At 48.2% G+C, this 72089-nt stretch overlaps 1 long non-coding RNA gene and 1 pseudogene across 1 annotated transcript; both read left to right on the plus strand.

The window, feature by feature from the left end:
• The first annotated feature begins 6403 nt into the window (after nt 1-6403).
• Nucleotides 6404-22922, plus strand: LOC134965807 (uncharacterized). The gene is made up of 2 exons (XR_010188516.1): nt 6404-6833; nt 22670-22922. It is a non-coding gene; the product is annotated as an uncharacterized LOC134965807 (long non-coding RNA).
• An 18904-nt stretch (nt 22923-41826) lies between these two features.
• LOC134966862 (junctophilin-3-like) lies at nt 41827-42287 on the plus strand (annotated as a pseudogene).
• The last annotated feature ends 29802 nt before the right edge of the window (nt 42288-72089 follow it).

Genomic DNA, 72089 nt, shown 5'->3' on the forward strand with positions numbered 1-72089 from the left:
GGAATGGCTACAATACAAACAAACAGTCTTCCTTCCTACATCGGTCGTTCGTATGTCAATTCCAAGCCCATAAACCCAATGATTAGCATCTCTCCTAAGGAACTTACACATCAAAAGGTATTGTCCTTCACACCTCTCTGATAGAACAGGGCCATTAGCATGCCACTTCCTATTTCCAGAGGATAAGAGATGCGTATTCAGACATCTATATTAACTGCATTTTTCCTTTAAATATACACCAAGCCTGTCTTGAATATAAAATAGATACAGTTAAACATGCATTCCTGCAATAGTGCACAGAGCACTACATATGACATGTTAAAAGTAAAACACATGATTCAACAAACTTTTAAACAGTCCGCAACATGGCGCTGGGCACGAGGGTTAACCCCTTCAGTGCCGCAGACGCCATTACACGTGTGGCTGGCTAGTCTCTCAGAAGTGAAATGATGTATGCTATTTTGGTCCGATCAGATGGAAAGTTAGCTGACTGAAGCTCAAACTGGATCTCGCATTGATTGAGGAACCCTCGGAATTGCTTTGGACTACCGTCAAATTTACTGGGTGGCGGTAGTTGTAAACGAGGAACTGGAATCGACACTAGAGGATTAGGTGCTGGTGGATTGGAAGCTGGAACTGGAGTCCGAGAAATGGCTGTGTGAAGAGAATCCAAACGAGTGGACATAGTCTGCATGAACTGTACAATCTGTGCCTGCATGGCCTCCTGTTTATTTAGACGAGACAGAATATCCACAGAGGCATCGCCCCCAGTAGCCTGCTCACATGCCGGATCCATTGGGCCAGTGCTTACTGTCCCGCTCGGCGTAAGTTGGGGTTCCGACAACCGAGCTTTGGCCGAAGGGACAGCTACCTGTGAGGAGAGCAAACGAGGTGGCTGAATGTAACTCCTCCTCATGGGATGGAAGCCAAACTAAGTGTTAACGTTGGCCGGAGGGCGTAAAGAAAAGGAGGACTTCGTAGGAAGATAACTGTAGTTTTAATGAGTAATCAGGCTATACACGAATATTGGAGCAATTGAAGAAACTGGAAGAATTAGAGTCTATGGTTAAATGACTTGAAGAGTGAAGCTGAAGAACTCTGGTATAGAAGAGCTGAAGACTATGTTTTATGATTAAAAGACGAGGCTGAAGAACTTGGACTTTGAAGAAATGAAGACTGTGGTTTGTGATTGAAAGACGAGGCTGAAGAACTTGGACTTTGAAGAAATGGAGACGTCTGCGGGAACCGCCGTTAGCAGCTGGAGCTCCTCTACGACCTGGGACCCCATGAGCGCTTCCACGAGTGGCAACGGACTTAGACAGCAGGACTGCAGCAGCGTTTAGGTAACCGATGGATGAGAACAACCAGGACCAGGGAACCAGAAGTAACATGGGAGCACAGAGCTGGAGAACCTTTCACAAGGAGGTAACATGAAGCACTAGCACTCTCCCTCTGAGCCAGACCCCTTTTGTAAGGGGAGAACATGCAGGATTGGCTGGACACAGATTGGGAACTTCATTGGTAATACTCTGGTCTCCAACATGGCTGCCCCCACCACAGGAGACATACTTAGCTGTTAGCACACAGCTTTAGCCAGCTTCTGTCTCTGACACACTATACTGTGTCACCACTAGAGGACCTTACCGCAGCGATCCCCACCCCAGCACCCGGCTCTCCAGGCCCTCAGCCCCTGGCCCTTGGCAGCCGCACATCCGTCCAAAAGGACCCGCCGGCAGCAGCTCCCTGCCGCCGCAGCCGCGCCAACCAGCGGTATGGTAACCTGCGGGAGCACCCGACGGAGGTAAGGCTCCGGAGCCTGACAGACCATAGCTGAGGGTTCTGCCTTGATCACAAAGGGCACAAAGTCTAAAAAGCATAAGTTCAAATGTTTTGTATGTCACAAGATAGGACATAATGCTTCAGATTGTAGGATGAGAAATTCCAGTGGTGCGCGCAAACAGCGTACCTAGCCAAACGAGTCAGCACTAAATGTAGCAGACAGTCACAGGAAGGATTGCTGGTACATGGACTCGGGGGCAGGCTTACCTACTTTGCTGCCTCCTCCTCCGGGAGGAGGCAGCGTTGTAGGTGAATGGGGGCGTGGCCGGCAGCAGGACGGGTGGTTAGGGGGCGTGGCCGGCAGCAGGATGGGCGGTCCGGGGGCGTTGCATCAGGGTCACTGTGCTGTGACGAGAAACGAGGCGCTGCATAACGGGGGGCGGAGCTACGATTACGCGTCATCGGACCCCCTCGGCCCGCCTACTTGTTCACTGCTGCGGGCTGCCGAGGGGGAAAGCGGGAGGCTTGCCCACCTTTCCGGGGAGCCGGGAGGGTCACCCGATTTTTGGGAGCCTCCCGTCCATTCCGGGAGGGTAGGCAAGTATGCTCGGGGGCCACGAGGTATTTCAGTTGCAATAAACATTGGTTCAACTCTTTAACATCGTGTGTTCCCCACTACAGTTACAGGGATTGGAAATAAAGTCCTTACTGCATCACAAGCTGGGACAATCACAGTACGTTTAAGAATTGGAGGAGAAACATTTGATACAGATATCCAAGATGTATTGTACGTGCCAGATTTGGGAACTAATCTCATTGCTATCAGCGTCCTAGAGATAAAAGGCTACAGAGTCCAGTTTGAGAAGGGCAAGTGTATGGTGCAAAATAAAAGAGGGACTGTTATTGCTTCAGCAACCTGGTGCAACTAACTATATGTCCTGGACACTGAGGAGTCGATGCAGCTGTGGCACAAATGCTTGTGTCGTCTGGGTAATGATAACATCCAGAAACTGCTAGATGGAATGGTAACAGGGATCTCCGTGAGCAACGCTGAAAGACCCATGTTTTGCATAAAAGGAAAGCAAACTCGCAACCCATTTCCAAAGTCAGTTATACCACTTTTACACTCGCAGGAAAGTTCATTCCCGGGAATGTGTCCCGGTATATTTGCCGGGACACATTCCCGGGAATGACCCTTTCACATTAGCGGGCTGACCCGGCATATTGCCGGGTCAGTGACGTCACCGCCGAGTCTCCCAGAGGCGGTGCTTGGAGATAATCTTCTCCAAGCACCGCCTCCTCCTATGAAGAGAACGGGTGCCGGGTCGCCTTGACCCGGTATACCCGTTTACACTGGCAGCTTCCCGGGACGGTCCCGGGTTCAACCCTGCTTTTGACCTGGGATGAAATCCCGGGATGCTCGTCCCGGGAAATTGTCCCTGTACCCATTTACACTGAGAAGAATCCCGGGATGATGCGCGTTCACGTGCAATATCCCGGGATTTTTCTGCGAGTGTAAAAGGGGTATTAGTAGAGCAGAGACACCGCTAGCTCTAGTGCACACCGACGTGTGTGGTCCAATGGAGGTAGAGTTGATCAGTGGCTACAGGTATTTCATGACTCTCATTGATGACGCCACAAGAATATTACACGTGTACTTCATTAAAGAAAAGAGTGAAGTTGTCAACAAAATTGTAGAGTACAAAAACCTGGTGGAGACGGGTCTGAAACCAAAAAGAGCCTGAGATCAGACAACGGTGGAGAGTATGATAACAAAGTCTTAGCCACATTCCTTAGAAAATATGGCATAAAGCATCAGCTAACAATTGCCTACTCACTGGAACAGAATGGCATGAGTGAGCAGGCAAACCGCACTATTGTTGAAAGAGCAGAGACTATGCTAAGTGATGCTGGCCTGGAAAATAATTTTTTGGCAGAAGCAGTATCTACTGTAGTATACCTAAAGAATTGTGCACCTACAGTGACCGTCAAAGGTAAAACGCCACTGGAGGCGTGGTCCAGAGAAACAAGTGTCAGTCATCTTCATGTCTTCGGGAGCAAAGCTTTTGCACATATACCAAAGGAGAAAATTAGAAAAAATCCATAGAATGTATAATGCTCGGATACTGCGAAGAAAGCATGAGACAACACCACTAACTGGGGCAGTGACGCAAGAAAAGAATGTATTATTGGATGTACAGGCAGCAGAAAGCGTGTCTGAATCTGAGAGTGTCAAAGTAGACAACAAATCAGGGAACAGGAGTTCCATGAGGAGCAACAAAGGTGTTCCAGCCAAGAAATACAGTGAGGAATATGCAACTCCATTCACAGAACTGTGCTACAGGAGAAGTCAGTAACTCCATTCGCAAAACTGTGCTATGGCTGAGGTCACTATCTCCATTCTGTATAAATGTGTTATTATTCTGCAGAACTGTGCTACAGGTGAGGTCACTAACTCCATTCTCAGAACTGTGCTACAGGTGAGGTCACTAACTCCATTCGCAGAACTGTGCTACAAGTGTGGTCACTAACTCCATTCTCAGAACTGTGCTACAGGTGTGGTCACTAACTCTATTCTCAGAACTGTGCTACAGGTGAGGTCACTAACTCCATTCTCAGAACTGTGCTATGGGTGAGGTCACTAACTCCATACTTAGAACTGTGCTACAGGTGAGGTCACTAACTCCATTCGCAGAACTGTGCTACAGGTGAGGTCACTAACTCCATTCTCAGAACTGTGCTACAGGTGTGGTCACTAACTCCATTCTCAGAACTGTGCTATAGGTGTGGTCACTAACTCCATTCACAGAACTGTGCTATAGGTGTGGTCACTAACTCCATTCACAGAACTGTGCTACAGGAGAGGTCAGTAACTCCATTCGCAAAACTGTGCTATGGCTGAGGTCACTAACTCCATTCTGCATAAATATGTTATTATTCTGCATAACTGTGCTACAGGTGAGGTCACTAACTCCATTCGCAGAACTGTGCTACAAGTGTGGTCACTAACTCCATTCTCAGAACTGTGCTACAGGTGAGGTCACTAACTCCATTCTCAGAACTGTGCTACAGGTGAGGTCACTAACTCCATTCGCAGAACTGTGCTACAGGTGAGGTCACTAACTCCATTCTGCAGAACTGTGCTATGGGTGACGTCACTAACTCCATTCTGCAGCACTGTCCTATGAGTGAGGTCACTAACTCCATTCTGCATAACTGTGTTATTATTCTGCAGAACTGTGCTATGGGTGAGGTCACTAAGGGGGTCATTCCGAGTTGATCGCTAGCTGCCGTTGTTCGCAGCTCAGCGATCAGGCTAAAAATCTGCATTTTTGCGCATGCGTATGTCCCGCAGTGCACACGCGCGGCGTACTTTCACAACAAACTATGCAGTTTCACACAAGGTCGAGCGACTTTTTTCACTCAGTCGCTCTGCTGATCGGTGAGTGATTGACATGAATGGGGCGTTTCTGGGAGGTAACTGACCATGTTCCGGGAGTGTGCCAAAAACACGCAGGCGTGTCAGATGAAAACGCAGGCATGCCTGGGGAAACGGGGGAGTGGCTGGCCGAACGCAGGGCGTATATGTGACGTCAAAACAGGAACTAAATAGTCTGAAGTGATCGCAAGCTAAGAGTAGGTCTGGAGCTACTCAGAACCTGCTCGAAAATTGTTTTGTAGCCGCGCTGCGATCCTTTCGTTCGCACTTCTGCTAAGCTAAGATACACTCCCAGAGGGCGGCGGCTTAGCGTTTGCACGGCTGCTAAAAGCAGCTAGCGAGCGATCAACTCGGAATTACCCCCTAACTCCATTCTACAGAACTGTGCTACAGGTGAGGTCACTAACTCCATTCTGCAGAACTGTGCTACAGGTGAGGTCACTAACTCCATTCTGCAGAACTGTGCTACGGGTGAGGTCACTAACTCCATTCTGCAGAACTGTGCTACAGGTGAGTTCACTAACTCCATTCTGCAGAACTGTGCAACGGGTGAGGTCACTAACTCCATTCTGCAGAACTGTGCTACGGGTGAGGTCACTAACTCCATTCTGCAGAACTGTGCTACGGGTGAGGTCACTAACTCCATTCTGCAGAACTGTGCAATGGGTGAGGTCACTAACTCCATTCTGCAGAACTGTGCTACGGGTGAGGTCACTAACTCCATTCTGCAGAACTGTGCTATGGGTGACATCACTAACTCCATTCTGCAGAACTGTGCTATGGGTGAGGTCACTAACTCCATTCTGCAGAACTGTGCTACAGGTGAGGTCACTAACTCCATTCTGCAGAACTGTGCTATGGGTGACGTCACTAACTCCATTCTGCAGAACTGTGCTATGGGTGAGGTCACTAACTCCATTCTGCAGAACTGTGCTACAGGTGAGGTCACTAACTCCATTCTGCAGAACTGTGCTATGGGTGACGTCACTAACTCCATTCTGCAGAACTGTGCTATGGGTGACGTCACTAACTCCATTCTGCAGACCCTAAATTGTTTTTCAATACAGCTCTTTAAAGTTATAGCTCATTGATTTGAAATAAATAACAGTGTCTGCCAAATCTAAGTCTCCGTGTCGTTATTTTATTTACAGTTAAAGTGTTATCACTGATTCATGCACAGACCATCCTCAGCCGTCAGGAGGTTTATGGTTTCCCAGCTGGATTTCTGCCCTTTCAGCAATGTGTTTGGGCATTTTCTGTTAGCAGACAGAACGTGAGGGTTTGTATTCATAGCTGCAGTTTATTCCCTCATCATCTCTCCGTAGCAGCGTAACATGCCAGGGATAGAATTTCTTCCCCGAGGAAACTCCACCTCCACCCATACACAGCCAGACCAGTGATTCCACTACAACGTTCCCGGAGCTCCCGTGCGGGAAATCTGAGTCAGGGCATGGAGAGCGAAAATAAAAACATGTACCAACCAAACGTGGTGACCATGCAGCCTATGCCAATGTCCGACCAGCCCCGGCCAAAGGATTACTTGGTGTTCTCCATCTTTAACCTGGTCTGTTGCTGCATGCCAATTGGGATCGCTGCCCTCATCTTCTCCATCAAGGTAGCCTCAAAAATTATTTCTTACTTGTTTTCTATTACCCGTGTTATTTGTTTTTTTTTTGTTTTTTTTAATATTTATTTATTTTTTCATATTGTTATTATTTCAGCAGCCTCCTTGTGCGTCATTAAATGTTGTTTTTGTTTTCTGAGGCTTCCTTAGGGAGGCTTGCAACCATCGATGGCCTATGACAGATGACAAATGTTTCAATCATCAATGCTGCACCATCAGTGGCGCCGGCGCACGATATCCGGCAAACATCGGCACGCCGGTCCGATGGCTGAGGTCTGCGCATGCACAGCAGTCAACCATCTGTGGATAAAACCATCGATGGTATATGTTGATGATTTAAACCATCGATGGTATTGCCTTCAATATCCATCAGTAGGCTAACTTAAAGATTCGCTGTAACTTGTTTACATTTGTTTTTTCAACTTTATTGTTAAATGAAATGACTAGTATATTCAGCGTCAGGCACTGACTGTGCGTATGGCGGTTCTGCTGCGTGACCCATATAACACGGTTACAGGGAGAGTGGCGTGGCACCAGGTTGCATTTTCTAAGTGTGTCACATTTATGAGAAAATGTCTGGGTGTCTAACAAGCATAAAGAAACCCTTGTTGGTGGGAGAGAAACTGTAGAGGGACGGAGGAGGGCAAGGATATACAGGCCAGCCCCTCGGAACCTCGGCAGGGCCCTAGAAGGTAAGCCTAGCAAAATAAAAAAATAATATATATATATATATATATAAATAGACAGTCACATTTTCGATAAGCAAATGTGTCAGATACGATGCAGCAATTACAGGGGAAGGTCTGGAAGCTTGCCATTGGTATTAATCTGCTCATAAGTGGTTCTAGATCACTTTACTTGAGACCACAGGTTCTCAAACTCGGTCCTCAGGACCCCACACGGTGCATGTTTTGTAGGTCTCCTCACAGAATCGCAAGTGAAATAATTGGTTCCACCTGTGGACCTTTTAAAATGTGTCAGTGAGTAATTAATACACCTGTGCACCTGCTGGGTCACCTGCAAAACATGCACTGTGTGGGGTCCTGAGGACCGAGTTTGAGAACCTATGCTTGAGACTTTTCAGAAGTGCCTTTTGCACAGTGAAGCCCTGATTTCCAGCGGAACAGGAGAAGTGATTCCCCGGTCAGTCAGGAGATTTGTAAGTTGGCAAAAGTCTAACTTAGTGTCGAACAAATGTTCTATAGCCGCTGTTGTTGTTTATTTATATAACTAGGTTTTAAGTACTGTCCCTTTAAACCGGGACACTCACGAATTACACAGGTTCTGCGGCGGGCTGACTTAAAGCTGTTTTTAATCAGCCACAGAACTTGTGTAATGTCTGTGTGTCCCGGGTTAAAGGGACAGTATGGCAAGCCTATATATAAGGCACGGCTAGAATAGTACACGGCGTCCACTTATCGGAGGATGAAGAGATTCTGCTGGCTTTTAACGAGCAACGTTTTTCCTTCCCGTCATTCCCACAATTGCATATGTCTTGCATTATCACGACTGCTTCTGGGTGAGGGTTTGTCCTGCACATAAAGTGACAGCAACTCACAATGGGAACTCTGTCAGGTGAGAATGGGAAGCGATCTCCAGGAACTTACTGCAGGTGGGGAAATAAAGGGTTGATGTTTCAAGCAGTGAAAAAGAGTGGAGACTTTGCCCATAGCAACCAATCAGATTTGGGGTAGCATTTATATATCTCTCATTCTATAAAATGAGAGATAGCTGCCCATTGGTTGCTATGGTAACGCCACTCTTTTTACATGCCTCCCTGGTGGTATTGCATGATGGACAACTGATGCTGTTTTGAAGGCAAAGGGTGGTAACACCAAATACTGATTTGATTTAGATTTCTCTTCTGTTCATTCACTTTGCATTTTATTAATTGATAAAAATAAACTATTAACACTTTTGAAAGCATTCTTACATTGTAGCTTTTTTTTCCACACCTGCCTAAAACTTTTGCACACTGCTGTAAGTAGAGATGTGCGGTTTCGGTTCTCCAGAAATCCAAATATACCTAAATTTGGTGGATTCAAACCGAACCAAAACCCGGTCTGGATCTCCCGAGGAGATCCGATCTGAGTGCCGGTTCAGATCTTCCAGCAGTTCGGAATTCAGACTTTGAATCCAAATTTTGGGTTTTGGATTGTAACAACTACATTATTAATTTTAGCAGTTTTTATAGATATTTATCGATTTATATCAATGATTACCAATATTTTGATACACTTAATTTAACTGAACCAAAAAAATGAATCTGAACCAAAACATATGAGAGCGGTTTTGCCAAAACCAAAACTTAATGATGAATTAGAACCAAAACCAAAGCACGGAAGTCCCCGCACATCTCTAATCCCCCAGCAGCACAGAGTATATCAGGAGACAAGTGATGTGTCAGTGAGGACAGGGCTGCATGTGACAGGGGCAGTGACATGATGTGAGGAGGGGAATGGAGGCAGCAGGAAGTCACAGACTGAGAGTTATATAGTGGAAGGAGCAGAGCCACCAGCAGCACAGAGTATATCAGGAGATGAGTGATGTGTCAGTGAGGACAGGGCTGCATGTGACAAGGGCAGTGACATGATGTGAGGAGGGGAATGGAGGCAGCAGAAGCCACAGACTGAGAGTTATATAGTGTAAGGAGCAGAGTCCCCCAGCAGCACAGAGTATATAAGGAGATGAGTAAGGTGTCAGTGAGGACAGGGCTGCATGTAACTCTCAGTCTGTGGCTTCCTGCTGCCTCCATTCTCCTCCTCACATCATGTCACTGCCCCTGTCACATGCAGCCCTGTCCTCACTGACACATCACTCATCTCCTGATATACTCTGTGCTGCTGGGGGACTCTGCTCCTCCCACTATATAACGCTCAGTCTGTGACTTCCTGCTGCCTCCATTCTCCTCCTCACATCATGTCACTGCCCCTGTCACATGCAGCCCTGTCCTCACTGACACATCACTCATCTCCTGAGATACTCTGTGCTGCTGGGGACCCTGCTCCTCCCACTATATAACTTTCAGTCTGTGGCTTCTTGCTGCCTCCATTCCCCTCCTCACATCGTGTCACTGCCCCTGTCACATGCATCTCTGTCCTCACTGACACATCTCTCATCTCCTGATATACTCTGTGCTGCTGGGGACCCTGCTCCTCCCACTATATAACTCTCAGTCTGTGACTTCCTGCTGCCTCCATTCCCCTCCTCACATCATGTCACTGCCCCTGTCACATGCAGCCCTGTCCTCACTGACACATTCCTCATCTCCTGATATACTCTGTGCTGCTGGGGACCCTGCTCCTCCCACTATATAACTCTCAGTCTGTGACTTCCTGCTGCCTCCATTCCCCTCCTCACATCATGTCACTGCCCCTGTCACATGCAGCCCTGTCCTCACTGACACATTCCTCATCTCCTGATATACTCTGTGCTGCTGGGTACCCTGCTCCTCCCACTATATAACTCTCAGTCTGTGGCTTCCTGCTGCCTCCATTCCTCTCCTCACATCATGTCACTGCCCCTGTCACATGCAGCCCTGACCTCACTGACACATCACTCATCTCCTGATATACTCTGTGCTGCTGGGGACCCTGCTACTTCCACTATATAACTCTCAGTCTGTGGCTCCCTGTTGCCTCCATTCCCCTCCTCACATCATGTCACTGCCCCTGTCACATGCAGCCCTGTCCTCACTGACACATCACTCCTCTCCTGATATACTCTGTGCTGCTGGGGACCCTGCTCCTCCCACTATATAACTCTCAGTCTGTGACTTCCTGCTGCCTCCATTCCCCTCCTCACATCATGTCACTACCCCTGTCACATGCAGCCCTGTCCTCACTGTCACATCACTCATCTCCTGATATACTCTGTGCTGCTGGGGACCCTGCTACTACCACTATATAACTCTCAGTCTGTGGCTTCCTGCTGCCTCCATTCCCCTCCTCACATCATGTCACTGCCTCCTGTCACATGCAGCCCTGTCCTCACTAACACATCTCTCATCTCCTGATATACTCTGTGCTGCTGGGGACCCTGCTTCTCCCACTGTATAACTCTCAGTCTGTGGCTTCCTGCTGCCTCCATTCCCCTCCTCACATCATGACACTGCCCCTGTCACATGCAGCCCTGTCCTCACTGACACATCACTCATCTCCTGATATACTCTGTGCTGCTGGGAACCCTGCTCCTTCCACTATATAACTCTCAGTCTGTGGCTTCCTGCTGCCTCCATTCCCCTCCTCACGTCATGTCACTGCCCCTGTCACATGCAGCCCTGTCCTCACTGACACATCACTCATCTCCTGATATACTCTGTGCTGCTGGGGGACTCTGCTCCTTACACTATCCCTGCATTGCATCATTCCATTCTTATCCACCCACTGATCCTCAGCTGCTCCGGCTTCAGCTATCACAGATGGCATTCATGGAAAGAAGAACACGAGATTCCATTGTGACATGTTACTGTGGTGTCATTTAGGGCCAGAAGATTGGGCACACAGGGTGGAACGCGCGGTCTGAGACGTCCTTGTTCTGTGTGACATGAATAGAAAGTGGAAAGCATTGTCCCTCATTAGCTCCTGGTCAGTTCATGTTTTCATGTCCTCTGAGAGCCTTCTGTGTCCCAATAGGACGGAAGATTTGGGGTTGGTGTTTAGCTGCAAGGTTCCTGGTAACCACTGTGCCGCACAGCGGTGGTAACCTGAGAAGAACACAACAATACTCACCACTGAGCGTCATGGGGGTAATTCAGACCTGATCGCTCGCTAGGGTTTTTTTGCAGTCCTGTGTTCGCATAGTCGCCGCCCACAGGGGAGTGTATTTTCGCTTTGCAAGTGTATTTTCGCTTTGCAAGTGTGCGATCGCATGTGTAGCCGAGCTGTACAAACAGATTTTGTGCAGTCTCTGCGCAGCCCAGGACTTACTGAGCCGCTGCGATGACTTCAGCCTGTCCGGTCCCGGAATTGACGTCAGACACCCGCCCTGCAAACGCCTGGACACGCCTGCGTTTTTCCAACCACTCCCAGAAAACGGCCAGTTGCCACCCCCAAACGCCCTCTTCCTGTCAGTCTCCTTGCGATCGCCCATGCGAATGGATTCTTCGCACAAACCCATCGCAGCGCAATGAACCGCTTTGTACCTGTGCGACGCGCCTGCGCATTGTGGTGCATACACATGCGCAGTTCTGACCTGATCGCAGCGCTGCAAAAAACACTAGCGAGCAATCAGGTCTGAATTACCCCCCCTGTCTTGTCTGGAAAAACCTCTCCCTTGCATTCGCAGAATTACATCCAATGGATAATGAGAATTGCAGCCACTAGATGGTAAGAGCTGAGTAAGAGAAAAGCAATGCGCAGTTTTGCTCCGACAGCGTTCGCATGCTGAAGCCCTCTGGAATGTGTGCATGCGACAGCATTTCACATGTGTAACGCCTCTGCCTGATTGACAGGCAAAGGTATTCATGGGGGGGAGGGGGCGTTGCGGCGGCATTCTGGGGCGTAATAGACCCCTAATCCTTTTAATGTCTCTGAACCTAATTAGCCAATAAGGGGATGATTCTGTTCGGCGCCCGTATGCTGCAGACAAGTACAGAATCAGGCTATGCGGCCGCAAATCTCCCAAGACAGTTGCATCTGCGCTGTGCATTCGCATGGCCACTGCCCAGGGCCATATTAAAGTATAAGCACAATGGGCAGCTGCCCAGGGCTCCATGATTCTAGGGGCCTTCAAGCAGGGGAGGCCTGTGCATGAGGAACATTTACCCCCCTTCTCCTGGCTGGTGCCTCCATGGCTTCTTGGGAGGTAGGTACAAAATGCTGTACAGCCGCTCTGACTGTGAATTACACACAATCAGAGCAGCCATCAGCATTCTGTACCTGCCTCCAGCCTTCAGCCAGTGAATGGCTGTCAGCATGCTGATTGGTGGATGGCTGGAGCTTTCCACCAATCAGAGTGCAGTATTCTCTACCTCTCTCCCAGTCTGCAGCCAAACAGTGAATGGCTGTCAGCATTGTGATTGATGGATGGTTGGAGTTATCCAAAAGTCAGAGTGCTGACAGCCATTCACTGAATGGAAGAGTGTGTAGGGACGGTGCAGATTGCAGGAGGTGTTAGGATTCCAGACACGGCGATTCTCCAGATACGCCAATATGAGAACGCTGAACGTGACACCGTACTGAATACCTCAGTGTGTGTGGTAAATCAACGCGGTAACTGCCACCAGCAGAAGTACCTTTTGGGTCAAGCCCAGGGTGAGCTCCTGCTCTCACCCCAAAAACACAATTATTAATACATAAAAATTAGGTAACATGAGCCTCTCGAGGTTTAGGTGTTAAAACACAGATTCCAAAACTAAGATTAAGGGGTCTATTTATTAACATTATTTTTACTAAAATAATGTGAAAAGGGTGTTTTCCCACCCTTTTCACATTATTCTAGTATCACCTCAGTGTATTAAAGGGCATTTGGAGACGTTTTCATGAAAAACTGATCCAAACCCTTTAATTCACTTTTTTTTAGTAAGCCACATCACATTCCCCATACTCATAATGAGAAATGTGATGTGGCCAAATTTACTAAAAAAAAACGTGAAAAAATACCGCAGTGTGCCCTGTGATAATCTTGCCAGTTTAGGCTGGCGAGATCACAAGGCAGCACTAGGATAGGGAGGCATTTGCCCAGCTTTCTCTGCCTCTGGCAGAGAAAGCTGAGCGGGACCCGACTACAGTGATCAGCTATGTGTGTCCGATGGAGACACCAGCTGATCAGAGTGTAAAAAGGAAAAAAAAAAGGAAAACAAAAACCATACTCACCTGTCCAGGGAGCTGGTGTCCGCTGCCGGGCGCTGGGTCCCCCATGTGCTGCAATGTGACCTCGGTTCAGTAAAGTGACGCTGCAAAGCGGCAGTGCAATGTACAGCACCGGGGGTCACCACAGCACACAGGATCCGGCGGCCGGCAGCCCAGCAGGAGCAGCACGGACCGGTTCCCTGGACTGGTAAGTATATTGATCTGCAGGGGGATCCGCGGCACGCGGGGATAGTCACGACAGGGGGGTCGACCGGGCGGCGGTGGTAGCAGCGATGTCGGCGGGGGCTGCGTGCGCAAGCTCTGTCCCTGCATGCGATAATTGATACATCCCTGCGATGTAATCAATTATCGCAGTGCAAGTTTGGGTGATTTTATCACCTGTTATCCGCATCCTGGATGCGGATGGTGATAAATAGGCCCCTAAGATGTTTAACCCAAGTCAAAACTTCAAAGCTTATAGCTACAGAAAAAGAAAGGTTACAAGAATATAATACACTGCTCAATAAAATAAAGGGAACACTAAAATAACACATCCTAGATCTGAATGAATGAAATATTCTTATTAAATACTTTGTTCTTTACATAGTTGAATGTGCTGACAACAAAATCACACAAAAATTATCAATGGAAATCAAATTTATTAACCCATGGAGGTCTGGATTTGGAGTCACCCTCAAAAGTAAAGTGGAAAAACACACTACAGGCTGATCCAACTTTGATGTAATGTCCTTAAAACAAGTCAAAATGAGGCTCAGTAGTGTGTGTGGCCTCCACGTGCCTGTATGACCTCCCTACAACGCCTGGGCATGCTCCTGATGAGGTGGCGGATGGTCTCCTGAGGGATCTCCTCCCAGACCTGGGCTAAAGCATCCGCCAACTCCTGGACAGTCTGTGGTGCATGGAGCGAGACATGATGTCCCAGATGTGCTCAATTGGATTCAGGTCTGGGGAACGGGCGGGCCAGTCCATAGCATCAATGCCTTCGTCTTGCAGGAACTGCTGACACACTCCAGCCACATGAGGTCTAGCATTGTCTTGCATTAGGAGGAACCCAGGGCTAACCGCACCAGCATATGGTCTCACAAGGGGTCTGAGGATCTCATCTCGGTACCTAATGGCAGTCAGGCTACCTCTGGCGAGCACATGGAGGGCTGTGCGGTCCCCCAAAGAAATGCCACCCCACACCATTACTGACCCACTGCCAAACCGGTCATGCTGGAGGATGTTGCAGGCAGCAGAACGTTCTCCTTGGCGTCTCCAGATTCTGTCACGTCTGTCACATGTGCTCAGTGAGAACCTGCTTTCATCTGTGAAGAGCACAGGGCGCCAGTGGCGAATTTGCCAATCTTGGTGTTCTTTGTCAAATGTCAAACGTCCTGCACGGTGTTGGGCTGTAAGCACAACCCCCACCTGTGGACTTCGGGCCCTCATACCACCCTCATGGAGTCTGTTTCTGATCGTTTGAGTAGACACATGCACATTTGTTGCTTGCTGGAGGTCATTTTGCAGGGCTCTGGCAGTGCTCCTCCTGTTCCTCCTTGCACAAAGGCGGAGGTAGCGGTCCTGCTGCTGGGTTGTTGCCCTCCTACGGCCTCCTCCACATCTCCTGATGTACTGGCCTGTCTCCTGGTAGCGCCTCCATGCTCTGGACACTACGCTGACAGACACAGCAAACCTTCTTGCCACAGCTCGCATTGATGTGCCATCCTGGATGAGCTGCACTACCTGAGCCACTTGTGTGGGTTTAGGGAGGTCATACAGGCACGTGGAGGCCACACACACTACTGAGCCTCATTTTGACTTGTTTTAAGGACATTACATCAAAGTTGGATCAGCCTGTAGTGTGTTTTTCCACTTTACTTTTGAGGGTGACTCCAAATCCAGACCTCCATGGGTTACTACATTTGATTTCCATTGATAATTTTTGTGTGATTTTGTTGTCAGCACATTCAACTATGTAAAGAACAAAGTATTTAATAAGAATATTTCATTCATTCAGATCTAGGATGTGTTATTTTAGTGTTCCCTTCATTTTTTTGAGCAGTGTAGTTTAAATAGTCACACAAGTAATTACAATTTCAAGAAATAAAATAGAGGGAGAAAAAACAACGTTCCAGTCACCTGCAGTACAGTACGCTGTAGAGTGAGGCCTCACTTCATAACCTGGTATCATTATACGACTTAGGCCCAAATGTATTAAGGCTTAAAAAGTGATACAGTGGAGACGGATAAAGAGTGATAAATGACCAGCCAATCAGCTACTAACTGCCATGTCTCAGGCTGTGTTTGAAAAATGACAGGAGCTGGTTCGCTGGTAATTTCTCTCTCTTTATCTGTCTTTACTTTATCACTATTTAAGGCTTAATACATTTGGGCCCCAGTCTCTTACTGGACAATGAACAACTTGCAGCCGGAGTTTCTCATATTTAAACCCACTGCAGGCCCCCTCACACCCCCCACCCCCTCCCCCTTCCCCCCTTCCTGCTGCAGGTTATAAAAAAGGCCCGCTTACACCTTTTCCGGTCATAGTGTCTCTGAGGGGTTCTCCCGGGGGCACTTAATGCATTCTCCAAGCAAAGTCTCATCCCTTACATCAAAGGAGGCCTGAAACCTCTTGGCCCACAGGGTCTATTCTGCTGCCGGGATCCCGGTGTCGGTATGCTAAACGCCGGGATCCCGGCAGCTGGCAACGCATACACAACCCGTGAAGCACATGCTCAGACCCCATTTGGAGTTTTTCGTGCATGTGCTGGATGAGACACCTTTGGCACTTTTGTAGAATCAGCCCCAAAATGCTAAATTTCCCTCTGTCCGTAACATGCAGAGAAAGTTAAACTTTTTATAGATTGGTTCGTGGAAATGTCCCTATTTTTCAATACGGAACATCTGTACAGTGCAATATCCCTATTTTTGTGCATGTTAGGTGCCATCCTGGTTCTATGGGATCTTCTATATGCGGAAGCCCTCACTCACTCACTCACTCACTCACTCACTCACTCACTCACTCACTCACCCACTCACTGACTGACTCATCACTAATTCTCTCACTTCCTGATACGTTAGGAAGATGAAATGTAACATCGGTATTCTTCAGGTGGGATGAAAAGGGGGTTGACATAATGACATCATTACCGATGCGTGGCTTGCGTTTCATGAACATAACGCCAAAACAGACAATCGGATCAAAATTTGGATTACACCTTCAGTGGGTAGAATTTAATAAACTACAATAAACTGTCACTTTTTACCGTATCTGCTACGGGGGCTCCTCGGGTAATGCCAAGAACCATGGATTAATATTTACTTACATTAAGACGTCTCAAATTGACATCTCTATAGATTTACCAAATTATTAACACTCATTTATATGTACAACTGTGACAATCAGAAACTCCCGTGCGAAGAACGGGTAGAGCAGCTAGTTTAATATAAAGGAATATTTCATATACAAGAAGTGCGCTATTATCATATTCCGTAAGAATAAAATTATGGCGTTGTACTACCAGGTATAAGCCGTGTGGGTGTACTCTACCTACTTGGTGGCAGCTGTTTGCAGTTCTGTGAATATATATATATATATATATATACACACACACACATTTACGTCTATACACACATATATATATTAGTGATGAGCGGGTTCGGTTCCTCGGAATCCGAACCCCCCCGAACCTCACCCATTTTACACGGGTCCGAGGCATACTCGGATACTCCAGTATTGCTCAGTTAACCCGAGCGCGCCCGAACGTCATCATCGCGCTGTTGGATTCTCGCGAGATTCGGATTCTATATAAGTAGCCGCGCGTCGCCGCCGTTTTTCACTCGTGCATTGGAGATGACAGTGAGAGAACGTGGCTGGCGTCCTCTCAGTTTCTGTGTTCAGTGTGCTGCAAATATCTGTGCTCAGTGTGCTTGCAAATATCTGTGCTCAGTGTGCTGCAAATATCTACGTTCTCTGCCTGAAAAACGCTCCATATCTGTGCTCAGTGTGCTGCAAATATCTGTGCTCAGTGTGCTGCAAATATCTGTGCTCAGTGTGCTTTATTGTGGGGACTGGGGACCAGCAGTATTATATAGGAGGAGTACAGTGCAGAGTTTTGCTGACCAGTGACCAGTGACCACCAGTATTATAAGTTCTCTGCCTGAAAAACGCTCCGTATCTGTGCTCAGTGTGCTGCAAATATCTGTGCTCAGTGTGCTGTATTGTGGTGACTGGGGAGCAGCAGTATTATATAGGAGGAGTACAGTGCAGTTTTGCTGACCAGTGACCAGTGACCACCAGTATTATACGTTCTCTGCCTGAAAAACGCTCCATATCTGTGCTGCATTGTAGTATATAGTAGGAGTACAGTGCATAATTTTGCTGACCACCAGTATATAATATATAGCAGTACGGTACAGTAGGCCACTGCTCTACCTACCTCTGTGTCGTCAAGTATACTATCCATCCATACCTGTGGTGCATTTAAGTTGTGCGCAGTATATATATATAGTAGTAGGACAGTGCATAATTTTGCTGACCACCAGTATATAATATATAGCAGTACGGTACAGTAGGCCACTGCTCTACCTACCTCTGTGTCGTCAAGTATACTATCCATCCATACCTGTGGTGCATTTAAGTTGTGCGCAGTATATATAGTAGTAGGCCATTGCTATTGATATATTACTGGCATATAATTCCACACATTAAAAAGTGGAGAACAAAAATGTGGAGGGTAAAATAGGGAAAGGTCAAGATCCACTTCCACCTCGTGCTGAAGCTGCTGCCACTAGTCATGGCCGAGACGATGAAATGCCATCAACGTCGTCTGCCAAGGCCGATGCCCAATGTCATAGTAGAGAGCGTGTAAAATCCAAAAAACAAAAGTTCAGTAAAATTACCCAAAAATCAAAATTAAAAGCGTCTGAGGAGAAGCGTAAACTTGCCAATATGCCATTTATGACACGGAGTGGCAGGGAACGGCTGAGGCCCTGGCCTATGTTCATGGCTAGTGGTTCAGCTTCACATGAGGATGGAAGCACTCATCCTCTCGCTAGAAAAATGAAAAGACTTAAGCTGGCAAAAGCACAGCAAAGAACTGTGCGTTCTTCTAAATCACAAATCCCCAAGGAGAGTCCAATTGTGTCGGTTGCGATGCCTGACCTTCCCGACACTGGACGGGAAGAGGTGGCGCCTTCCACCATTTGCACGCCCCCTGCAAGTGCTGGAAGGAGCACCCGCAGTCCAGTTCCTGATAGTCAAATTGAAGATGTCACTGTTGAAGTACACCAGGATGAGGATATGGGTGTTGCTGAGGAAGAAATTGACAAGGAGGATTCTGATGGTGAGGTGGTTTGTTTAAGTCAGGCACCCGGGGAGACACCTGTTGTCCGTGGGACGAATATGGCCATTGACATGCCTGGTCAAATTACAAAAAAAAATCACCTCTTCGGTGTGGAATTATTTTAACACAAATGCGGACAACAGGTGTCAAGCCGTGTGTCGCCTTTGTCGAGCTGTAATAAGTAGGGGTAAGGACGTTAACCACCTCGGAACATCCTCCCTTATACGTCACCTGGAGCGCATTCATCAGAAGTCATTGACAAGTTCAAAAACTTTAGGTGACAGCGGAAGCAGTCCACTGACTACTAAATCCCTTCCTCTTGTAACCAAGATCCTGCAAACCACACCACCAACTCCCTCAGTGTCAATTTCCTCCTTACCCAGGAAAGCCAATAGTCCTGCAGGCCATGTCACTGTCAAGTCTGACGAGTCCTCTCCTGCCTGGGATTCCTCCGATGCATCCTTGAGTGTAACGCCTACTGCTGCTGGCGCTGCTGTTGTTGCTGCTGGGAGTCGATCGTCATCCCAGAAGGGAAGTCGGAAGACCACTTGTACTACTTCCAGTAAGCAATTGACTGTCCAACAGTTCTTTGCGAGGAAGATGAAATATCACAGCAGTCATCCTGCTGCAAAGCGGATAACTCAGGCCTTGGCAGCCTGGGTGGTGTCAAACGTGTTTCCGGTATCCACCGTTAATTCACAGGAAACTAGAGACTTGCTTGAGGTACTGTGTCCCCGGTACCAAATACCATCTAGGTTCCATTTCTCTAGGCAGGCGATACCGAGAATGTACACAGACATCAGAAAAAGAGTCACCAGTGTCCTAAAAAATGCAGTTGTACCCAATGTCCACTTAACCACGGATATGTGGACAAGTGGGCAGGGCAGACTCAGGACTATGACTGTGACAGCCCACTGGGTAGATGTATTGCCTCCCGCAGCAAGAACAGCAGCGGCGGCACCAGTAGCAGCATATCGCAAACGCCAACTCGTTCCTAGGCAGGCTACGCTTTGTATCACCACTTTCCAGAAGAGGCACACAGCTGACAACCTCTTACGGAAACTGAGGAACATCATCGCAGAATGGCTTACCCCAATTGGACTCTCCTGGGGATTTGTGACATCGGACAACGCCACCAATATTGTGCGTGCATTACATGTGGGCAAATTCCAGCACGTCCCATGTTTTGCACATACATTGAATTTGGTGGTGCAGAATTTTTTTAAAAACGACAGGGGCGTGCAAGAGATGCTGTTGGTGGCCCGAAGAATTGCGGGCCACTTTCGGCATTCAGCCACCGCGTGCCGAAGACTGGAGCACCAGCAAACACTCCTGAACCTGCTCTGCCATCATCTGAAGCAAGAGGTGGTAACGAGGTGGAATTCAACCCTCTATATGCTTCAGAGGATGGAGGAGCAGCAAAAGGCCATTCAAGCCTATACAGCTACCTACGATATAGGCAAAGGAGGGGGAATGCACTTGACTCAAGCGCAGTGGAGAATGATTTCAACGTTGTGCAAGGTTCTGGAACCCTTTGAACTTGCCACACGTGAAGTCAGTTCAGACACTGCCAGCCTGAGTCAGGTCATTCCCCTCATCGGGCTTTTGCAGAAGAAGCTGGAGAGATTGAAGGAGGAGCTAAAACAGAGCGATTCCGCTAGGCATGTGGGACTTGTGGATGGAGCCCTTAATTCGCTTAACCAGGATTCACGGGTGGTCAATCTATTGAAATCAGAGCACTACATTTTGGCCACCGTGCTCGATCCTAGATTTAAAACCTACGTTGTATCTCTCTTTCCGGCAGACACAAGTCTGCAGAGGTTCAAAGACCTGCTGGTGAGAAAATTGTCAAGTCAAGCGGAACGTGACCCGTCAACAGCTCCTCCTTCACATTCTCCCGCAACTGGGGCTGCGAGGAAAAGGCTAAGAATTCCGAGCCCACCCTCTGGCGGGGATGCAGGGCAGTCTGGAGCGAGTGTTGACATCTGGTCCGGACTGAAGGACCTGCCAACGAATACTCACATGTCGTCTACTGTCACTGCATATGATTCTGTCACCATTGAAAGAATGGTGGAGGATTATATGAGTGACCGCATCCAAGTAGGCACGTCAGACAGTCCGTACGTATACTGGCAGGAAAAAGAGGCAATTTGGGGGCCCTTGCAGAAACTGGCTTTATTTTACCTAAGTTGCCGTCCCCCCCTCCCCCCCCCCCTCCAGTGTGTACTCCGAAAGAGTGTGTAGTGCAGCCGCTCACCTTGTCAGCAATCGGCGTACGAGGTTATTTCCACAAAATGTGGAGAAGATGATGTTCATCAAAATGAATTATAATCAATTCCTCCGTGGAGACATTCACCAGCAATTGCCTCCAGAAAGTACACAGGGACCTGATATGGTGGATTCCAGTGGGGACGAATTAATCTGTGAGGAGGGGGATGTACACAGTGAAAGGGGTGAGGAATCGGAGGATGAGGAGGAGGTGGACATCTTGCCTCTGTAGAGCCAGTTTGTGCAAGGAGAGATTGATTGCTTCTTTTTTGGTGGGGGCCCAAACCAACCAGTCATTTCAGTCACAGTCGTGTGGCAGACCCTGTGGCTGAAATTATGGGTTTGTTAAAGTGTGCATGTCCTGTTTATACAACATAAGGGTGGGTGGGAGGGCCCAAGGACAATTCCATCTTGCACATCTTTTTTCTTTCATTTTTCTTTGCATCATGTGCTGTTTGGGGACTATTTTTTGAAGTGCCATCCTGTCTGACACTGCAGTGCCACTCCTAGATGGGCCAGGTGTTTGTGTCGGCCACTTGGGTCACTTAGCTCAGTCATCCAGCGACCTCGGTGCAAATTTTAGGACTAAAAATAATATTGTGAGGTGTTCAGAATAGACTGGAAATGAGTGGAAATTATGGTTATTGAGGTTAATAATACTATGGCATCAAAATGACCCCCAAATTCTATGATTTAAGCTGTTTTTGAGGGGTTTTTGTAAAAAACACCCGAATCCAAAACACACCCGAATCCGACAAAATATTTTCAGGGAGGTTTTGCCAAAACGCGTCTGAATCCAAAACACGGCCGCGGAACCGAATCCAAAACCAAAACACAAAACCCGAAAAATTTTCGGTGCACATCACTAATTATATATATATATATATATATATATATATATATATATATGGGTATGGGACTCAGGGTTGACACCAATAAGGTCGACATGCGTTTTTTATGTTTTTCTGGTGTCGTTTTCTCCGTGAAGTGACCGGGAACCCCAATTAGTGCACCGCGTCCCCTTCCATGGCTCGCTTTGTTACCATTCCCGATCGTAGTCCACGTGGATCGTAAAGTATGAAAAAGGCAAAAACAAAAACGTGAAAAACTCATGCTGACCTTTTTTCGTGTCGACTTTGTTCATGTCGACCTAATGGCCGTGTCGACCTATTTCTAGTGTCAACCTACCCACTGTCGACCAATGGGTGTCTCGACTCAATTGGTGTCTTCCTAGAGTCCGGATACCATATATATATATATATATATATATATATACTGTGTATATAAAATATATATATATACAATATATATATATATATATATAAATTATTATACAGAAGATATTCATAGAAATAGCGGTAAGTGGCTAAGAAATGATAGTTGTCACTTACTAGCCTTAATGACGTCTTTTATTTTTCAGACACGAGACGCTACGGCCCGGAGCGACTGGTCCACGGCAGGAAAACACTCTCGTACGACCTTACATCTGAATATTGCGTCTGTGGTGATTGGGATCATTCTGTCAGTTGTCTTTGTTGTCCTTTATGTTTACTTTGGTTTCCAGAAAGATTAACCCCCTCCGCACCCCGTAAATAACATGAAGTGGGTGACCAGTCAGCGCTACAGAAGTCACACCCTGAAGATGTGTAAATAAAATGCTTTCAAATGCTGAATGTGTGTTCGCTGTAATTCTAAATGGAAGATTGTGAGTATTTACAGTCTGTGCGTAGTGATAGGATATTGCAGTAAGTATTACAGGAAAAGTGAACAAGAAACCCTTGTCCCGGGGGGGATGTGTTCCTGGGGGGAATGTAAGTGTTGCAGAATTTCTGGGACTCTAATTCGACGTGTGTCCAAATCTGGACGCATGCGCGGTATGAACCAGACGCGTGCACAGACGAAACCACATCGCCCCACTGCAGCCGCGGCGTCTGGCTCAGGATTAGGCCCTTACTGTGAAAAACAACCGCAAGTCAACAGTCCAGCCCAACACCGGGATCATGAGGCGTCGAACCAACATCATGATGAAATGACTTAGTTGCTTGGTTCCTATGAACTCTAGTACAACTCTACCCCACTGAGGAGCACATTTAGTTTGAGCAGGCGTTTACCATGAGTACATGTATGAGCCATAAAGTGCGTGGCGCCTCAGCTGCGCTTTATCCACGGAGTCCAGCCAATATAACCATATACTACTTGCCTATTGTCGCAACTGCCCGCTGAAACATGGCGCGTAGGTATGAAAGTCAGTGGACGGGGCAAAGTCACAATCGGATTAAGGAAGGGGCACAGGGGGCAAGTACCCCCAGGGCCCCCTCCCACAGGTGACTACCCATTCTTTGATCACAGCTGCAGCGATGCAGACAGAGCAGGACTACAGGGGGGGGTAAATAAATTATACTATTTTACACTATGAGAGAAAAAATTTATTTCTCTGAGGTAAAAACTAGAGATGAGCGGGTTCGGATTTAACGCCAGAATTAACGCCAGTTCGGTTTTATCCAGATTTTTTCTATTGGCTATCCAAAACACGTGACATCCGTGAGCCAATAAGATGCCGTTTTGAGAACCGAGTAAATCCGAGTAAAACCGAACCCCGCTCATCTCTAGTAAAAACCAAGGGATCCTCACTCCAGTCTTAAAGGGGACATCGAGGAAGACGCATGCTGTCATGTTGGCCTATTTGAGCCCTTTTAAGGGTGTGGTATGCATGACCGGGAGTCAGGAGACCAACGCAGGGATCCTGGCAGGGGGGACTAGTGCAGCAAACCCCTTGTGGTCTCAGTGGCGACCGCATTCCCACTCAATGGGTGTCGTGGATACACACAAGTGGGAAAAGTCCCTGTTGGTCCGCATGCCGACCGTTGGGATTGTGAGGGGGCGGGATGTAAGGGGAGGGCATGTGACTGCCTGTCTCCTGACCGCCGGTCACATAACTACATCCCCACAGTTCATATCACTTTGTTTTTTAAATATAAATCTGAACTGTCTGATTAGCACTGCGAGAAGTGGCTTTATATTATATCTTTGAGGTACCATAAAGGTGAAAGACGCTGTGAAATAATTCCTTGGCAGAAGAGAGGACTATGGGGGTAATTCAGACCTCATCGCTCGCTAGCAGTTTTTTGCAGCACTGCAATCAGATAATTGCCGCCTACAGGGGAGTGTATTTTTGCTTTGCAAGTGTGCGATCGCATGTGCAGCCGAGCGGTACAAATAAACTTTGTGCAGTTTCTCAGTTGCCCAGAACGTACTCAGCCGCTGCGATCACTTCAGCCTGTCCGGGCCCGGAATTGACGTCAGACTGTCGCCCTGCAAACGCTTGGACACGCCTGCATTTTTCCAACCACTCCCAGAAAACGGTCAGTTGACACCCACAAACGCCTTCTTCCTGTCAATCTCCTTGCGATCGCCCGTGCGAATGGATTCTTCGTAAAACCCATTGCACAGCAACGATCTGCTTTGTACCCATGTGACACGCCTGCGCATTGCGGTGCATACGCCTGCGCAGTTCTGACCTGATCGCAGCACAGCGTCCGATCAGGTCAGAATGACCCCCTATAAGACTGGATAATCTTGTAATATATTTTTCTGGCACTGGCTCTTCATGAAATGCAGAGAGGACATTTGATCCTAAGTACAGATGGAACCACGCTAGTCGTAGCTCCATCTGTAGCGCGCCTCTCGCCAGGAGCGTCCCCGCCCATCTGGGCTCACGCACCCGTGACGGAGACGCGCCCTATTCACTTGAATGGAGAGTCTTTCCGTCCGCGCGTCCGTACAGAGACGCTCTGAATGGGAGCATCTCTGTGCACTCCCGGTGCGACTAGGCGGACGGATCGCCTAATCACGCCAGGTGTGCCCGTTTGCGATGGCGCCGCCTCAGATGATCGCAGCTCCATCTGTATACAACACTTTACTTCCCCTATAAAACTGATCCCAACGAGGGAGCGCTTGTCCCACTCCGTTCTATATTTATTTCTTTAGCATGCAGGGTAAATACCGGCTGCATTTGCATGTAGCCCACAAATGCTGGGCAGCTTTATTTTTACACTGCAATTTAGATTTCAGCTAGGATTGTGCCCGAAATTTAAAGGGGCAATGGAAAAGCATTGCTCTATTACATTTCAGGCATAAGCACGATCGGTATTGCTGGGTCTTAAAACCCAACGCTTAGTAAATAAATCCCCAAATCTCTCAGCACATTGGGCCTGATTTATAGATGGACCCAAATGGCGTCTTACAGTAGCTGCTTGCAGGAACTGCTATACACACACACACACACACACACACACACACACACAATGGTGGTCATTCCGAGTTGATCGCTCGCTAGCAGTTTTTAGCAGCCGTGCAAACGCTATGCCGCCTCCCACTGGGAGTGTATTGTAGCTTAGCAGAAGTGCGAACGAAAGGATCGCAGAGCGGCGTCAAAGTTTTTTTTGTGCAGTTTTAGAGTAGCTCAAAACCTACTCAGCGCTTGCGATCACTTCAGACCATTCAGTTCCTGTTTTGACGTCACAAACACGCCCTGCGTTCGCCCAGCCACGCCTGCATTTTTCCTGGCACGCCTGCGTTTTTCCGTACACTCCCTGAAAACGGTCAGTTGACACCCAGAAACGCCCACTTCATGTCAATCACTCTGCGGCAACCAGTGCGACTGAAATGCTAGACCCTGTGTGAAACTACATCGTTCGTTGTAATAGTACGTTGCGCGTGCGCATTGCGTCGCATACGCATGCGCAGAAGTGCCGTTTTTTTGCCTCATCGCTGCACAGCGAACGAATGCAGCTAGCGAACAACTCGGAATGACCACCAATGTACAATGGCCCTCATTCCGAGTTGTTCGCTCGGTATTTTTCATCGCATCGCAGTGAAAATCCGCTTAGTACGCATGCGCAAAGTTCGCACTGCGACTGCGCCAAGTAACTTTACTATGAAGAAAGTATTTTTACTCACGGCTTTTTCTTCGCTCCGGCGATCGTAATGTGATTGACAGGAAATGGGTGTTACTGGGCGGAAACACGGCGTTTCAGGGGCGTGTGGCTGAAAACGCTACCGTTTCCGGAAAAAACGCAGGAGTGGCCGGAGAAACGGTGGGAGTGCCTGGGCGAACGCTGGGTGTGTTTGTGACGTCAACCAGGAACGACAAGCACTGAACTGATCGCACAGGCAGAGTAAGTCTGGAGCTACTCTGAAACTGCTAAGTAGTTAGTAATCGCAATATTGCGAATACATCGGTCGCAATTTTAAGAAGCTAAGATTCACTCCCAGTAGGCGGCGGCTTAGCGTGTGTAACTCTGCTAAATTCGCCTTGCGACCGATCAACTCGGAATGAGGGCCAATATACATGTATACACACGCATATCACTCCAGCATAACAGGAAGACAGAACTATGCACTGATCTCTAGATCTTACAATCTGCACCAGAAAGGGTCATCGTGGGCCGCGTCGACTGTGCTGGCCAACACGGGCGTGGGTGGGAGACCTATGGTGTAAGTACAGTCCTCAGAACTTAACTCCCCAACAGGCTATAGATGTGAAACTGGATAGGATTGTGGGTTCCAGGCTGTTTTGGAACATGTGGAATGTCGGCTTCTGCCAAAGGTCAAGAGTCATCATCAAATTAGATGGAAAGTGAGGGGACTTTGTTTGTTTTTGAGAGGCTAACGTGCCTTGCCAACATCTTACTTCATCCCTGGGAAATGTTGCTTGGCAGCCTGACAGATGGCATCGGAAATAATGGGATTTTATGAGACTGTTCTATTTTATTTTAGATTTATTCCAGACTCTCCAACATGACTCATTCTATGCTGGTAAACAGAACGCTCCGCAGCGCATCGCGCCACTTCAATTACTGATGCAGTTATTGGGGCGTAATTATGTCACTGATGTTTATTTGTTTTGTTTTTAAAATCCATATTATTAATGTATTCATTCATCCTGAGCAACTGCAATAGTTTGGAATCAGAGCATACACTGCAGTGGTGCAGTATCACTTAAGACTTGCCCCACACACAGATAATATGTTGCACATTTGGGGGGGGGGGGGAGACAGAGGCGGTCGCCCCGGGGCCCCCACACATTAGGGGCTCACACACACTCTTCCCCCGAGTTGGACACCACCGACACTGAAGACGGAGCGCAGCATTCAGCTGTGCCTCCGTTGTCCCCGGTATACGGCCGCTGAGGTGCAGCTGCAGTCTTTTGCGGGATTTCAATCCCTTTCTCCGCAGCGGGTGCTGGGCATATTATGGCATACAGGAGCTGAAAGTGAGGCAGCGTCATTGTACTCTCAGCTCCATCCTCAGCGGTGTCGGCTGTGAGATAGTGGCGGGCGGCTTTGTCTTCATGGGGTTCCCAGGCTGGACCCCCCTATCACTACCCTATCCCTGAGCTGCAGCGGCTTTGAGGCATAGCGCCGGTGTGTGGACCTGCAGCAGCCAGGGCACGCTGCAGACAGAGCTGATACAGAATATTAATCATGTGAGTTGTTTTGTGAGATATAAGATCAGCTGCCTCTGAGACTATATCAGATTATTATAATTATAAATGACGTTTTACCAATCCATTTAGACAGACAGTGCTTGTGAAGCTGTGCCACCCTACTAAGGGTTTCTGTGTTCTTGATAAAACCCCTTCCTTCCAGCTAGATTATATATTATAAATTATACTTTATTTTTATAACATCACCATTATATCACTTTTATTGATAAGGGCCCCCCACAAATTTGTTGCCCAGGGGCCCCCACAGACTTTAGGGGGTAATTTAGACCTGATTGGTGTTGTGCTAATTCACAAGGTGGACAATTATTGATCGTAATGCGCAGGCGCGAGGCAAAACTGCGAAAAAATCCAGCAACTTTTTTGATTGCTAGCCGTACGCAGGCTGATTGACAGGAAGAAGGCGTTCGTGGGTGGTAACTGGCCGTGTTCTGGTAGTGTCAGGAAAAATGCAGGCGTTCCCAAGCGTTTTCAGGGAGGGTGTGTGACGTCAGCTCCGGCCCCGATCAGCCTGTTTGTATTGCACTGTAGGAGTAAGTTCTGGGCTACGCACACACTGCACACACTGGAAAAATCATTAGATGGTGAGTGAGTTGCGAGCGGATTTGCAGCTGACCGGCGTTGGCAGAGATTTTCGCACGGCGTACGCAGACTTGCACGGGGCGGTTATTCTATCTGTCTGGGCGGAGACTATTCGATCGCAGACCTTTGCAAATTCGAGACTGCAACAAGCAGGCTGGCTGAGACTTGTGGTTCCCTGCAGACAGTCCAACTGAAGTGAGAGCTTTACCTAGAGGGGAAGCAGCGTCCTGACTCAGAACCGTACACTGGAAACCATTTATATGTCCACAAGCTTCCATTGTTGAGGATCAGACACAGTGAGGCATAGGTATCAAAGCTTGGAAAAAGATAGTGGAGAGAGATAAAGTACCAACCAATCAGCTTCTAACTGTCATGTTACAGGCTGTGTTTGAAAAATTACAGGAGCTGGTTGGTTGGTACTTTATCTCTCTCCACTAATAGTTCATTAGTGATAAAGTTACCAATAACTGTGAGACTGTATTTTGATTTATTGTAATTTGAATATACAATATAAATCTCTTATCATTTATTACAACCATCTTACTGCTTCATTCCAGTTCTTACCTGGGATCTGTTAAATTAAATATTCCATTCTTGTGCATGCTAGCCTGGATGTGCATATAATGTGTCTGGGGGTGGAACCCTTGCCTCTCTGCGGGGCGTGGTCAGAGTTGGAAGTTGTCATCGAACAAAGAAGCCAGAAGGTGGATCTATCAGAGAGGTAATTCCGACTTGCACCCACTCCACACCATCCATAACATCTCATTCAGCAGGATATCAAATATGTTCCAGGGTGGAAGAGGTCATCCTGGAGGGTCTGTAATTGGGAAGTCTAGGAGCAGAACATTATGTATGTACTAGGGTGGAAGAGGTCATCCTGGAGGGTCTGTAAGTGGGAAGTCCAGGAGCAGAGCATTATGTATGCACTAGGGTGGAAGAGGTCATCCTGGAAGGTCTGTAAGCGGGAAGTCCAGGAGCAGAGCATTATGTATGTACTAGGGTGGAAGGGGTCATCCTGGAGGGTCTGTAAGTGGGAAGTCCAGGAGCAGAGCATTATGTATGTACTAGGGTGGAAGAGGGTCTGTATGTGGGAAGTTTAGGAGCAGAGCATTATGTTATGTTCCAGGGTGGAAGAGGTCATCCTGGATGGTCTGTAAGTGGGAAGTCCAGGAGCAGAGCATTATGTTATGTTCCAGGGTGGAAGGGGTCATCCTGGAGGGTCTGTAAGTGGGAAGTCCAGGAGCAGAGCATTATGTATTTACTAGGGTGGAAGAGGGCCTGTATGTGGGAAGTTTAGGAGCAGAGCATTATGTTATGTTCCAGGGTGGAAGGGGTCATCCTGGAGGGTCTGTAAGTGGGAAGTCCAGGAGCAGAGCATTATGTATGTACTAGGGTAGAAGAAGGTCTGTAAGTGGGAAGTCTAGGAGCAGAGCATTATGTTATGTTCCAGGGTGGAAGGGGTCATCCTGGAGGGTCTGTAAGTGGGAAGTCCAGGAGCAGAGCATTATGTTATGTTCCAGGGTGGAAGGGGTCATCCTGGAGGGTCTGTAAGTGGGAAGTCCAGGAGCAGAGCATTATGTTATGTTCCAGGGTGGAAGGGGTCATCCTGGAGGGTCTGTAAGTGAGAAGTCCAGGAGCAGAGCATTATGTATGTACTAGGGTGGAAGAGGTCATCCTGGAGGGTCTGTAAGTGGGAAGTCCAGGAGCAGAGCATTATGTATGTACTAGGGTGGAAGAGGTCATCCTGGAGGGTCTGTAAGTGGGAAGTCCAGGAGCAGAGCATTATGTATTTACTAGGGTGGAAGAGGGTCTGTAAGTGGAAAGTTTAGGAGCAGAGCATTATGTTATGTTCCAGGGTGGAAGGGGTCATCATGGAGGGTCTGTAAGTGGGAAGTCTAAGAGCAGAGCATTATGTTATGTTCCAGGGTGGAAGGGGTCATCATGGAGGGTCTGTAAGTGGGAAGTCCAGGAGCAGAGCATTATGTATGTACTAGGGTGGAAGGGGTCATCCTGGAGGGTCGGTAAGTGGGAAGTCCAGGAGCAGAGCATTATGTATGTACTAGGGTGGAAGAGGTCATCCTGGAGGTTATGTAAGTGGGAAGTCTAGTAGCAGAGCATTATGTTATGTTCCAGGGTGGAAGGGGTCATCATGGAGGGTCGGTAAGTGGGATGTCCAGGTGCAGAGCATTATGTTATGTTCCAGGGTGGAAGGGGTCATCCTGGAGGGTCTGTAAGTGAGAAGTCCAGGAGCAGAGCATTATGTATGTACTAGGGTGGAAGAGGTCATCCTGGAGGGTCTGTAAGTGGGAAGTCTAGGAGCAGAGCATTATGTATGTACTAGGGTGGAAGGGGTCATCCTGGAGGGTCTGTAAGTGGGAAGTCCAGGAGCAGAGCATTATGTATTTACTAGGGTGGAAGAGGTCATCCTGGAGGGTCTGTAAGTGGGAAGTCCAGGAGCAGAGCATTATGTATGTACTAGGGTAGAAGAAGGTCTGTAAGTGGAAGTCTAGGAGCAGAGCATTATGTTATGTTCCAGGGTGGAAGGGGTCATCATGGAGGGTCTGTAAGTGGGAAGTCTAGGAGCAGAGCATTATGTTATGTTCCAGGGTGGAAGGGGTCATCATGGAGGGTCTGTAAGTGGGAAGTCCAGGAGCAGAGCATTATGTATATACTAGGGTGGAAGAGGTCATCCTGGAGGGTCTGTAAGTGTGAAGTCCAGGAGCAGAGCATTATGTATTTACTAGGGTGGAAGAGGGTCTGTAAGTGGGAAGTTTAGGAGCAGAGCATTATGTTATGTTCCAGGGTGGAAGAGGTCATCCTGGAGGGTCTGTAAGTGGGCAGTCCAGGAGCAGAGCATTATGTTATGTTCCAGGGTGGAAGGGGTCATCCTGGAGGGTCTGTAAGTGGGAAGTCTAGAAGCAGAGCATTATGTTATGTTCCAGGGTGGAAGGGGTCATCCTGGAGGGTCTGTAAGTGGAAAGTCCAGGAGCAGAGCATTATGTTATGTTCCAGGGTGGAAGGGGTCATCCTGGAGGGTCTGTAAGTGGGAAGTCTAGGAGCAGAGCATTATGTTATGTTCCAGGGTGGAAGGGGTCATCCTGGAGGGTCTGTAAGTGAGAAATCCAGGAGCAGAGCATTATGTATGTACTAGGGTGGAAGAGGTCATCCTGGAGGGTCTGTAAGTGGGAAGTCCAGGAGCAGAGCATTATGTATGTACTAGGGTGGAAGAGGTCATCCTGGAGGGTCTGTAAGTGGGAAGTCCAGGAGCAGAGCATTATGTATTTACTAGGGTGGAAGAGGGTCTGTAAGTGGGAAGTTTAGGAGCAGAGCATTATGTTATGTTCCAGGGTGGAAGAGGTCATCCTGGAGGGTCTGTAAGTGGGAAGTCCAGGAGCAGAGCATTATGTTATGTTCCAGGGTGGAAGGGGTCATCCTGGAGGGTCTGTAAGTGGGAAGTCCAGGAGCAGAGCATTATGTATGTACTAGGGTGGAAGAGGGTTTGTAAATGGGAAGTTTGGAGCAGAGCATTATGTTATGTTCCAGGGTGGAAGGGGTCATCATGGAGGGTCTGTAAGTGGAAAGTCTAAGAGCAGAGCATTATGTTATGTTCCAGGGTGGAAGGGGTCATCATGGAGGGTCTGTAAGTGGGAAGTCCAGGAGCAGAGCATTATGTATGTACTAGGGTGGAAGGGGTCATCCTGGAGGGTCGGTAAGTGGGAAGTCTAGGAGCAGAGCATTATGTTATGTTCCAGGGTGGAAGGGGTCATCATGGAGGGTCGGTAAGTGGGATGTCCAGGTGCAGAGCATTATGTATGTACCAGGGTGAAAGGGGTCATCCTGGAGGGTCTGTAAGTGGGAAGTCTGGGAGCAGAGCATTATGTTATGTTCCAGGGTGGAAGGGGTCATCCTGGAGGGTCTGTAAGTGAGAAGTCCAGGAGAAGAGCATTATGTATGTACTAGGGTGGAAGAGGTCATCCTGGAGGGTCTGTAAGTGGGAAGTCTAGGAGCAGAGCATTATGTATTTAGGGTGGAAGAGGTCATCCTGGAGGGTCTGTAAGTGGGAAGTCCAGGAGCAGAGCATTATGTATGTACTAGGGTAGAAGAAGGTCTGTAAGTGGAAGTCTAGGAGCAGAGCATTATGTTATGTTCCAGGGTGGAAGGGGTCATCATGGAGGGTCTGTAAGTGGGAAGTCCAGGAGCAGAGCATTATGTATATACTAGGGTGGAAGAGGTCATCCTGGAGGGTCTGTAAGTGGGAAGTCCAGGAGCAGAGCACTATGTATTTACTAGGGTGGAAGAGGGTCTGTAAGTGGGAAGTCCGGGAGCAGAGCATTATGTTATGTTCCAGGGTGGAAGGGGTCATCATGGAGGGTCTGTAAGTGGGAAGTCCAGGAGCAGAGCATTATGTATGTACTAGGGTGGAAGGGGTCATCCTAGAGGGTCTGTAAGTGGGAAGTCCAGGAGCAGAGCATTATGTATGTACTAGGGTGGGAGGGGTCATCCTGGAGGGTCTGTAAGTGGGAAGTCCAGGAGCAGAGCATTATGTATTTACTAGGGTGGAAGAGGGTCTGTATGTGGGAAGTTTAGGAGCAGAGCATTATGTTATGTTCCAGGGTGGAAGGGGTCATCCTGGAGGGTCTGTAAGTGGGAAGTCCAGGAGCAGAGCATTATGTTATGTTCCAGGGTGGAAGGGGTCATCCTGGAGGGTCTGTAAGTGGGAAGTCTAGGAGCAGAGCATTATGTTATGTTCCAGGGTGGAAGGGCTCATCCTGGAGGGTCTGTAAGTGAGAATTCCAGGAGCAGAGCATTATGTATGTACTAGGGTGGAAGAGGTCATCCTGGAGGGTCTGTAAGTGGGAAGTCCAGGAGCAGAGCATTTTGTATGTACTAGGGTGGAAGAGGTCATCATGGAGGGTCTGTAAGTGGGAAGTCCAGCAGCAGAGCATTATGTATTTACTAGGGCAGAAGAGGGTCTGTAAGTGGGAAGTCCGGGAGCAGAGCATTATGTTATGTTCCAGGATGGAAGGGGTCATCATGGAGGGTCTGTAAGTGGGAAGTCTAGGAGCGGAGCATTATGTATGTACCAGGGTGGAGGGGTCATCATGGAGGGTCTGTAAGTGGGAAGTCCAGGAGCAGAGCATTATGTATGTACTAGGGTGGAAGGGGTCATCCTGGAGGGTCTGTAAGTGGGAAGTCCAGGAGCAGAGCATTATGTATGTACTAGGGTGAAGAGGGTTTGTAAATGGGAAGTTTGGAGCAGAGCATTATGTTATGTTCCAGGGTGGAAGGGGTCATCATGGAGGGTCTGTAAGTGGGAAGTCTAGGAGCAGAGCATTATGTTATGTTCCAGGGTGGAAGGGGTCATCCTGGAGGGTCTGTAAGTGGGAAGTCTAGGAGCAGAGCATTATGTTATGTTCCAGGGTGGAAGGGGTCATCATGGAGGGTCTGTAAGTGGGAAGTCCAGGAGCAGAGCATTATGTATGTACTAGGGTGGAAGGGGTCATCCTGGAGGGTCTGTAAGTGGGAAGTCCAGGAGCAAAGCATGATGTATGTACTAGGGTGGAAGAGGTCATCCTGGAGGTTATGTAAGTGGGAAGTCTAGTAGCAGAGCATTATGTTATGTTCCAGGGTGGAAGGGGTCATCATGGAGGGTCGGTAAGTGAGATGTCCAGGTGCAGAGCATTATGTATGTACCAGGGTGAAAGGGGTCATCCTGGAGGGTCTGTAAGTGGGAAGTCCAGGAGCAGAGCATTATGTATGTACTAGGGTGGAAGAGGTCATCCTGGAGGGTCTGTAAGTGGGAAGTCTAGGAGCAGAGCATTATGTATGTACTAGGGTGGAAGAGGTCATCCTGGAAGGTCTGTAAGTGGGAAGTCCAGGAGCAGAGCATTATGTATTTACTAGGGTGGAAGAGGTCATCCTGGAGGGTCTGTAAGTGGGAATTCCAGGAGCAGAGCATTATGTATGTACTAGGGTAGAAGAAGGTCTGTAAGTGGGAAGTCTAGGAGCAGAGCATTATGTTATGTTCCAGGGTGGAAGGGGTCATCATGGAGGGTCTGTAAGTGGGAAGTCTAGGAGCAGAGCATTATGTTATGTCCCAGGGTGGAAGGGGTCATCATGGAGGGTCTGTAAGTGGGAAGTCCAGGAGCAGAGCATTATGTATGTACTAGGGTGGAAGGGGTCATCCTAGAGGGTCTGTAAGTGGGAAGTCCAGGAGCAGAGCATTATGTATTTACTAGGGTGGAAGAGGTCATCCTGGAGGGTCTGTAAGTGGGAAGTCCAGGAGCAGAGCATTATGTATTTACTAGGGTGGAAGAGGGTCTGTAAGTGGGAAGTCCGGGAGCAGAGCATTATGTTATGTTCCAGGATGGAAGGGGTCATCATGGAGGGTCTGTAAATCGGAAGTCCAGGAGAAGAGCATTATGTATGTACCAGGGTGGAAGGGGTCATCATGGAGGGTCGGTAAGTGGGATGTCCAGGTGCAGAGCAATATGTATGTACCAGGGTGAAAGGGGTCATCCTGGAGAGTCTGTAAGTGGGAAGTCCAGGAGCAGAGTATTATGTTATGTTCCAGGGTGGAAGTGGTCATCATGGAGGGTCTGTAAGTGGGAAGTCCAGGAGAAAAGAATTATGTATGTATCAGGGTGGAAGGGGTCATCATGAACGGTCTGTAAGTTGGAAGGTTTGGAAGCAGAGCATTATGTATCGGGTGGGAGGGGTCATGTTAGAAGGTCTGCAAGAAGGAAGTCCAGGAGCAGAGCAGTATGTACCTGGTGGAAAAGTTCATTTTGGAGGGTCTATAAGTGAAATGTTTGGGAACAGTGCATTATGTACCAGGTGGACAGGGTCATGTTGGAGGGTGTTAAGTGAGAAGTCCAGAAGCAGAACATTATGTACCAGATGGGAAGAGACATGTTGGAAGGTCTATTAGTGGGAAGTTTGAAAGCAGATCATTATGTACCAGGTGGGAGGGGTCTTGTTGGAATGTCTGTAAGAGCAGAGCATTATGTAACAGGTGAAGGAGTCATGTTGAAGGGTCTGTAAGTGGAAGGTTTGAGAGTAGAGCATTATGGTACAGGTGGGTAGGGTCATGTTGAAGCGTCTGCAAGGGTGAAGGTCAGAAGCAGAGCATTGTGTACCATGAGGGAGAGGTCATATTGGAGGGTCTTTAAGCGGGAGGATCAGTAGTAGAGCATTATGTACCAGGTGGAAGAAGTCGTTCTGGGGAGTTTGTAAGTGGGGATTTGGGGATCTGAGCATTATGTATGGGGGTTCATGTTTTGGGGTCTGTGAGATGTTTGGGAGCAGAGCATTATGTACCGGGTGAAAGAAGTCATGCTGTTTGTAAGTGGGAAGTTCAGGAGCAGAGCATTATGGACCAGGTAGAATGGATCATGTTGTAGGGTCTGTAAGTGGGAAGTTTGGGAGCAGAGCATTATGTAGTGGGTAGCAGGGGTCTTGTTCAAAGGTCCGTAGGTGAGAATTTTGGGAGCAGAGCATTATGTAGTGGGGGCATCTGCCACCCTGTCCCCCTGCCCAGCCCACCCTTGGCTATAGAACACACCCCTGGCTATAGAGATGAGATAGCAGCATTATGTACACCTTGTATGGGGGTTCCATGACCATATTAGATATGTATCATTGTGTTAGGCTGACAAATCAGAGGGGTTACTGCAGTGTATAATGGGTCAGCCATCACGTTGAGTGGTAATGCAGGTTTCTAGGATTAATATATACCCAGCCTGGTCTGGGGGGCCCCATGAGAGAGGGAAGCCTGGGGCACACGCTCTCTGGGCCCCATAAAAACAGCTTGTTGGGCAATTTTCACAAGTTATCATAAATAGGTCCCAACATTGATGGTACTCTTTACTCATTTGTGCCTGCAGATTCCATTGGGATCCTGCGGATCTAGAGTGAAGCACCAAGGGCGAGTTCAGTGGTGGAAATAAAGGTTTTCTAGAAGGTGCAGTCGCTGCTTTGGTCCAGATGCATGGGGGCAGCTTCACTCTAGGCCAGAATCTGGTCTCAAATTACCACTTCTGAACACGCTCCATTTTGGGGATTCCCAGGAGGCTGAAGCAGCCTCGCTGGGTCTCCATCCAACTTTTGCTGTGAAGCAGACACTTACAATTCCACACACACACACACACACACACACACACTAGGTAACTCAATCGACTTTAAAATTCATGTAAATATTTCAAACCACACTTGCATTTATAGCATAAAACAGAGAGAAGGAGGCCTACCCCTGGCTCCTAGCAACAGAGTTGCTGATGCACAGGGAGGCCTTCTTAAAAAAAACAAGCCTTCAACTGCGCATCAGCTCTCTGTGAACCATTCCTGTAGTTCCGCAACACTCCACCTATATGTAAGATCACAATGTATGACATCACACAGGGGTGAGGCGGCGCGGCAGAATATTTTTTTGGGGGGTAGAGGAGACCTGTCTCTTTTGTCAGACCTGGGCCCCACAATTTCTGATGGCAGCCCTGTTCACGTGACATAGGCTGCTGTTACATAAACAAGCCTTAAGTATCCCAAGAATTTTATCTCCATTCATTTAGTATAGAGCGGCATCGTTAAACCCAGTTTTATTCAAATGTTTCCAAAGTTCCTGGAATGACTTTATCTGAGGTAAAATTCCCTGAGAGGGCAGCGAGTTTCCTGCTCAGAGACTTTCCCTGCCAAGGATTCACGGTATAAGCTACAATCACAAAGAGCCGCGCATTAGAACGTACTACAATTATTTTTAGGTATACAGGTGGAGAGGTTTTTTCTTTATTGGGCACAGAAGTGGAAAACACCGGGCAAATGCCCCTTTATGGTGAGGTTGGGGCATATTTCTACCAGAGAAAAAGTAGATTACATCCTAACATTTCTAAATGGGCGAAACAAGACACTCCCATATCTGCCTAAACCCCACCCATTATCCGCCCACCTTTACGCCTACTTTTGCGCTGACGTAAAGGGACAATTTGCAGGATAGGGTTATTTAGTTGAGATAAAGGGCCTAATTCTGAGTTGATCGCAGCAGCAATTTTGTTAGCAGTTGGGCAAAACCATGTGCACTGCAGGGGGGGGGGGGGGGGGGGTGCAGATGTAACATGTGCAGAGAGAGTTAGATTTGGGTGGGGTGTATTCAAACTGAAATCTAAATTGCAGCGTAAAAATAAAGCAGCCAGTATTTACCCTGCACAGAAACAAAATAACCCACCCAAATCTAACTCTCTCTGCACATGTTATATCTGCCTCCGCCTGCAGTGCACATGGGCCCTCATTCCGAGTTGTTCGCTCATTAGCTGCTTTTAGCAGCATTGCACACGCTAAGCCGCCGCCTACTGGGAGTGTATCTTAGCTTAGCAGAATTGCGAACGAAAGATTAGCAGAATTGCGAATAGAAATTTCTTAGCGGTTTCTGAGTAGCTCGAGACTTACTCTTCCACTGCAATCAGTTCAGTCAGTTTCGTTCCTGGTTTGACGTCACAAACACACCCAGCGTTCGCCCAGACACTCCCCCGTTTCTTCAGACACTCCCGCGTTTTTCCCAGAAACGCCAGCGTTTTTTCGCTCACACCCATAAAACGGCCAGTTTCCGCTCAGCAACACCCACTTCCTGTCAATCACACTCCGATCACCAGAACGATGAAATTTCTTCGTTAGGCCGTGGGTAAAATACCAAACTTTTTTGCAAATTTACTTGGCGCAGGCGCACTGCGAATGTTGCGCATGCGCAGTTTGCGACTAATCGCTCCGTTGCGAAAAAATCTTACGAGCGAACAACTCGGAATGAGGGCCATGGTTTTGCCCAACTGCTAACAAACTTGCTGCTGCGATCAACTCAGAATTACCCGCAAAGGGTTGTAGAGGGACCATTTATAAGGTTGGTAGAACGCACAGCCTTTAATTTCCCCGGAAATCATTTAGGGGTCAATCCAATTAACCGCGCAACACCGTTGAAACGACAGAAACTGCACAGCAATCTGCCCACCTGGCAAACTGTCCTCACCCGGGAACTCGCTTGTTTATATATGCAGCCCTATGGGGTGGTACCGTGAGTGCTGCATACTGCCGGAAATTGTGTGTCAGATTTGTGTACTATAAAATGAATTCTCCACAAATTGCGCAAAATTAAAATTTGATTTCTGTGCATGAGGAGAGAATATTTTTATACCCAGTTCAAGATATTATCCTATATTACTGCGGCTAAACCAATAGGATCCGTCTGGTAAGATTGACAGGTGAAATGTCAACTCAAGCACTTTGTACACTGTTTCCATGGAGATGTTCCCCTAGTGAGACTTAAATCAGTCGGTACCGTGACCAGAGCCGTCTTAACAGCAGTGTAGGCCCCTGGACACAGCAATGCACTGGGGCCCCTACCCACCCATCAGCGGAAGGGGTGGGGGGTGCTATCAGCGGCAGCTTTGATGTTCCGCGGGGGATAGGGGGTGTTCTATCTTACGCTCAGCATGTAGGACCTGGAGAAATAATTTCTGCTAATTACTCCTTTACTGCACAAATGGGGCGGGAAGGAGAACGCTAAACTGTAGAAGGGGGCATTGTGCTGAATGAAGGGGCCCCAGTACATGACTTCCAGGGTAGTAGGGGGTGTTTAATACACAGGGGAGGGGTGGATAGTGGAGTGGGCTTAATATTCATCATTTTCCCGGGGGTCAGGGCAGCTTGCTTTACTGCAGATATATCCAGTTCCTGGAAATAGATTTCTTAGCTTTAATGGGAAAAAAAAAAACTAGAGAGTCCCACCTTTCAGGAGGTACTGGGGACACCTATCAGGAGGTACTGGGGACACCTTTCAGGAGGTACTGGGGACACCTTTCAGGAGGTACTGGGGACACCTGTCAGGAGGTACTGGGGACACCTTTCAGGAGGTACTGGGGACACCTTTCAGAAGGTTCTGGGGACTTGGGGATCAGAGTTCAGGAGCCAGAGCAATCTACCAACAAAAATATAAAACTGCGTATTAGGCGTGTGGAGCTGGAGCAGGGACCAGCTGCTTGAAGGCTGATATCTCTGGTTCTGGGCATAGTAGAGACAAGCTGCCAGTGTCCACTGAAAGGGGAGAGTCCCAGCTTTTGGAGTATATCCTCATAAAAACTCTAAGTCAAACAGAAACCGAGATATCTGGCTGGGAAGAACAATTAACAGGCTTGGATGGGGACCACTGCTTTGAAGTCTGATATCTCTGGTTCCCCAGGGCCGATTTTCAAAAATCTGGTACCCCTGGAAAGAGGAGACACTCAGCTATCAGCCTAGGACCCTTTTACTCCTGGGGCCCCATGGCAAGAGCCCATTGAGCCCATCCGAAAAGACGGCCCTGACCGTGACGTGACAGCGGTGATTGCCATTTAAGCAAAGTTTTAACAGCGCTTATTGTTATGTCTTGTAGCAATAGATAATGAATTTATAATTTTCATGTTACATCAATAAAGAGTCAAGTCTGCTGTACTAAACCGATCGCATTTATCGCCATTGAAGGCACTGATGATAATGGAAGTGCACACTAAAAAAAAAATTATATTTAAAATAATTACAATTAACATGAAGTTAATAAGTGAAGTTCTTAGCACAAATTTGGCCAAATTGTGAGCCCATCTACCACGTCCTGGTGAACTTTATTAAATGTGTCCCTAACATCCCTAAAACTAACATCCCAAATACTACAGCTGAAGGTGAGCCTTTCTTCATTTTGTATTATCACCCCCTCCATCTACCCTTAGGTGCTTTTAATTAGCACAGGTTCCTATATTTCTGACAACATATTAGAATGGGCTCTATTTAAAGGCGAGATCTTGATAAATTGAATGATGTGTTAGTATTAGGGATGTTAGGGACCCATCTTATGAAGCTCGCCTGGACGTGGTGGATGGGGCAGTTTTGGGCAAATGTGTGCTAATAACTTCACTTATACTTCATGCTAATTCTAAGATCTTATCAAAATGATCTTGACTATCAGTATTCTTGCTTAGAGTGTGCATCGACATTTTTCTTTTTACTGTGTGGTACTAGAAGCCTCAGCATGGTAGCACCTCTTATTATGTTTAAAAATAGGGTGTGCAGTGCAATCCCCCCTTTTGCGGCTAATAATGGAAGTTTAATAATAAATATGTGTTCTAAATCTACTTGACCACTATGAATTCTACACTCACATGAAGAGTGAACCATCCACATACAGTAGTGGAATCCTGAGTACCGATTTGTTTATTTAGAAATGTACTAGTATTGTACTAATTTTATAATAAATTGTATTATGCTTTTATAAGTGTGTCAACAGATTTTTATATTTCTGTGTAAGGAAAAGTATACACAAATCCAGCTTTAAACAAGTTAGACTAGCTGAACAGTGTGTCAGATTAGCGCTCTATTCCCGACCTTCCCATCATTGTTACTAATACCCCTTTCACACCGCCAATGCCAGATCCCACCCGGGAATTGGAAACGGGTCCTTCCCGGGTGGGATCCGGCATTGGCAGCTGCTGCAGGCTTTGCCGACCCGGCAATATGCCGGGCGGGTTGCCATAGCAGCGGGGGGCGGAGCCGGCGGCGGAGGTGGAGCTGGGAGATGAGATCATCTCCGCGCCGCCTCTCCCTGCTGTAGTAAATGGGTCCCGGGATGCATCGACCCGGGAGCCCGTTTACGCAGCCACTGACCCGGTATTCAGCCCGGGTATAACACTGCTTTATTCCCGGGTTGAATTGCCGGGTCAGGCGACCCGCGATTTCGGCTATGCCCCTTTCACACCGCACGCCGACCCGTGTCGACCCGGCAATATGTCGGGTCGATACCGGGTTATTTGTGCGGTGTGAAAGGGGTATTATAGTCCTTCTAACAGAGAACTCTGTGTGAATAGCAGCTGCCTAGTGAGTTCTCTTGATTGGAGCAGGATAAGGACGTTGTTGGAACCATATATATATATGAATGAATAAATTAATAGATAATACAATATAATATTGTAGTGGATTCTTGGAATGGGGGAGCTGAACAATCAAGACACTTAAAAGTTAAAAATGCGCGTGCCTTGGTCTGAAAAGGAGCATGGCCTCACAGAAAGGGCCCCTCATTCTACATCAGTCTGGGGGACCGCCCAACCAGTGGTGGATTTAGAAGGGGGCGATCAGGGCGGTCGCCCCCCCCCCCCCCCCCCCCCCGTAACACACAGCCCCAGCCCTGCCAACTTGCTGTTGACCCGGGACAACTCTAAGCGCAGCCCTATCACGCTGTTTCAGCCCAACGTGGACTCTCTGGGACCCCGCTCAGCCCTGTATTAGTAAGTGCGGGAGGCGTTGTGAGTGGAGATGATGCTAGTGGGTTGGCCTGGGATTGGCTGGGTGCTCGGAGCTGTGAGTGGGATGCATGCCGTGCCTGGACACGGGAAGATATTGCATGCTACCGCCGGCACACAGGAGCTGCTGCACCGCTCGGAGAGTCACCTGTGCCGGGAGTGCCAGCCCTGACACAGCTCCCCTGAATGATAGGCGGTCACTTCGATGATGGCGGCACGTACAGTGGCGGCTGGGAGGAAGGCAAGGCTCACGGGCACGGCATCTGCATGGGTCTCAAGAGGCAGGGTGAGTACACCGGCTCCTGGTCGCATGGCTTCGAGGTGCTGGGCGTTTACACCGACCTGGCCCTGCGGTAACACCTACCAGGGCACCAGGGGTAGAGAGCAAGGGTAAGTGGCTGTACCGGGGTGAGTGGACCAATGGCTTTAATGGGTGCTACGGGGACTGGGAGTGCACAGGCAATGGGGCCAAGTACGAGGGCACCTGGACGAATGGTCTGCAGGATGGCTACAGAATGGAGACCTACTCAGATGGAGGTAAGAGCTCCCCACTGTCTATTGATTGTCAGCTGTGCGGCCAAGCTCTGGCCTGGGGTGGTAACCAGCTTCCCTGGCCAGGTCTGCCAATGTGGATGGCTATCACCTGAAGGTGCCACTGCCACTGTACTAGTGCAATGCCATGGCTTAGTTGTGTTATCATGTGTGGGTTGCAGGTGAATGGCTTGTAGCTGGAGCTGTAAGGGGGGTGCTGATGGTATCCCCAGGGCTCACCCTACAAAGAATTAAAATACATCTGCACTGGAGTTATATATATATAGTATAGTCAAAGAATATTCAGCAGCCCTCCACGGCTTTTCAATCATAAGTACAGTGCATCCGGAAACTATTCACAGCGCTTCACTTTTTCCACATTTTTTTATGTTACAGCCTTACTTCAAAATGGAATAATCTTCTTTTCCCTCAAAATTCTACACACAATACCTCATAATGACAACGTGAAAAATGTTTGCAAATTTATTAAAAATAAAAAACTAAGAAATCATATGTACATAAGCAGAGCCGGCCATAGGCATAGGCAAACTAGGCAATTGCCTAGGGCATTTGATATGTCTAGGGGCATCAGCAGCTTCTACTGATTAAAATGATATGCGGCATGCCTATATTCTGTGTGTAGCATTTCATATGCAGATACAGCCACAGTCTCACACAGTATATAGGCATGCCGCATAACATTTTAATCAGCAGAAGCTGCTTGTGCATCCTAGCCACATAACCATGCAAATAAGATGCATTTCCATAAAGAAAGTGCCCGACGTTAGCATTGAGGCAAGATTTATGAGGACACATCTGTATCCAAGCAGAGGCAGAGGTCACAGTGTTAGTGGTAGTGTGAGTGCTGTGTGCATGTGAGTGGGTTGGTTGTGCAGTAGTGTTCGGAATATGTGTAAGGAGCATTATGTGTGTCATGTAAAAATGCATTAATAATGTGCAACATATGTGTAAGGGACACTATGTGTGTCATTATTTGTATAAGGGCATTAATAATGTGCGGCATATGTGTAACAAGGTGCTACTGTATGTGTGTCATTATGTGTATAGGGGCACTAATAATGTGCAGCAAATGTGTAGGGGGTACTATGTGTGTCGTTATGTGTATAAGGGCATTAATAATGTGCGGCATATGTGTAAGGGACATTGGCCCTCATTCCGAGTTGTTCGCTCGCTAGCTGCTTTTAGAAGCTTTGCACACGCTAAGCCGCCGCCTACTGGGAGTGAATCTTAGCTTTGCAGAATTGCGAACGAAAGATTAGCAGAATTGCGAATAGAAATTTCTTTGCAGTTTCTGAGTAGCTCGAGACTTACTCTGCCACTGCGATCAGTTCAGTCAGTTTCGTTCCTAGTTTGACGTCACAAACACACCCAGCGTTCGCCCAGACACTCCCCCGTTTCTTCAGACCCTCCCGCGTTTATGGACACTATCACATGATTAAATGTGAATAAAGTTGCAGTACTGTGTGGCGTAATTGGAATTGGGGTTACTATTGTGTGGCCATGCCCCTTGCCAGCAAAAACACACCCCTTTTTGTGCTGTGCGCCAAATGTGCGAACTGTTCCTATTTAAAATATAGGGGGTACAAACACCAAAATAAGGACTGCTATGGGTGAGGGGTGATGGTGCTGGGAAAGAGGTGCAAGGTCAGAGGCGGAACCAGCGGTGGTGCTAGGGGGCACCAGCCAAAATCTTGCCTAGAGCATCATATTGGTTAGGGCCGGCTCTGTACATAAGTATTCACAGCCTTTGCCATGAAGCTCAAAATTGATCTCAGGTGCATCCTGTTTCCACTGATCATCCTTGAGATGTTCCTACAGCTTAATTGGAGTCCACCTGTGGTAAATTCAGTTGATTGGACATGACTTGGAAAGGCACACACCTGTCTATATAAGGTTCCACACTTGACAGTGCATGTCTGAGCACAAACCAAGCATGAAGTCAAAGGAATTGTCTGTAGACCTTTTAGAGAGGATTGTCTCGAGGCACAAATCTGGGGAAGGGTACAGAAAAGTATCTGCTGCTTTGAAGGTCCCAATGAGCACAGTGGCCTCCATCATCCGTAAATGAAAGACGTTCAGAACCACCAGGACTGTTCCTAGAGCTGGCCGGCTTTCTAAACTGGGCGATTGGGGGAGAAGGGCCCTAGTCAGGAAAGTGACCAAGAACCCGATGGTCACTCTGTCAGAGCTACAGCATACCTCTGTGGAGAGAGGAGAGCCTTCCAGAAGGACAATCATCTCTGCAGCAATCCACCAATCAGGCCTGTATAATAGAGTGGCCAGATGGAAGCCACTCCTTAGTAAAATCACATGGCAGCCCACCTGGAGTTTGCCAAAATGAACCTGAAGGACTCTCAGACCATGAGAAACAAAATTCTCTGGTCTGAGGAGACAAAGATTGAACTCTTTGGCGTGAATGCCAGGCGTCATGTTTGGAGGAAACCAGGCACCGCTCATCACCAGGCCAATACCATCCCTACAGTGAAGCATGGTGGTGGCAGCATCATGATGTGGGGATGTTTTCAGCGGCAGGAACTGGGATACTAGTTAGGATAGAGGGGAAGATGAATGCAGCAATGTACAGAGACATCCTGGATGAAAACCTGCTCCAGAGCGCACTTGACCTTAGACTGGGGCAACGGTTCATCTTTGAGCAGGACAACGACCGCAAGCACACAGCCAAGATATCAAAGGAGTGGCTTCAGGACAACTCTGTGAATGTCCTTGAGTGGCCCATCCTGAGCCCAGACTTGAATCCGATTGAACATCTCTGGAGAGATCTGAAAATGGCTGTACACCGAGGCTTCCCATCCAACCTGATGGAGCTTGAGAAGTGCTGCAAAGAGGAATGGGCGAAACTGCCCAAAGATGTGTGCCAAGCTTGTGGCATCATATTCAAAAAGACTTGAGGCTGTAATTGCTGCCAAAGGTGCATCAACAAAGTACTGAGCAAAGGCTGTGAATACTTATGTGCATGTGATTTCTTAGTTTTGTATTTTTAATAAGTTAGCAAAAATCTCACGTCATTATGGGGTATTGTGTGTAGAATTTTGAGGGGAAAAATTAATTTATTCCATTTTGGAATAAGGCCGTAACATAACAAAATGTGGAAAAAGTGAAGCGCTGTGAATACTTTCCGGATGCACTGTATATTTGCGTAATTACATTTACAGAATAACCAACGTTTCGGGGTTCAAAGCCTTGTTTTCAAGGTGTACATGTCAGATAAGAACAATACATTCAAAATGGTTCCATTATATTTGTATATTTATTTATTATCGTATATTTAACCTTTTCCTGGCTACTTATTTATGTTCTTTAAATATATTTGATATAGTCTATACTATAGACCAGTGGTTCTCAAACTCGGTCCTCAGGACCCCACACAGTGCATGTTTTGCAGGTAACCCAGCAAGTGCACATGTGTATCAATTACTCACTGACACATTTTAAAAGGTCCACAGGTGGAACTAATTATTTCACTTGCGATAGTGTGAGGAGACCTGCAAAACATGCACCGTGTGGGGTCCTGAGGACCGAGTTTGAGAACCTGTGCTATAGACCATCTATAGTGTTAAATATTAATGCTGTATGCCATGTTCAGCAGAGTGGGAGATTGTGGATTACATTTGGAAACCTCCCTTTAGAAATCCTGGGTTTGCCACTGCAGTGATATACATTGCTGCACTCGGGATAGTTTATTAAGTGATTTAAGTCAGTGACTTGGGATGAGGGCCGGCATTTGCAGAGATGTGGTAGCAGTCAGTGAACAACTTGCTAATAAAGATCACGTTGGCATGTAATGACAATTGGTCTTAACTCAGAGTCAGTTTGTTCCCAAGTTGTGGGTGGATTACGGAGAGGGGGGGCGGACTCGGGACTGGAAAGGGGAGGGGTTGGAACTGGAAAGGGGGAGGAGTCATGACTGGAAAGGGGAGGAGTCTGGGCTAAACAGTAAACCACCTCCCCTAAAAGAAAAGTCTAGATCTGCCACTGTGCCCAGCATCCCCGGAAATGTTGGGCTACCCCTGGAGACTCTTAAGCTGGGTACACACGTGTTCAATCCTCAGCAGATCTGACTGTTTATACAATCCTACTGCAGACTTGGTCACAGATTCTACATCCAATCCTCGCTACACATGTGTCCAATTTCTCAGCAGCAGAGGTGTAACTAGGGTAGGGCGAGTGGGGCATGTGCCCTGGGCGCCTTGGCAGGCCCAAGAGAGGGGGGCGCCACCAGCGGCCAGGGCATCATGCCCCACTCGCCCCCGTCACGTCGAAATGTGAGGGGAGGAGAGCGCAGCGTCTCTCCCTCCCCTCACCGTCGCTGCCAGCAGCGCTGCGTGTGTCCGGTCTCCGGCGGCGTTAGCCAATCAGTGCTTGCGGACCGGCTCCTGATTGGCTGCCGGTCCGCGAGCTCTGATTGGCTAGCGAACCGGCGCCACACAGCCGCCGCCGGAGACCTGGAGCGGTGAGGGGCAGGAGAGGCGCTGCGCTCTCCTCCCCTCACATAGCAGAGTGATAGCGCCGCAGCGGTGAGTGACTGACCGGGGGGGGGAGCAGGAGAGTCTTGTAACTGGCACTGTGGGGCATGTATCTGGCACTGTGGGGCATGTATCTGGCACTGTGGGGCATGTATCTGGCACTGTGGGGCAATGTAAGTGGCACTGTGGGGCAATGTAACTGGCACTGTGGGGCATGTATCTGGCACTGTGGGGCAATGTAAGTGGCACTGTGGGGCAATGTAAGTGGCACTGTGGGGCATGTATCTGGCACTGTGGGGCATGTAACTGGCACTGTGGGGCAATGTAACTGGCACTGTGGGGCATGTATCTGGCACTGTAGGGCAATGTAACTGGCACTGTGGGGCAATGTATCTGGCACTGTGGGGCAATGTAACTGGCACTGTGGGGCAATGTACCTGGCACTGTGGGGCATGTAACTGGAACTGTGGGGCATGTATCTGGCACTGTGGGGCATGTATCCGGCACTGTGGGGCAATGTAACTGGCACTGTGGGGCATGTATCTGGCACTGTGGGGCATGTATCTGGCACTGTGGGGCATGTATCCGGCACTGTGGGGCAATGTAACTGGCACTGTGGGGCAATGTAACTGGCACTGTGGGGCAATGTAACTGGCACTGTGGGGCATTGTAACTGGCACTGTGGGCCATTTTCAGTGGCCACACCCCTTCTGGTGCGTGGCCACACCCCTTCTGGTGCGTGACCACGCCCTTTTTGGGGGGTGAGGGGGGCATTTTCCATCTTGCCCTGCGCTCCGAAAACCCTAGTTACGCCTCTGCTCAGCAGACAACCAATCTGCATCTGCTGAAACAAGCTGCTGGAAAACATACATTCGGCTGCGGAGGACGGGGGTTTTATTAATGAAGAATTTAATTAATTAGAATGGTAAAGAGGGGGAACAAAAGATGTAGGGGTGCCCCATATTGAATGAATCAGCACCAGGCTCTTGGAGCTAGCCCTAGTTTAAAAATACGAGGAACAAAACAACAGGCGACCACGATTGGGTGTGCGGCTCAGTCGGCAGAGGGTACACACTTGTCCAATGTCGGTCAAACCGGTCAGTCAGGAGTCGATCTCCCGAGAATTGGACAAGTGTGCACCAGGTTCCTGCACTCTCTGCTCCATCTCAGTGTCATGAGTGTCACATCCTAGTGTCACATCTCCAGGATCAGATCCTTTCTCACCCAGGATGCTACTAAGACTCTTATCCACTCACTGGTCATCTCCAGACTGGACTACTGTAATCTCCTCCTGTATGGCCTCCCTGACACCTACCTCTCTCCACTCCAACCTATACTCAATGCTGCTGCCCGGCTCATCTTCCCCACCAAACGCACTACGTCCACCTCTCCTCTCTTACTAGACCTTCACTGGCTCCCCTTCCCTTTCAGAATCTAATTCAAGCTTCTCACACTCACTTACAAAGCCCTCACCCACTCCTCTCCCATCTACATCTCTGACCTTATCTCCCTTTACTCTCCCACCCGTCCTCTTCTCTCTGCTAATGCACGACGTCTTTCCTGCCTACTGATTACCTCCTCCCACTCCTACCTCCAAGATTTCTCATGTGCTGCTCCCTATATGGATTTCTCTACCTCTCCCCATCAGACTCTCCACCTCTCTACAGAACTTCAAACGGGCTCTCAAGACCCACGTCTTCACCAAACCCAGCCAACTCTCCTCCTAACCCTCTTGTCTATTTCTACTGTCTACCCTGTCTGTGTCACTCTGCTCTGTTAGCCCCTCACCTTTTAGATTGTAAGCTCACAAGAGCAGGGACTTCTTTCCTCATGTTCCTTTTCTTACTTACACTATCTTATACTCCATACTCCCTTTGATGGCACCTGACCCCGGGTTTTCTATACCTGTCCTATTTTGTCCTGTTCTGTAAGGGCGGTTTTCTTGTTTGCTCATTTTATTATGTACTGTGTAATGGGCGCTGCGGATCCCTTGTGGCGCCATATAAATAAAGGATAATAATAATAAAATAATAATGAGCCCGGCACCGCAGTATAATGTCACACTGCAGCACCAGTCTCCTGTCACTGCAGAGTCACCCGCACCCTCCTTATGACTAGAGATGAGCGCCGGAAATTTTTCGGGTTTTGTGTTTTGGTTTTGGGTTCGGTTCCGCGGCCGTGTTTTGGGTTCGACCGCGTTTTGGCAAAACCTCACCGAATTTTTTTTGTCGGATTCGGGTGTGTTTTGGATTCGGGTGTTTTTTTCAAAAAACACTAAAAAACAGCTTAAATCATAGAATTTGGGGGTCATTTTGATCCCAAAGTATTATTAACCTCAAAAACCATAATTTACACTCATTTTCAGTAGAGATGAGCGGGTTCGGTTTCTCTGAATCCGAACCCGCCAGAACTTCATGTTTTTTTTCACGGGTCCGAGCGACTCGGATCTTCCCGCCTTGCTCGGTTAACCCGAGCGCGCCCGAACGTCATCATGACGCTGTCGGATTCTCGCGAGGCTCGGATTCTATATAAGGAGCCGCGCGTCGCCGCCATTTTCACACGTGCATTGAGATTGATAGGGAGAGGACGTGGCTGGCGTCCTCTCCGTTTAGAATAGATTAGAGAGACACTTGATTTACTAATTTTGGGGAGCATTAGGAGTACTCAGTACAGTGCAGAGTTTTGCTGATAGTGACCACCAGTTTTATTTATAATCCGTTCTCTGCCTGAAAAAAGCGATACACAGCACACAGTGACTCAGTCACATACCATATCTGTGTGCACTGCTCAGGCTCAGGCCAGTGTGCTGCATCATCTATTATCTATATATAATATTATATATATCTGTCTGACTGCTCAGCTCACACAGCTTATAATTGTGGGGGAGACTGGGGAGCACTACTGCAGTGCCAGTTATAGGTTATAGCAGGAGCCAGGAGTACATAATATATTATATAGTGAGTGACCACCAGACACACAGTGCAGTTTATTTAATATATCCGTTCTCTGCCTGAAAAAAGCGATACACACAGTGACTCAGTCAGTCACATACCATATCTGTGTGCACTGCTCAGGCTCAGGCCAGTGTGCTGCATCATCTATATATATTATATATCTGTCTGACTGCTCAGCTCACACAGCTTATAATTGTGGGGGAGACTGGGGAGCACTACTGCAGTGCCAGTTATAGGTTATAGCAGGAGCCAGGAGTACATAATATTATATTAAAATTAAACAGTGCACACTTTTGCGCAGTGGCGTAACTAGAAATTTTTCTCCCCCAAGCCAAAAAATTTTTGGCGCCCCCCCCCCCCCCCCCCGCTGCATAACTGGGAGCAAGAAAGGGACAAATATGCGCGCGCCTTCGGCGCGCGCTGCAAAAAAAGGGGCGTGGTTTTGTTGGAATGGGCGTGGTTTCTCGTAAAGGGGCGTGGTATTGCAGGAAAAGACTACCTTATACCCCAGTTTTGCAACCTGCACGCCCAGACGTTAGCCACCACAGGAAAGAAAAATAATCCTGATTCATGCCCCTTACATTATTTGTCATTTTTCCTCCTTATAGTAATGCCCAGTATACATTATGCCACATACTGCAATGGCCCTTAGACATTATGCCGCACACAACAATGCACATGACACAATATGCACACACTGTAATGCCCCCGACACATTATGCCACACACCGTAATGCCCCCGACACATTATGACAGGAATCGCAATGCCCGTTATACATTATGCTACACACTGCAATGCCCCTGATACATTATAGCACATACAATGCCTGTGACACATTATGACACACACCGCAATGACCTTGAGACATTATACCACAATGCCCGTGATATAGTATACCATACACCGTAATGCCTGTGACACATACCGCAATGCCCTGCCCGTTATACCCTATGCCACACACCGCAATGCCCGTTATGTATTATGCCACACTGCAATGACCCTGAGACATTATACCACATACCACAATGCCCGTGATATAGTATACCACACACCGTAATGCCTGACACATTATGACACACACCGCAATGTCCGTGATACATTATGCCACACACTGCAATGACCCTGAGACATTATACCACATATCACAATGCCCGCGATATAGTATACCATACACCGTAATGCCTGTGACACATTATGACACACACCACAATGTCCGTGATACATTATGCCACACACCGTAATGCCCATTACACATTAAGTCCTACAGTAAGGCTTCTAATTACTTTTCAATTACCTTCTCGTTGTCAGGGGTTTCATGCACTGGGTGTCATGCTCGTTGCCAGGTGTTTCATGCACTGGGTGTCATGCTCGTTGTCAGGTGTTTCATGCACTGGGTGTCATGCTCGTTGCTAGGAGGTAGTCCTTGTTGCTAGGGCTGTGCTCCCAGTGCCACATATGTCCCCAGTGCCAGATATTTCCCCACGGTGCCAGGTACTCACATGCCCCCGGTGCCAAATATAGCCCCCCCCCCCCATGTGCCAGGTACACATATACCCCCCCAGTGCCAGATATGCCCCCAGTGCCAGATATTCCCCCCCAGTGCCACATATGCCCCCAGTGCCAGATATTCCCCCCATGCCAGATATGCCGCCAGTGCCATATATTCCCCCCCAGTGCCACATATGCCCCCAGTGCCAGATATTCCCCCAGTGCCAGATATTCCCCCAGTGCCAGATATGCCGCCAGTGCCATATATTCCCCCCGAGTGCCATATATCCCCAGTGACAGATATTCCCCCCCAGTGCCAGATATTCTCCCCCAGTGCCATATAAGCCCCAGGGCCAGATATTCCCTCCCAGTGCCAGATATCCCCCCCCCCCCCCAGTGCCACATATCCACCCCGTGCCAGATATCCCCCCCCCAGTGCCATATATGCCCCAGTGCCAGATATCCCCCCCAGTGCCAGACATCCCCCCCCCCCCCAGTGCGATATGCCCTAGTGCCAGATATCCCCCCCCCCCCCCAGTGCCATATATGCCCCAGTGCCAGATATCCCCCCCCCCCCTTCCCCAGTGCCAGATATGCCCTAGTGCCAGATATCCCCCGCCCCCCCCCCACAGTGTCATATATGCCCCAGTGCCGGATATCCCCCCTAGTGCCTGACATCCCCCCCCCAATGGCCATATATTCCCCGGTGCCAGACACCCTCTCCTCTCTCCCCCCCCGTGACAGATATGCCGCAGTGCAGCCGCCGCTTGTTGGAGAACTTGGAGGGACACGGCGGGCGCAGCGTGTGCCTCTCCTGTGTCCCTCCTGAGTCCTGCATCATCTCCGGCGGCCGCGGGTCTGATAGGGGGAAGTGCCGTCCGTGAGCTCTAATTGGCTCACGGACGGCACTTCCCCCTATTAGACCCGCGGGCCGCCGGAGATGATGCAGGGCTCAGGAGGGACACAGGATAGGCACACGCTGCGCCCGCCGTGTCCCTCCAATAAAGCAGACTGACATGCGGACGTTCGTCCGCATGTCAGTCTGCTGTAATCAGTGGCGCCCCCGCAGCCCCTCGCCCCCAAGCCACCGCGAGGACTGCGGGGGCAGTAGTTACGCCACTGCTTTTGCTGCAGGAGTGCCACTGCCAGTGTGACTAGTGACCAGTGACCTGACCACCAGTATATATAATATTAGTAGTATACTATCTCTTTATCAACCAGTCTATATTAGCAGCAGACACAGTACAGTGCGGTAGTTCACGGCTGTGGCTACCTCTGTGTCGGCACTCGGCAGCCCGTCCATAATTGTATATACCACCTAACCGTGGTTTTTTTTTCTTTCTTTATACATACATACTAGTTACGAGTATACTATCTCTTTATCAACCAGTCTATATTAGCAGCAGACACAGTACAGTGCGGTAGTTCACGGCTGTGGCTACCTCTGTGTCGGCACTCGGCAGCCCGTCCATAATTGTATATACCACCTAACCGTGGTTTTTTTTTCTTTCTTTATACATACATACTAGTTACGAGTATACTATCTCTTTATCAACCAGTCTATATATTAGCAGCAGACACAATACAGTGCGGTAGTTCACGGCTGTGGCTACCTCTGTGTCGGCACTCGGCAGCCCGTCCATAATTGTATATACCACCTAACCGTGGTTTTTTTTTCTTTCTTTATACATACATACTAGTTACGAGTATACTATCTCTTTATCAACCAGTCTATATATTAGCAGCAGACACAGTACAGTGCGGTAGTTCACGGCTGTGGCTACCTCTGTGTCGGCACTCGGCAGCCCGTCCATAATTGTATATACCACCTAACCGTGGTTTTTTTTTCTTTCTTTATACATACATACTAGTTACGAGTATACTATCTCTTTATCAACCAGTCTATATATTAGCAGCAGACACAGTACAGTGCGGTAGTTCACGGCTGTGGCTACCTCTGTGTCGGCACTCGGCAGCCCGTCCATAATTGTATATACCACCTAACCGTGGTTTTTTTTTCTTTCTTTATACATACATACTAGTTATGAGTATACTATCTCTTTATCAACCAGTCTATATATTAGCAGCAGACACAGTACAGTGCGGTAGTTCACGGCTGTGGCTACCTCTGTGTCGGCACTCGGCAGCCCGTCCATAATTGTATATACCACCTAACCGTGGTTTTTTTTTCTTTCTTTATACATACATACTAGTTACGAGTATACTATCTCTTTATCAACCAGTCTATATTAGCAGCAGACACAGTACAGTGCGGTAGTTCACGGCTGTGGCTACCTCTGTGTCGGCACTCGGCAGCCCGTCCATAATTGTATATACCACCTAACCGTGGTTTTTTTTTCTTTCTTTATACATACATACTAGTTACGAGTATACTATCTCTTTATCAACCAGTCTATATATTAGCAGCAGACACAGTACAGTGCGGTAGTTCACGGCTGTGGCTACCTCTGTGTCGGCACTCGGCAGCCCGTCCATAATTGTATATACCACCTAACCGTGGTTTTTTTTTCTTTCTTTATACATACATACTAGTTACGAGTATACTATCTCTTTATCAACCAGTCTATATATTAGCAGCAGACACAGTACAGTGCGGTAGTTCACGGCTGTGGCTACCTCTGTGTCGGCACTCGGCAGCCCGTCCATAATTGTATACTAGTATCCAATCCATCCATCTCCATTGTTTACCTGAGGTGCCTTTTAGTTGTGCCTATTAAAATATGGAGAACAAAAATGTTGAGGTTCCAAAATTAGGGAAAGATCAAGATCCACTTCCACCTCGTGCTGAAGCTGCTGCCACTAGTCATGGCCGAGACAATGAAATGCCAGCAACGTCGTCTGCCAAGGCCGATGCCCAATGTCATAGTACAGAGCATGTCAAATCCAAAACACCAAATATCAGTAAAAAAAGGACTCCAAAACCTAAAATAAAATTGTCGGAGGAGAAGCGTAAACTTGCCAATATGCCATTTACCACACGGAGTGGCAAGGAACGGCTGAGGCCCTGGCCTATGTTCATGGCTAGTGGTTCAGCTTCACATGAGGATGGAAGCACTCAGCCTCTCGCTAGAAAAATGAAAAGACTCAAGCTGGCAAAAGCAGCACAGCAAAGAACTGTGCATTCTTCGAAATCCCAAATCCACAAGGAGAGTCCAATTGTGTCGGTTGCGATGCCTGACCTTCCCAACACTGGACGTGAAGAGCATGCGCCTTCCACCATTTGCACGCCCCCTGCAAGTGCTGAAAGGAGCACCCGCAGTCCAGTTCCTGATAGTCAGATTGAAGATGTCAGTGTTGAAGTACACCAGGATGAGGAGGATATGGGTGTTGCTGGCGCTGGGGAGGAAATTGACCAGGAGGATTCTGATGGTGAGGTGGTTTGTTTAAGTCAGGCACCCGGGGAGACACCTGTTGTCCGTGGGAGGAATATGGCCGTTGACATGCCAGGTGAAAATACCAAAAAAATCAGCTCTTCGGTGTGGAGGTATTTCACCAGAAATGCGGACAACAGGTGTCAAGCCGTGTGTTCCCTTTGTCAAGCTGTAATAAGTAGGGGTAAGGACGTTACCCACCTCGGAACATCCTCCCTTATACGTCACCTGCAGCGCATTCATAATAAGTCAGTGACAAGTTCAAAAACTTTGGGTGACAGCGGAAGCAGTCCACTGACCAGTAAATCCCTTCCTCTTGTAACCAAGCTCACGCAAACCACCCCACCAACTCCCTCAGTGTCAATTTCCTCCTTCCCCAGGAATGCCAATAGTCCTGCAGGCCATGTCACTGGCAATTCTGACGAGTCCTCTCCTGCCTGGGATTCCTCCGATGCATCCTTGCGTGTAACGCCTACTGCTGCTGGCGCTGCTGTTGTTGCCGCTGGGAGTCGATGGTCATCCCAGAGGGGAAGTCGTAAGCCCACTTGTACTACTTCCAGTAAGCAATTGACTGTTCAACAGTCCTTTGCGAGGAAGATGAAATATCACAGCAGTCATCCTACTGCAAAGCGGATAACTGAGTCCTTGACAACTATGTTGGTGTTAGACGTGCGTCCGGTATCCGCCGTTAGTTCACAGGGAACTAGACAATTTATTGAGGCAGTGTGCCCCCGTTACCAAATACCATCTAGGTTCCACTTCTCTAGGCAGGCGATACCGAGAATGTACACGGACGTCAGAAAAAGACTCACCAGTGTCCTAAAAAATGCAGTTGTACCCAATGTCCACTTAACCACGGACATGTGGACAAGTGGAGCAGGGCAGGGTCAGGACTATATGACTGTGACAGCCCACTGGGTAGATGTATGGACTCCCGCCGCAAGAACAGCAGCGGCGGCACCAGTAGCAGCATCTCGCAAACGACAACTCTTTCCTAGGCAGGCTACGCTTTGTATCACCGCTTTCCAGAATACGCACACAGCTGAAAACCTCTTACGGCAACTGAGGAAGATCATCGCGGAATGGCTTACCCCAATTGGACTCTCCTGTGGATTTGTGGCATCGGACAACGCCAGCAATATTGTGTGTGCATTAAATATGGGCAAATTCCAGCACGTCCCATGTTTTGCACATACCTTGAATTTGGTGGTGCAGAATTTTTTTAAAAACGACAGGGGCGTGCAAGAGATGCTGTCGGTGGCCAGAAAAATTGCGGGACACTTTCGGCGTACAGGCACCACGTACAGAAGACTGGAGCACCACCAAAAACTACTGAACCTGCCCTGCCATCATCTGAAGCAAGAAGTGGTAACGAGGTGGAATTCAACCCTCTATATGCTTCAGAGGTTGGAGGAGCAGCAAAAGGCCATTCAAGCCTATACAATTGAGCACTATATAGTAGGTGGAATGCACCTGTCTCAAGTGCAGTGGAGAATGATTTCAACGTTGTGCAAGGTTCTGATGCCCTTTGAACTTGCCACACGTGAAGTCAGTTCAGACACTGCCAGCCTGAGTCAGGTCATTCCCCTCATCAGGCTTTTGCAGAAGAAGCTGGAGGCATTGAAGAAGGAGCTAAAAGGGAGCGATTCCGCTAGGCATGTGGGACTTGTGGATGCAGCCCTTAATTCGCTTAACAAGGATTCACGGGTGGTCAATCTGTTGAAATCAGAGCACTACATTTTGGCCACCGTGCTCGATCCTAGATTTAAAGCCTACCTTGGATCTCTCTTTCCAGCAGACACAGGTCTGCTGGGGTTGAAAGACCTGCTGGTGACAAAATTGTCAAGTCAAGCGGAACGCGACCTGTCAACATCTCCTCCTTCACATTCTCCCGCAACTGGGGGTGCGAGGAAAAGGCTCAGAATTCCGAGCCCACCCGCTGGCGGTGATGCAGGGCAGTCTGGAGCGACTGCTGATGCTGACATCTGGTCCGGACTGAAGGACCTGACAACGATTACGGACATGTCGTCTACTGTCACTGCATATGATTCTCTCAACATTGATAGAATGGTGGAGGATTATATGAGTGACCGCATCCAAGTAGGCACGTCACACAGTCCGTACTTATACTGGCAGGAAAAAGAGGCAATTTGGAGGCCCTTGCACAAACTGGCTTTATTCTACCTAAGTTGCCCTCCCACAAGTGTGTACTCCGAAAGAGTGTTTAGTGCCGCCGCTCACCTTGTCAGCAATCGGCGTACGAGGTTACATCCAGAAAATGTGGAGAAGATGATGTTCATTAAAATGAATTATAATCAATTCCTCCGCGGAGACATTGACCAGCAGCAATTGCCTCCACAAAGTACACAGGGAGCTGAGATGGTGGATTCCAGTGGGGACGAATTGATAATCTGTGAGGAGGGGGATGTACACAGTGATATATCGGAGGGTGAAGATGAGGTGGACATCTTGCCTCTGTAGAGCCAGTTTGTGCAAGGAGAGATTAATTGCTTCTTTTTTGGGGGGGGTCCAAACCAACCCGTCATATCAGTCACAGTCGTGTGGCAGACCCTGTCACTGAAATGATGGGTTGGTTAAAGTGTGCATGTCCTGTTTTGTTTATACAACATAAGGGTGGGTGGGAGGGCCCAAGGACAATTCCATCTTGCACCTCTTTTTTCTTTTCTTTTTCTTTGCATCATGTGCTGATTGGGGAGGGTTTTTTGGAAGGGACATCCTGCGTGACACTGCAGTGCCACTCCTAGATGGGCCCGGTGTTTGTGTCGGCCACTAGGGTCGCTAATCTTACTCACACAGTCAGCTACCTCATTGCGCCTCTTTTTTTCTTTGCGTCATGTGCTGTTTGGGGAGGGTTTTTTGGAAGGGACATCCTGCGTGACACTGCAGTGCCACTCCTAGATGGGCCCGGTGTTTGTGTCGGCCACTAGGGTCGCTAATCTTACTCATACAGCTACCTCATTGCGCCTCTTTTTTTCTTTGCGTCATGTGCTGTTTGGGGAGGGTTTTTTGGAAGGGACATCCTGCGTGACACTGCAGTGCCACTCCTAGATGGGCCCGGTGTTTGTGTCGGCCACTAGGGTCGCTTATCTTACTCACACAGCGACCTCGGTGCAAATTTTAGGACTAAAAATAATATTGTGAGGTGTGAGGTATTCAGAATAGACTGAAAATGAGTGTAAATTATGGTTTTTGAGGTTAATAATACTTTGGGATCAAAATGACCCCCAAATTCTATGATTTAAGCTGTTTTTTAGTGTTTTTTGAAAAAAACACCCGAATCCAAAACACACCCGAATCCGACAAAAAAAATTCGGTGAGGTTTTGCCAAAACGCGTTCGAACCCAAAACACGGCCGCGGAACCGAACCCAAAACCAAAACACAAAACCCGAAAAATTTCAGGCGCTCATCTCTAATTTTCAGTCTATTCTGAATACCTCACACCTCACAATATTATTTTTAGTCCTAAAATTTGCACCTAGGTCGCTGGATGACTAAGCTAAGCGACCCTAGTGGCCGACACAAACACCGGGCCCATCTAGGAGTGTCACTGCAGTGTCACGCAGGATGGCCCTTCCAAAAAACACTCCCCAAACAGCACATGACGCAAAGAAAAAAAGAGGCGCAATGAGGTAGCTGTGTGAGTAAGATAAGCGACCCTAGTGGCCGACACAAACACCGGGCCCATCTAGGAGTGTCACTGCAGTGTCACGCAGGATGTCCCTTCCAAAAAACCCTCCCCAAACAGCACATGACGCAAAGAAAAAAAGAGGCGCAATGAGGTAGCTGTGTGAGTAAGATAAGCGACCCTAGTGGCCGACACAAACACCGGGCCCATCTAGGAGTGTCACTGCAGTGTCACGCAGGATGTCCCTTCCAAAAAACCCTCCCCAAACAGCACATGACGCAAAGAAAAAAAGAGGCGCAATGAGGTAGCTGTGTGAGTAAGATAAGCGACCCTAGTGGCCGACATAAACACCGGGCCCATCTAGGAGTGTCACTGCAGTGTCACGCAGGATGTCCCTTCCAAAAAACCCTCCCCAAACAGCACATGACGCAAAGAAAAAAAGAGGCGCAATGAGGTAGCTGTGTGAGTAAGATAAGCGACCCTAGTGGCCGACACAAACACCGGGCCCATCTAGGAGTGGCACTGCAGTGTCACGCAGGATGTCCCTTCCAAAAAACCCTCCCCAAACAGCACATGACGCAAAGAAAAAAAGAGGCGCAATGAGGTAGCTGTGTGAGTAAGATAAGCGACCCTAGTGGCCGACACAAACACCGGGCCCATCTAGGAGTGGCACTGCAGTGTCACGCAGGATGTCCCTTCCAAAAAACCCTCCCCAAACAGCACATGACGCAAAGAAAAATTAAAGAAAAAAGAGGTGCAAGATGGAATTGTCCTTGGGCCCTCCCACCCACCCTTATGTTGTATAAACAGGACATGCACACTTTAACCAACCCATCATTTCAGTGACAGGGTCTGCCACACGACTGTGACTGAAATGACGGGTTGGTTTGGACCCCCACCAAAAAAGAAGCAATTAATCTCTCCTTGCACAAACTGGCTCTACAGAGGCAAGATGTCCACCTCATCATCATCCTCCGATATATCACCGTGTACATCCCCCTCCTCACAGATTATCAATTCGTCCCCACTGGAATCCACCATCTCAGCTTCCTGTGTACTTTGTGGAGGCAATTGCTGCTGGTCAATGTCTCCACGGAGGAATTGATTATAATTCATTTTAATGAACATCATCTTCTCCACATTTTCTGGATGTAACCTCGTACGCCGATTGCTGACAAGGTGAGCGGCGGCACTAAACACTCTTTCGGAGTACACACTTGTGGGAGGGCAACTTAGGTAGAATAAAGCCAGTCTGTGCAAGGGCCTCCAAATTGCCTCTTTTTCCTGCCAGTATAAGTACGGACTGTGTGACGTGCCTACTTGGATGCGGTCACTCATATAATCCTCCACCATTCTTTCAATGGTGAGAGAATCATATGCAGTGACAGTAGACGACATGTCCGTAATCGTTGTCAGGTCCTTCAGTCCGGACCAGATGTCAGCATCAGCAGTCGCTCCAGACTGCCCTGCATCACCGCCAGCGGGTGGGCTCGGAATTCTGAGCCTTTTCCTCGCACCCCCAGTTGCGGGAGAATGTGAAGGAGGAGATGTTGACAGGTCGCGTTCCGCTTGACTTGACAATTTTCTCACCAGCAGGTCTTTCAACCCCAGCAGACTTGTGTCTGCCGGAAAGAGAGATCCAAGGTAGGCTTTAAATCTAGGATCGAGCACGGTGGCCAAAATGTAGTGCTCTGATTTCAACAGATTGACCACCCGTGAATCCTTGTTAAGCGAATTAAGGGCTCCATCCACAAGTCCCACATGCCTAGCGGAATCGCTCCGTGTTAGCTCCTCCTTCAATGTCTCCAGCTTCTTCTGCAAAAGCCTGATGAGGGGAATGACCTGACTCAGGCTGGCAGTGTCTGAACTGACTTCACGTGTGGCAAGTTCAAAGGGCATCAGAACCTTGCACAACGTTGAAATCATTCTCCACTGCACTTGAGACAGGTGCATTCCACCTCCTATATCGTGCTCAATTGTATAGGCTTGAATGGCCTTTTGCTGCTCCTCCAACCTCTGAAGCATACAGAGGGTTGAATTCCACCTCGTTACCACTTCTTGCTTCAGATGATGGCAGGGCAGGTTCAGTAGTTATTGGTGGTGCTCCAGTCTTCTGTACGTGGTGCCTGTACGCCGAAAGTGTCCCGCAATTCTTCTGGCCACCGACAGCATCTCTTGCACGCCCCTGTCGTTTTTTAAAAAATTCTGCACCACCAAATTCAAGGTATGTGCAAAACATGGGACGTGCTGGAATTTGCCCATATTTAATGCACACACAATATTGCTCTCGTTGTCCGATGCCACAAATCCACAGGAGAGTCCAATTGGGGTAAGCCATTCCGCGATGATCTTCCTCAGTTGCCGTAAGAGGTTTTCAGCTGTGTGCGTATTCTGGAAACCGGTGATACAAAGCGTAGCCTGCCTAGGAAAGAGTTGTCGTTTGCGAGATGCTGCTACTGGTGCCGCCGCTGCTGTTCTTGCGGCGGGAGTCCATACATCTACCCAGTGGGCTGTCACAGTCATATAGTCCTGACCCTGCCCTGCTCCACTTGTCCACATGTCCGTGGTTAAGTGGACATTGGGTACAGCTGCATTTTTAGGACACTGGTGACTCTTTTTCTGAGGTCTGTGTACATTTTCGGTATCGCCTGCCTAGAGAAATGGAACCTAGATGGTATTTGGTACCGGGGACACAGTACCTCCAACAAGTCTCTAGTTGGCTCTGCAGTAATGATGGATACTGGAACCACGTTTCTCACCACCCAGGATGCCAAGGCCTCAGTTATCCGCTTTGCAGCAGGATGACTGCTGTGATATTTCATCTTCCTCGCAAAGGACTGTTGGACAGTCAATTGCTTACTGGAAGTAGTACAAGTGGTCTTCCGACTTCCCCTCTGGGATGACCATCGACTCCCAGCAGCAACAACAGCAGCGCCAGCAGCAGTAGGCGTTACACGCAAGGATGCATCGGAGGAATCCCAGGCAGGAGAGGACTCGTCAGAATTGCCAGTGACATGGCCTGCAGGACTATTGGCATTCCTGGGGAAGGAGGAAATTGACACTGAGGGAGTTGGTGGTGGGGTGGTTTGCGTGAGCTTGGTTACAAGAGGAAGGGATTTACTGGTCAGTGGACTGCTTCCGCTGTCACCCAAAGTTTTTGAACTTGTCACTGACTTATTATGAATGCGCTGCAGGTGACGTATAAGGGAGGATGTTCCGAGGTGGTTAACGTCCTGACCCCTACTTATTACAGCTTGACAAAGGCAACACACGGCTTGACAAATGTTGTCCGCATTTCTGGTGAAATACTTCCACACCGAAGAGCTGATTTTTTTTGGTATTTTCACCAGGCATGTCAACGGCCCTATTCCTCCCACGGACAACAGGTGTCTCCCCGGGTGCCTGACTTAAACAAACCACCTCACCATCAGAATCCTCCTTGTCAATTTCCTCCCCAGCGCCAGCAACACCCATATCCTCCTCATCCTGGTGTACTTCAACACTGACATTTTCAATCTGACTATCAGGAACTGGACTGCGGGTGCTCCTTCCAGCACTTGCAGGGGGCGTGCAAATGGTGGAAGGCGCATGCTCTTCACGTCCAGTGTTGGGAAGGTCAGGCATCGCAACCGACACAATTGGACTCTCCTTGTGGATTTGGGATTTCGAAGAACGCACAGTTCTTTGCGGTGCTTTTGCCAGCTTGAGTCTTTTCAGTTTTCTAGCGAGAGGCTGAGTGCTTCCATCCTCCTGTGAAGCTGAACCACTAGCCATGAACATAGGCCAGGGCCTCAGCCGTTCCTTGCCACTCCGTGTGGTAAATGGCATATTGGCAAGTTTACGCTTCTCCTCCGACAATTTTATTTTTGGTTTTGGAGTCCTTTTTTTACTGATATTTGGTGTTTTGGATTTGACATGCTCTGTACTATGCCATTGGGCATCGGCCTTGGCAGACGACGTTGCTGGCATTTCATCGTCTCGGCCATGACTAGTGGCAGCAGCTTCAACACGAGGTGGAAGTGGATCTTGATCTTTCCCTAATTTTGGAACCTCAACATTTTTGTTCTCCATATTTTAATAGGCACAACTAAAAGGCACCTCAGGTAAACAATGGAGATGGATGGATACTAGTATACAATTATGGATGGACTGCCGAGTGCCGACACAGAGGTAGCTACAGCCGTGGACTACCGTACTGTGTCTGCTGCTAATATAGACTGGATGATTGATAATGAGATGAAATCAATATATATATGTATGTATATATAATATCACTAGTACTGCAGCCGGACAGGTAGATAATATATTTATTAGGTATTGGTAATGATGACTGATGACGGACCTGCTGGACACTGTCAGCTCAGCAGCACCGCAGACTGCTACAGTAAGCTACTATACTATAGTAGTATGTACAAAGAAGAAAGAAAAAAAAAACCACGGGTAGGTGGTATACAATATTATATATATATATATATATATTATATACAATTATATATATATATTAAACTGGTGGTGATTGATTATTAAACTGGTGGTCAGGTCACGTTGCAACTTGCAACTAGTACTCCGAGCCCTAAGCAGACAATCACAAAATATATTATTATACTGGTGGTCAGTGTGGTCACAACAATGGCAGTGTGGCACTGACTCTGGCAGCAAAAGTGTGCACTGTACGTTATATGTACTCCTGAGTCCTGCTCTCAGACTCTAACTGCTCCCCACTGTCAGTGTCTCCCCCACAAGTCAGATAATACACTTACAGTCACACTATCTAATCTATAAATATCACTTCAGCAAGTAGTATAGTAGTATACAGTATAGTAGTACTCCTCCTAATAATGCTCCCCAAAATACTGTGTCTCTCTCTTCTCTAAACGGAGAGGACGCCAGCCACGTCCTCTCCCTATGACTCTATAAATATCACTTCAGCACGTAGTAGAGTAGTATACAGTATAGTAGTACTCCTCCTAATAATGCTCCCCAAAATACTGTGTCTCTCTCTTCTCTAAACGGAGAGGACGCCAGCCACGTCCTCTCCCTATGACTCTATAAATATCACTTCAGCAAGTAGTAGAGTAGTATACAGTATAGTAGTACTCCTCCTAATAATGCTCCCCAAAATAGTATACTGTGTCTCTCTCTTCTCTAAACGGAGAGGACGCCAGCCACGTCCTCTCCCTATGACTCTATAAATATCACTTCAGCAAGTAGTATAGTAGTATACAGTATAGTAGTACTCCTCCTAATAATGCTCCCCAAAATACTGTGTCTCTCTCTTCTCTAAACGGAGAGGACGCCAGCCACGTCCTCTCCCTATGACTCTATAAATATCACTTCAGCAAGTAGTAGAGTAGTATACAGTATAGTAGTACTCCTCCTAATAATGCTCCCCAAAATACTGTGTCTCTCTCTTCTCTAAACGGAGAGGACGCCAGCCACGTCCTCTCCCTATGACTCTATAAATATCACTTCAGCAAGTAGTAGAGTAGTATACAGTATAGTAGTACTCCTCCTAATAATGCTCCCCAAAATACTGTGTCTGAGTAGTATACAGTATAGTAGTACTCCTCCTAATAATGCTCCCCAAAATACTGTGTCTCTCTCTTCTCTAAACGGAGAGGACGCCAGCCACGTCCTCTCCCCCTATGACTCTATAATATCACTTCAGCAAGTAGTATAGTCAGTGCCGTTTCTAGGGGCGGGCGAGCCGTGCAACCGCACGGGGCGCCCGCCGCGGCACTATGTTACTCCTTCTCGCCTCTCCCGAGCGCTCCTGCTCGGGGGGCGGAGTTACGCGGAATGACGCGTTGCGTCGTGACGTCACGACGCAAACGCGTCATTCCGCGAAACTCCGCCCCCCGAGCAGGAGCGCTCGGGAGAGGCGAGAAGGAGAAGCAAGCAGAAGGAGGAGGCGGCCGGCGCGAGGGACGTGAGGCGGCGGGACCGAAGAGCGGGAAGACGTAAGTATTCTTTCTCTCTCCCCCCCCTCTCCCCCTTCCTTCTCCTCAGCTTGAAACCTGCCTGCCGCTGCCGCACTGTGTAAAATGGGGGCACCTGCTTATGGGGATACCTGCCTGCCACACTGTGTAATATGGGGGCACCTGCCTATGGGGATACCTGCATGCCACACTGTGTAATATGGGGGCACCTGCCTATGGGGATACCTGCCTGCCACACTGTGTAATATGGGGGCACCTGCCTATGGGGATACCTGCCTGCCACACTGTGTAATATGGGGGCACCTGCCTGCGTACTGTGTAATATGGGGGCACCTGCCTGCGTACTGTGTAATATGGGGGCATCTGCCTGCGTACTGTGTAATATGGGGGCACCTGCCTGCGTACTGTGTAATATGGGGGCACCTGCCTGCCACACTGTGTAATATGGGGGCACCTGCCTGCGTACTGTGTAATATGGGGGCACCTGCCTGCCACACTGTGTAATATGGGGGCACCTGCCTGCGTACTGTGTAATATGGGGGCACCTGCCTGCGTACTGTGTAAAATGGGGATATCTGCCTGCCGTGCTGTGTAAAATGGGGATATCTGCCTGCCGTGCTGTGTAAAATGGGGATACCTGCCTGCTGTACTTTGTAAAATGGGGATACCTGCCTGCGTACTGTGTAAAATGGGGGCACCTGCCTGCGTACTGTGTAAAATGGGGATACCAGCCTTCCGCGCTGTGTAAAATGGGGACACCTGCCTGCCGCGCTGTGTAAAATGGGGACACCTGCCTGCCGCGCTGTGTAATATGGGGACACTTGCCTGCTGTAATGTGTAAAAAGGGGACTTTTTTATTTTTATTTTTTCCCCACTGTGGTGGGTGTGATGATATCAGATGAGGCCATGCCCACTTTAATGAGACCACGCCCATTTTAATCAGGCCACACACCCTTGTCGGGAGCGCGCGCGCCTACGGCGCGCGCATGCTTTTTCTTTTTATGGCTATATGGGGAGGGGGGGCACACTTTTTTTTTTTTTTTTTTAGAGCAATGGGGGGGGGGGGGGGGGCGCATTTTGAAATCTCGCACTGGGAGCCAAATTGTCTAGAAACGGCCCTGAGTATAGTAGTATACAGTATAGTAGTACTCCTCCTAATAATGCTCCCCAAAATACTGTGTCTCTCTCTTATCTAAACGGAGAGGACGCCAGCCACGTCCTCTCCCTATGACTCTATAAATATCACTTCAGCAAGTAGTAGAGTAGTATACAGTATAGTAGTACTCCTCCTAATAATGCTCCCCAAAATAGTATACTGTGTCTCTCTCTTCTCTAAACGGAGAGGACGCCAGCCACGTCCTCTCCCTATGACTCTATAAATATCACTTCAGCAAGTAGTATAGTAGTATACAGTATAGTAGTACTCCTCCTAATAATGCTCCCCAAAATACTGTGTCTCTCTCTTCTCTAAACGGAGAGGACGCCAGCCACGTCCTCTCCCTATGACTCTATAAATATCACTTCAGCAAGTAGTAGAGTAGTATACAGTATAGTAGTACTCCTACTAATAATGCTCCCCAAAATACTGTGTCTCTCTCTTCTCTAAACGGAGAGGACGCCAGCCACGTCCTCTCCCTATGACTCTATAAATATCACTTCAGCAAGTAGTAGAGTAGTATACAGTATAGTAGTACTCCTCCTAATAATGCTCCCCAAAATACTGTGTCTCTCTCTTCTCTAAACGGAGAGGACGCCAGCCACGTCCTCTCCCTATGACTCTATAAATATCACTTCAGCAAGTAGTATAGTAGTATACAGTATAGTAGTACTCCTCCTAATAATGCTCCCCAAAATACTGTGTCTCTCTCTTCTCTAAACGGAGAGGACGCCAGCCACGTCCTCTCCCTATGACTCTATAAATATCACTTCAGCACGTAGTAGAGTAGTATACAGTATAGTAGTACTCCTCCTAATAATGCTCCCCAAAATACTGTGTCTCTCTCTTCTCTAAACGGAGAGGACGCCAGCCACGTCCTCTCCCTATGACTCTATAAATATCACTTCAGCAAGTAGTAGAGTAGTATACAGTATAGTAGTACTCCTCCTAATAATGCTCCCCAAAATAGTATACTGTGTCTCTCTCTTCTCTAAACGGAGAGGACGCCAGCCACGTCCTCTCCCTATGACTCTATAAATATCACTTCAGCAAGTAGTATAGTAGTATACAGTATAGTAGTACTCCTCCTAATAATGCTCCCCAAAATACTGTGTCTCTCTCTTCTCTAAACGGAGAGGACGCCAGCCACGTCCTCTCCCTATGACTCTATAAATATCACTTCAGCAAGTAGTAGAGTAGTATACAGTATAGTAGTACTCCTACTAATAATGCTCCCCAAAATACTGTGTCTCTCTCTTCTCTAAACGGAGAGGACGCCAGCCACGTCCTCTCCCTATGACTCTATAAATATCACTTCAGCAAGTAGTAGAGTAGTATACAGTATAGTAGTACTCCTCCTAATAATGCTCCCCAAAATACTGTGTCTCTCTCTTCTCTAAACGGAGAGGACGCCAGCCACGTCCTCTCCCTATGACTCTATAAATATCACTTCAGCAAGTAGTAGAGTAGTATACAGTATAGTAGTACTCCTCCTAATAATGCTCCCCAAAATACTGTGTCTCTCTCTTCTCTAAACGGAGAGGACGCCAGCCACGTCCTCTCCCTATGACTCTATAAATATCACTTCAGCAAGTAGTAGAGTAGTATACAGTATAGTAGTACTCCTCCTAATAATGCTCCCCAAAATACTGTGTCTGAGTAGTATACAGTATAGTAGTACTCCTCCTAATAATGCTCCCCAAAATACTGTGTCTCTCTCTTCTCTAAACGGAGAGGACGCCAGCCACGTCCTCTCCCTAGGACTCTATAAATATCACTTCAGCAAGTAGTAGAGTAGTATACAGTATAGTAGTACTCCTCCTAATAATGCTCCCCAAAATACTGTGTCTGAGTAGTATACAGTATAGTAGTACTCCTCCTAATAATGCTCCCCAAAATACTGTGTCTCTCTCTTCTCTAAACGGAGAGGACGCCAGCCACGTCCTCTCCCTATGACTCTATAAATATCACTTCAGCAAGTAGTATAGTAGTATACAGTATAGTAGTACTCCTCCTAATAATGCTCCCCAAAATAGTATACTGTGTCTCTCTCTTCTCTAAACGGAGAGGACGCCAGCCACGTCCTCTCCCTATGACTCTATAAATATCACTTCAGCAAGTAGTATAGTAGTATACAGTATAGTAGTACTCCTCCTAATAATGCTCCCCAAAATACTGTGTCTCTCTCTTCTCTAAACGGAGAGGACGCCAGCCACGTCCTCTCCCTATGACTCTCAATGCACGTGTGAAAATGGCGGCGACGCGCGGCTCCTTATATAGAATCCGAGTCTCGCGAGAATCCGACAGCGGGATGATGACGTTCGGGCGTGCTCGGGTTAACCGAGCAAGGCGGGAGGATCCGAGCCTGCTCGGACCCGTGGAAAAAAGCTGAAGTTCGGGCGGGTTCGGATTCAGAGGAACCGAACCCGCTCATCTCTACTTATGACGCCACTTTATTTAATCAATAACTGGTGTAACTATAAAATTACATTACAAAAAAATATTTTTGAGTAAGTGCAAAAATGCCGCTGGCATGTAAAGGGTTAACGGAATCCTGTGATCTGCATAACTGAAGTCTGGCTTAACCAGCTAACAAGTCTGATAATGGTGGTTAATTAGCTGTAGAAATTCAGCGTTTAGTAGAAATCAAATGACAATCCAGTATGCGACGGAGTTTATTTACCAGAGAAACCCGGAGTTGAAATTGTGCTCCTGATGCCAGCGCCACGGTTCAGCTGCCCACACCTGCTGCCAACAAAAACACAACTTATTGACCGGATGCCAGCCAGCGTCAGCCGTAACCAGTGACCAATATCTGCCCCTGCAGTTCAGACAACGTGCCAACCCAACCACACACAAACACTGATGCCCCCTGGCAGGGTCGTACTGGCCTACAAGGGTACCAGGGAAACCACCGGTAGGCCCCACTGTCCGAGGGCCCACTCCTTCCTCTAGGGATCAGGTTCCAGACTGTGCACTTGTATTATACATGGTAGATATGTTGCATTACACTGCACTAGACTATTGTGTATTTCAAGCCTCTGTGGAGGCTGGCCACACCCCATTTGTAGGCTGGCCACACCCTTAAGTATGGGCCCCTATAACTGCATTCCCCCGGTGGGCCCTTCATGCCCCAGTCCGACACTGCCCCCTAGTGCCAGTACTCAGCCACCAATACCTGCTGCAAAACATTACCCAATGCTACTTATTAAACTGATGCAGTGCCACTCAGCGTCTGCCACACACATCTGAGGCTGTAAGTGGTCCACGCTATGCGACACTGCCACAGCAAGCGCCACACACCAGTGCGGATCTGCAATTCGGTTACTCCGGTGCAGGGCTGTTTCTAGCCAATTTGGCTCCCAGTGCGAGATTTAAAAATGCGCCCCCCCATGACATAAAAAAATGTGCCCCCCCCCCCCCACACACACACCTAGATTTAAAAAAAAACTTTTGTGCGCACCCGCCAAGGGGGCGTGACCTCATCTAAATGGGTGTGGCCTCGTCTGAAAAGACCATCTCACAATCCAGTTTTTGACCCTGCTCCAACAGATCACGACCACCACAGGAAAAAAAAATTCTACCATATTAAGCCCCACACAGTAATGCCCCCTGCACCATATTATGCCACACACCGCAATGCCCTTGATACATTAAATCCCCACACTACGGCAGGCAAGACTCCCCATTTCACACATTACGGCAGGTGTCCCCATTTTACACATTGAGAGAGAGAGACAATACTTACAGAGGCGATTACCGCTCTTCGGCCCGCCTCACCAGTTGCTCCTCGCACTGGCCTTTCCCTCAACCTAACTTGGATCCCCCTCTGTACTCCGCTCGGAGTGACGGGGTTGCGTCGTGACGTAACGATACAACAGCGTCATTCCATGAAACTCCGCCCCCCGAGCGGGTTACTCGGGGAGAAATAGGAGACGGAAGCAGGGAGCCACAGTTAGTGCCGCGGCGGGCGCCCAGTGCGGTTGCACTGCTCGCCTGCCCCAAGAAACGGCCCTGCTCCGGTGCTTCCAGAGCTGGCCCTCGCTATAGGCAAAATAAGCAATTGCCTAGGGCATCAAATTGGCTAGGGCCGGCTCTGGATGCTTCTTATTCTGAACATGTTGTATTAAAACAATGGAATCAAGTCAGATCTGTATAAACAAAAAAGTGCATCCTTTAAACTATTTTCAGTAGCATTGTGCCTGGCCCAACAAGGTTTTGGGCATGAAATAGGATGGTAAAGTGGGTGCAGATGCCAGATTTTATCATATCGAATAAGTAGCTGTAGTTTTGCAAGGAGTAAATAGTCTTGGGCTACAAATGTGACCAGTACTAGGGTGGGCACTTACATGCCACTCATTGGAATTCTCAAATCAATAAAATTGGCACCTGTGCCCACTTGTTAGGCCTGGTAAAGCTACAACTGGAGAAGCGAGTCACAGCGGATGAAGGTGTTCTGTTTAGCAGAACCTGAGATACTTAGGGGGTCATTCCGAGTTGATCGCTCGCTAGCAGTTTTTAGCAGCCGTGCAAACGCTATGCCGCCGCCCACTGGGAGTGTATTTTAGCTTAGCAGAAGTGCGAACGTTTTTAGCGCAGAGCGTCTGAAAAAAATGTTTGTGTAGTTTCAGAGTAGCTCAATACCTACTCAGCGCTTGCGATCACTTCAGACTGGTCAGTTCCTGTTTTGACGTCACAAACACGCCCTGCGTTCGCCCAGCCACGCCTGCGTTTTCCCTGGCATGCCTGCATTTTTCCGCACACTCCCTGAAAACGGTCAGTTGCCACCCAGCAACGCCCACTTCATGTCAATCACTCTGCGGCCACCAGTGCGACTGAAATGCATCACTAGACCTTGTGCAAAACTGCATCATTCGTTGTGCCCGTACGTCGCGCGTGCGCATTGCGCCGCATACGCATGCGCAGAACGGCCATTTTTTTAGCCTGATCGCTGCGCTGCGAACAAATGCAGCTAGCGATCAACTCGGAATGACCACCATTGTTACTATGATCCCTAGGTCACAACACCTTCATCCATTATAAAAAAGATTTTTTCAGAAAATGTTTGCATGGCACCTTATCCACTCACCTCTTCAATTAGGTCAAAATTAAGTGACCACCCCTCTGTTATATCAAGAGGCCTCACAGTTGAGGCAGCAGAGTCAGCCGCCGCCGAGCTTCTGCTCTGAAGGGGGCACCTCTCCTCCCGTTCCGTGACTGACGTTCCGTGACTGACGATGGGGGTCCCGAGTTGATCGCTCGCTGCCGATTTTCGCAGCACAGTGATCAGGTGTAAAAAATAAGAATTTACTTACCGATAATTCTATTTCTCGTAGTCCGTAGTGGATGCTGGGAACTCCGTAAGGACCATGGGGAATAGCGGCTCCGCAGGAGACTGGGCACAAATAGAAAGCTTTAGTACTACCTGGTGTGCACTGGCTCCTCCCCCCATGACCCTCCTTGAAGCCTCAGTTAGGATACTGTGCCCGGACGAGCATACACAATAAGGAAGGATTTTGAATCCCGGGTAAGACTCATACCAGCCACACCAATCACACCGTATAACTTGTGATCTGAACCCAGTTAACAGTATGATAACAGAGGAGCCTCTAGAAAAGATGGCTCACTACAACAATAACCCGATTTAGTTAACAATAACTATGTACAAGTATTGCAGACAATCCGCACTTGGGATGGGCGCCCAGCATCCACTACGGACTACGAGAAATAGAATTATCGGTAAGTAAATTCTTATTTTCTCTGACGTCCTAGTGGATGCTGGGAACTCCGTAAGGACCATGGGGATTATACCAAAGCTCCCAAACGGGCGGGAGAGTGCGGATGACTCTGCAGCACCGAATGAGAGAACTCCAGGTCCTCCTCAGCCAGGGTATCAAATTTGTAGAATTTAGCAAACGTGTTTGCCCCTGACCAAGTAGCTGCTCGGCAAAGTTGTAAAGCCGAGACCTCTCGGGCAGCCGCCCAAGATGAGCCCACTTTCCTTGTGGAATGGGCTTTTATAGATTTAGGCTGTGGCAGGCCTGCCACAGAATGAGCAAGCTGAATTGTACTACAAATCCAACGAGCAATAGTCTGCTTAGAAGCAGGAGCACCCAGCTTGTTGGGTGCATACAGGATAAACAGCGAGTCAGATTTTCTGACTCCAGCCGTCCTGGAAACATATATTTTCAGGGCCCTGACTACGTCCAGCAACTTGGAGTCCTCCAAGTCCCTAGTAGCCGCAGGTACCACAATAGGCTGGTTCAGGTGAAACGCTGAAACCACCTTAGGGAGAAATTGAGGACGAGTCCTCAATTCTGCCCTATCCGTATGAAAAATTAGGTAAGGGCTTTTATAGGATAAAGCCGCCAATTCTGACACGCGCCTGGCTGACGCCAGGGCCAACAGCATTACCACTTTCCATGTGAGATATTTTAAGTCCACAGTGGTGAGTGGTTCAAACCAATGTGATTTTAGGAACCCCAAAACCACATTGAGATCCCAAGGTGCCACTGGAGGCACAAAAGGAGGCTGTATATGCAGCACCCCTTTGACAAACGTCTGAACTTCAGGAACTGAAGCCAGTTCTTTTTGGAAGAAGATCGACAGGGCCGAAATTTGAACCTTAATGGACCCTAATTTTAGGCCCATAGACAGTCCTGTTTGCAGGAAATGCAGGAACCGACCCAGTTGAAATTCCTCAGGGGCCTTCCTGGCCTCGCACCACGCAACATATTTACGCCAAATACGGTGATAATGCTGCACGGTTACATCCTTCCTGGCTTTGATCAGGGTAGGGATGACTTCATCCGGAATGCCTTTTTCCTTCAGGATCC

Source organism: Pseudophryne corroboree, chromosome 10 (genome assembly GCF_028390025.1).
Source record: "Pseudophryne corroboree isolate aPseCor3 chromosome 10, aPseCor3.hap2, whole genome shotgun sequence".
Lineage (NCBI taxonomy): Eukaryota > Metazoa > Chordata > Amphibia > Anura > Myobatrachidae > Pseudophryne > Pseudophryne corroboree.